The 72,089-nt window shown below is 39.7% G+C and overlaps 4 protein-coding genes across 8 annotated transcripts in view; 1 reads left to right on the top strand and 3 right to left on the bottom strand.

The window, feature by feature from the left end:
* LOC112771170 (thiosulfate/3-mercaptopyruvate sulfurtransferase 1, mitochondrial) overlaps positions 1 to 1,471 on the bottom strand; it is a 6,841-nt gene extending 5,370 nt beyond the window's left edge. Inside the window, exons 1-3 of one of the 5 annotated variants that reach the window (XM_029295114.2) lie at positions 751 to 834; positions 394 to 440; positions 1 to 24 (exon numbers count right to left, since the gene is read on the bottom strand). The exon at positions 1 to 24 is cut by the window's left edge and continues 162 nt beyond it. Coding sequence is in view for 1 of the 5 variants with exons in the window: in XM_025815817.3 (XP_025671602.1) it covers positions 1 to 24; positions 983 to 1,087 (129 nt within the window). In the remaining 4 variants the exon portion in view is untranslated. Of the gene's footprint in view, positions 25 to 393; positions 441 to 750; positions 959 to 982 lie in introns of those variants that run through there. The other 4 variants (XM_025815817.3, XM_072225781.1, XM_072225780.1 and 1 more) reach the window with 4 other exon arrangements.
* A 39,176-nt stretch (positions 1,472 to 40,647) lies between these two features.
* Positions 40,648 to 44,337, bottom strand: LOC112772220 (uncharacterized). The gene is made up of 3 exons (XM_025817119.3): positions 43,275 to 44,337; positions 42,382 to 42,627; positions 40,648 to 41,097 (listed from the first exon to the last, which is right to left on the bottom strand). Exons 1-3 carry the CDS (start codon positions 44,013 to 44,015, stop codon positions 40,966 to 40,968), a joined length of 1,119 nt encoding a protein of 372 aa, XP_025672904.1. The 5' UTR covers positions 44,016 to 44,337; the 3' UTR covers positions 40,648 to 40,965.
* Positions 44,338 to 46,673: 2,336 nt separating this feature from the next.
* LOC114925793 (uncharacterized) lies at positions 46,674 to 47,369 on the top strand. Its single transcript, XM_029294925.1, has one exon. The coding sequence runs from the start codon at positions 46,674 to 46,676 to the stop codon at positions 47,367 to 47,369; it is 696 nt and encodes a 231-aa protein (XP_029150758.1).
* A 12,390-nt stretch (positions 47,370 to 59,759) lies between these two features.
* Positions 59,760 to 60,928, bottom strand: LOC112770154 (protein MAIN-LIKE 1-like). The gene is made up of 4 exons (XM_072224953.1): positions 60,830 to 60,928; positions 60,225 to 60,748; positions 60,020 to 60,107; positions 59,760 to 59,927 (listed from the first exon to the last, which is right to left on the bottom strand). Exons 1-4 carry the CDS (start codon positions 60,926 to 60,928, stop codon positions 59,760 to 59,762), a joined length of 879 nt encoding a protein of 292 aa, XP_072081054.1.
* Between the last annotated feature and the right edge of the window lie 11,161 nt (positions 60,929 to 72,089).

Below are 72,089 nucleotides of genomic sequence, written 5' to 3'. Positions count from 1 at the left end.
GTTAAATAGCAGCCGCTTCTGCACCTAGAAGAGAAAATATACAATAAATAGTTCAGCTCACTACCATAATATCTTTTTTCTGTTTCTAATTAATAGAAACATAAAAATCATCGAGGTCAAAAGGATAATACGGTAATAACTTAGTGAGTTACCTTCATCAATATTTTTATTTTCTGTTTATGCTAAAATAAACGATGAAATTAAAGAGAGTTTAGATTGAAAAGGGAAGAGTTCCGTACAAGATAAAATTTGTGAAATTGCTTCGATTAAACTTTTCATGCATTATAATAACATCAGAATCAATTGTGTGTATCAGTGATTCCCTCATACAACCAATGAACACAAATGTAATTATATAGAGAAAACCAAAACTTGTATTAGAATTGATGATACCTCACAGGTGCAAAAGAGAAACGATAAATCCTGCTAATTCAAAATTTCTGCCACATACAATGAATTTTCCTTAAATGTTATGTAACTGCAGCCAAATGCTACTGTGACTGAAATTTGAAACAAGGAGGACCAATTTCCTAGTGCAAAAACTATAATCAAAAACAACAAAAAGATGTTTCAATTCAGTTAATTAGTCAGATAATATCCTTTGACTAAGAACTAGCAAGAAAAGAAACCAAAACCAGAGCCAGTTTGTTATGAATTTGACTTGCTGATAGCACTTCAGTTGACACAGTTAAAAAAAATTAATCAACGGAAACTGATGTTATATGAAACTCATTTCTTTTTGGAAATTACCACACGGAACAAGAAACAAACGCCTTTCTAGCAACACAACCCAATTCCACAAACACAAAATTTCTAAACTTTATCGAGACAATCGCCTACCACAGAAGGCCAGAACAAGAAAACAACAATAACCTCATGAAAGCATCCAGCGAGAAAGCGCCAATTTTCTTAGATATAAAAAAAATGGAAAAACGAACAAGCAATCGAGAACGTGAATAAAAATAAGAATTATGATACTTACAGTAGATAAGGAAGAGAGAATCTGTGACGTTTGAGGTGGGAAAGTGGCGGAAGGGTGAATCAAGCGAGCACTCAAGAGTGCCCTTCTCAAAAGGGTTGAAGCCATTTTGATGAATGAAATTGACACAATATAACTAGTAAGAGGTTGCAAAGGCTAAAAGCCAAAGCTCGTGTGCGTCTCTCTCTCTCTCTCTCTCACACACACCGTCACACTCCCTCTTTCTCTCTCTTGAGTGTGTCTACCTCAATGGGCCATTGCCACTATATGACGACCATGCTAATTACTAGTAGTAAAAAGCCCCTAAATTAGCACGGTATATAGAAATTGGATTATTTCTTAAAAGATAAAATTAAATCGTGTTTTAATACATCAAAAGTAATTAAAAGCAAATATAATTTTTCATGCAAAATTAATACTCAACCAAAGACAACTTTAAAGGATTTTTCATTTAAACTAATTAAATATATTATTTATCAAAATCTATAGTGCAAAAAATATTGATTGATATATACAATTTTATACATCTCATGACCCAATGCACATTAATACGTATTTTGGGTACTCAGTCATCGGGATATGATTTAACAAAAACTATACGTATGCAAAATGCATTTGGAATAAGGCACAAAGCAGAAACTAAATACATAAAAGAAATTGGATCATAATTAGGAGTGGCAAACGGGTCTAAACTCACTGGGTCGGCCAGCATAACCCGCCAAAAAGGCAGGTCGGGCTGAAAAATTGAGAGTGCCACACATTAAAATCTAGCCTAACCCCGCACCGCTTAAACCGTGGGTTTTGGCGGACTTTGACGGGGCGAGGCGAGCTTCCCTGTTGGGCTTAGGATTTTTTGAAGATGTTCTAATTTAGTGTTTTGGATTATGTTTTACTTTTGATTGATTATGTTTTAAACTTGTAGATGCTTAATTATATATTTTGGATAATATTTATTTTACTTTAGACAATGTTGGTTGTATTATTTTATTTCAAAAAATTTTGTTTATGATTATGTTTATTACATATTTATAATTATAAAGACTTTAATGTTTGTTAATTTAGAAAATATAATTTTTTTTATATCTTTAGAAATTATAAATTTATTAAAATAGTTGTGAAATTATATATATTATTTAATACTTTTTTTGGTAATTATATTATTTAATATTTAATATTAAAAAAAAAGTCTTGGTAGCAAACCATTGGACTATCTCTCTGTCGTGCATTCCCAACTCGAGTAATACTCAATCATAATCATAATCATATAACACCCTCACTGGTGTTTATCCACGGGGGTAAGCTCATCCGGAACTTTCACAGTGTCCGGGCACACTTACGACATAGGGTCAGCAGAGTATCGAGTCCCAACTTGGAGCACGTGGTGGCTAACCACTGCTTTCACCCAGGAAAATTCGTATCTCGTATATTTGGAAGTGCAACAATCACATTATCACTCAATAAGCATATATGCATTCATACTCAGCCATAATTCAATATTAATACAGCCATTCGGCTGATAAAATAATTCACAACCAACCATAATTCATTATCACATACAACCATTCGACTCATATCATACGCAGTACTTCCACCATCATCCTCAGCAACTCATACAATCATCGTTGATAATGATTCATCATAAATTTTCCCGTTACGTCATTAACAAGTTACCACCTCACAGCCCTCACTATGCTTCATTACCCAAAAACTACCTATTAGGCATTAAACAAGAGAAAACAGGGTTTTGAACATTGGAGGAATGTATTAACAACCAGAAATCATAGTTGCAAAAAAACAGGGGCTCACGTACGCGTGGAGCATAGTCCGTAGCATATGCTCGCATCGCATGCCCCTTCTCGCGTACGCACCCTGGCAAAACTGGACTTCTCGCATACGCATCACTGGTTCGCGTACACGAGCTCCTCCACCCGAATTGATTGCTAGTATTGCGCACCATGTGGTCGCGTATGCAACCAAGAAAATGCCACTCTCGCGTACGTGACACACACCCTGCGTACGCGAGACCTCGAGGCCGTAGCCATTGGTCGCGTCGCGTGTGTCCCTCGCGTACGCATACATGGCAGAAGTTTGAAAAGCTGCTAAGTCCATAATTTTCAATTTTTCACACCAAACTTTGATTGAGCATAACTTCCTCATTTTAAAATATTTTTCCCCATTCTTCGAACGGTGTAAATATCTCGGACTAAATTTTATTTCTATATAAGTTTAACACAAATTGAGGGTCTGGAGACCAAGTTATATTCTGTCAAAATAGGGCCAAAATCACAGTTTTCACAAAACTTGTAAACCTCCAATTTCAAAACATACAACTTCCAAATCCTTTTAAAACCAACCCAAACTTACCAATTCAGCATAACCCATATACCCATTTCCTCATATAAACCACAACCTACCAATTACTTCCACTTTCATCCATTTCAAGTTCAATATTTCAATTTCAAACACTATACCATATAAGCATATTTCCGTACCTCAATTCCAACAATATTCAATTTAACCAACCCATATACATACAAATCAACATCATTTTCACCATCAACTTAGTACCAACCACAATTTAATCTCACTAACCATTAGACATACACCTAGGCATGCATATCACACATACGAAATTCAATTAAAACCTACAAAATCACTAACCCCCATACATAATAATACAATTCATCTTAACCAAATCAGCGCATCAACAATCCAATTCCTATCCTAGGGTCACTAGCCTAAGTTTTCACGTTACATTACATTTTAGATACAAGAAATCGAAACCATACCTTGCCCGATTCTCCGCTCAACCCGAAACACCCTCAATTCAACTTTTCTTCAATTTTCAAGACTCCAACATATTTTTCCAGCATATAGCTCCACTTCCAAGCTTCCCCAAAACCTCAATCAAGCTCCAATACACATACTTATACTACCTAATCCACAATATCACATTCAAACATAACAACTTAATACCCAAACACAATAAATCAAGAATTCCACAAGGGTTGAGAATTCTTACCATACCCAAGGATCAAAGAGGCAAGATTAAGCCTTCCCCTCAAGCAATTAGATCCTATATCAACAAAGAGCTCAAAATCTCAATACTATTACCCAGTAATTTCAAAATCAAGGGCTGGGAAAACTGGAAAGAAAACGTGGCTTACCTCTTAAATGATGTTATGGACTTTGTAGAGCTCGACGCCGCTGTCACGTGGCCATAAACAGTGCGGCGATCAGAGCTTCAGATCAAAAGTTACAAGGATTTGAAGATCAAGTAAGGGTTGGGAACTTGTGAGGTGTTCTTCTCTTCCCCAATTTTGTTTTCAGCCTGTCTGGTGATTGGAGTGGGGAGGGAAGGGCTGTGCCCTTCATTTATGTGTCATTGGGCTGGGCCTTGATGAATGGATTTTTGACGGTTTAGAATTCTCAAAGGAAATCTCGTTGCGAGTATAGTTTCTAAACCAACAATAATCCTTTTGTTTGTCACAAGTACAAACCCCTAAAATTATAAACCGAAGTATTTAAATCTCGGATCGTTCTCCCTAGAAATTGTAATAAAGTATTATTGTTATTGGTTAGAAGTATGTTTTGGGGTTTTTGGGATAAGAAACAAGAAATGTAAATGGCAAAGGAGATAAACTAACAACTAGGAAATCTCTTGGCATAGAATGAGAATTAGAAGTCCTATCCTAGCTATCCTTATCAATTGTGGCAACAATTGTCTATTGCTCCCACTTAGTTAACCCCTAGTCATGGAGAAAAGTCAAGTGGATGGATTAAATTGATTTCACAAGTCCTAGCCAAATCCTAGAGGAAAGACTAGCTTTAGTGGCATTCAAGTTAATTAGCAACTTCTAATTATCAATCAACAAAGGAGTTAGATAACTCAAGAGTCACTAATTACTCTACCAAAGCCAAGAGGAGAAAATTCTATACTAAAATCCAACCAAGCATTTTATCAAACACTTGGAATGCATAGAAGGAAATAAAGCAAATCAACAATAAAGGAAATCAAAACATGAATTGCATTAAATTGAAAATAGAAGAAACAAAAGTTCATCAACATAAAAGTAGAGAATTACAAGAATTAAATGCTAAACCAAAGAGAGGAAAGGAAGAAGAAGAAGAATTACAAAAGGAAAAGTAAATCTAGGCATGAAATCAACCTAGATCTAAGAAGTCCTAATCTAGATCTAACCTAATCCTAATTCTAGAGAGAAGTGAGAGCTTCTTTCTCTAGAAACTAACTTTCCCTCCAAAAGTAAACTAAACTAATGTAATGTGTTCAAAAAGTTCTGATTCTTCTTCAGTCCTTGAGTTAAATAGCATCAGAGATGAGTTGGATTTGGGCCTGGGAAGCCCAAAAATCGCCCCAGCGGATTCACTTTAAGTGGGTCATGTGCGAACATCAACGCGTACGCGTGGGTCACGCGTACACGTCGCTTGGCAAATTGTTATCCACGCGTACGTGTCATGTGCGCGTACGCGTTGCTTGCGACCTCATCGTTTCACGCGTGCGCGTCGATCTCAGTATCCCAAATCCTTGTTTCTTCATGATTTTTTCACTTTGCATGTTTTTCTCTTCATTCCTTTGACCCATTCCTAGCCTTGTCAACCTGAAATCACTCAACAAACACATCAAGGCATCTCGTAGAATCAAAGGTGAACTAAATTTAGCAATTAAGGGCCTAAAAGGTATGTTTTCACACTTAAGCACAAATTAGGAGATAATCATGAAACCATGCTATTTCATTGAATAAATATGGAAAAAGTGGATGAAATCCACCTAAATTAAGCACAGGATAAACTCTAAAAATGGGGTTTATCAGGCATTGGGTCCAATACGGGCTCGGTTCATCCGGTTCACCTAGTTCGGCCCAATTTTGGGCCAAATTCTTTAAAATTAGTGTCGAAATTATTGTTTTAATTTTCTCTATCATATTAAACCATAAAAATTACGTTTCTAATTTTCTAGAATAAATTTTAATTTATGAGTTAATTATTTATTAATTAACTGGGTTTTACATCCTACCCAGCTAAATAGGAATTTTGCCCACAAAATTCCAATTCAGTTACTTGAGAATAGGTGCGGGTAGTCTGTTCGCATTTCCGATTCAAGTTCCCAAGTGTGCTCCTCAATACCGGCTCGACTCCACGCAACTTTAACTAATGAAACTTCTTTTTCGCATAACTTTTTAACACTGGTGTCGTCAATCCTGACCGGAGTCACTTGGAGTGTCAAATCTTCCTTTAACTGGACCGATTTAGGTTCTAACACATGGCTAGCATCAGGAGTATATTTCCGAAGCTACGACATGTGAAATATGCCGTGCAGGTTTGAAAGATGAGGTGGTAGAGCTATTCGATATGCCACCGGTCCAACCCTCTCAAGAATCTGAAACGGAACGATGTATCGAGGATTCAGTTTCTTCGTCTTAATCGCTTTACATACTCCTGTTGTTGGAGTAACCTTAAGGAAAACATAGTCTCCTTCCTCAAACTCTAAGGGTTTCCGCCTCTGATCATCGTAACTCTTCTAACGGCTCTGAGCAGTGAGCATCCTATCTCAGATTTTCTTGACTTGTTCAGTAGTTTCAGCTATCATCTCAGGTCCCAACAAGCTTTTCTCCCCAGCTTCATACCAGCATAGCAAAGATTGACACTTTCTCCCATACAGAGCCTCATACGGAGCTATTCCGAAGCTCGCATGGTAGCTGTTATTGTATGCAAACTCCACTTGCGGCATGTACGGATCTCAACTCGCCAGCTGGGCCAAAACACAAGCCCTCAATATATCTTCTAAGGTTTGGATCGTCCTCTCAGATTGACTATCTGTTTGAGGATGGTAAGCTGTACTCAAGCTTAATCGGGTTCCAAAAGCTCTCTGTAATGCACCCCAGAACTATGAAGTGTGATGAATCCACATTTGATGATATATTTTGGCTATAACTGGATGGATTTCATCACATAAACTCACACTTATTCACCAAAATAGCATACTTTTGTATTTGGTCCCTAAATTGAACCTAAATGTAAAAACATGCATTTTTGTGCTTAAATTGAGCAATTTAATCCCACTTTTACTCCATTCGATGCCGTGATATGTTTGTTGAGTGATTTTAGGTCCTAGAGGAAAGAATGGTTTGGTAGAAGTAGAAGAAAGCACGCAAAAAGGGAGAAAATATGAAGAAAACAAAGGAGAAGAGCTCAGCCTAGTGTGTGTATGCACAGACCTGCGTGCGTACCCACAACCACCAGATCAGAGCCACGCGTGCGTGTGGGCCGCACCGTCCGTGTCGCGCGTCAATCAAGCATCGCCTAGTGTGCGTGCGCACAACTACCTGTGCGTACGCACAGGTAGAGATTTTCGGCAAAGTGTGTGGACGCACATGCCTTCATTAAAAATGCACGTGCACTCGCATTTTAGGGCTCTTTTTGGCCCATTTCTGAAGGCTTGAGGCTGAAATCAAGAACTATATGAAGGGGGCAACATCTCATATGAAGGCATTAGGACTTAGACATAATTTTTCATAGTTTTACATGGTAGGAGTAGGAGTAGTGTAGATTGGGTAATTTTCTCTCCTAGGATTTTAATTAGGGTTTGTAGAATTTTATACTTCAAGTTTTATTTTGGATTCTAGCAATTGCATTGTAAGTATTTCTTTAATTTCTCTTTTAATTGCATTACTTGTTCTACACTTTCTCATATTTCATGTCTCTTGTCAACATTTACATAGTTTTGCAATTTTGAGTTCTTGCTCATGAATTTGATGTTTGATGCTTATTTTATGTTTGTTGGGTTGCCTTGGTTGCTTGTATCATTTATGGTTCATAGCTTTCATTAATTTACCAAATTTGCCACGTTTTAGGTTTATGCCCTCTATGTGTTTGATGAAATGCCAATTTTGATATGGGGTAATTTCCACCCCTTGGCTTAGGGAAAATGAGTTTATGGATTACTAGAGCCAGGATGTCCAAAATTTAGTGATAATTCTTGAGTTGTTAATTATTCTTGTTCCCACTAATGCTAATTTGTTGCTAAGGTAATTAGCAAACAAGCTAGGATTTGTGGGTTAAGAACGCTTATGCTCATTTAACTTACTCTCCGATGTGAGAGTTGACTTAGTGAGATTAATCCATCATAATTGTCATAGTTATAGTTATGGCAAGGAAGGAATTCTATAACTCATCCCAAGTCAAGGTTTCATTTATGTTTTAAACCACTTTCCATTACTTTATAGTTTTACTTGTCCATATTACATACATAGTTCTTTTGTTCTTTTATTACTTCATTAATTACAATTTTGTCTTGTTCTTTTATCTCTTTATTTTTATTACTTTCAATCATTGAAAACCCCTTTGATTCTCACAACCAAAATCGTGCGCACTCATCGGCATTAGTTCTTAGGGAGAACGACCCGGGAGTCTAAATACTCTCGGTTAATATATTGTGTTTTGATTGTGATATCCTTTGGATTGACATTTGATTTGGGAATTAATTATTGATTTAGACTATACTTTCAACGATGAAATCTTATATTTTGAAATTCTAGATCAATGATAAATTCTCTTATCAAATTTTGGCGCCGTTGCCGGGGAGCTAGTGCACAGGAGTGCCATGATTTTGGTTGTTGTTAATATGTAAATAGTGTGAATAGATACTTTTTGGTTGTTTGTTTGCTTTTGCTATTAATTAGGATTTTTGCTACTTTTGTTAATTGATGTCTTTTGTTTTTGTTTCCTATTTTCTCTGAGTTATCACCCTCTTGGTTTGGAGTTTGGTTGTGCTTATTTTGTAGGGCTTGATAACCTCAATTTTGGATTGCATCATGGGATTGGAGCATCAATTTTGGAAGGAGCAACCTCCTCTATATTTCAATGAACGATACCCTTCCCAATGCACATACCTAACCCAAGGATATGGTGGATCTCACTTTGATTATACACCTCCACCACCATATACCTATGACCCCTACCTTCAACACAACCCTCAATCACTATATTTTTAAACACCACACCACCACCACCATACACCTTCTTACACACTACCTCAAGATACTCATCAACATGAACTACCTCCCACATATCCGACCTTCTTTCCAACCAATGAACCTTCTCTCTTACCTAATTGTGAAGCTTTCCCACCCTTGGCCCAAGAACCATAAGACCTTCAAGCCTTTCTCCAAGAGCAAGAAGAATTTTAAAAAATACAAGGGCAATTTGTGGCAACCATAGCCGAAGCGGTGAACCACTTGGTCCTCTTATGCTCATCTGATCAAGACACTTCTCTTGAAGAATGCGAGGAAACAATTGAAGGGCGTAGAGAAGAGGAGGGCTGAAAGAACCGAAGATTGATGGTTCAGAGGTTATAAAAACTCTCGTTGTAAGTATAGTTACTAAACCAAGCAATCAACCTTTCTTACAAACGTTTTGGGTATCACAAGTAACAAACCCCTTTAAAAATTGTTAACCGAGTATTCAAATCTCGGGTCGTCTTCTCAAGGAACTGCAAGGAAGTATGTTCTTATTACTGGCTACAAAGGTTGTAATCGGGGTTTAGAAGGTGAGAAGCAAGTGATTTAAATGACAAGTAAAGTAGATGGCAATTGAAATAAATAAACACTGTAAAGCAACTTTTGGCAAGGTAAGAGAAATTGGAAGTCCAACTTGGTTATCTCCCTCAACAATAATGAAAGTTGAATCTAAATTCCACTTAGTTAACTTTTACTAGAGTAAAGGAAAGTCAAGGGACTAATTAGTTTGACCTTCGAATCCTATTTATTTTCCTAAGAAAAAGTTGGGATTATTGAAGTTCAGTTCAATTAGCAAGATAACGATTATCAATTATACTGAGTTTAATAATGTTGAGTTACTGTTTTCTTAACCAAGACCAAAAAGGAAAAGTAAAATTGTTGGAATAAAAATGTCCTTAGATGGGAAGCAATGGTAACACAAATTAAGGAGAAAGCAATCAATAACTGAAATACCTCAAATAATCATTAATTCAAATCATAACATGGGAAGGATTCATAAGTCAAGTTGGCAACATTTATAGGTACGAATAAAAGCATTAAAGTAAATATTAAACCTGGATCGAGAGTCACTCTTACAAACTAAGAGAAGTCCTAAATCCTAATCCTAATCCTAAGAGAGAGAGGAGAGAACCTCTCTCAAACTAAATCTAAATCATGGAAAGTGAAAATTGGCGAGCTCCCCTTGAATGGATGTGTTCCCTCACTTTGTAACCTCTGGTCTATGCCTTCTGGACTTGGATTTGGGCCAAAAAGGGCTTCAGAATTCGCTATGAGCATTTTCTGTAATTTCTGGTGCGTGGCCTCTGTCACGCGTCCGCGTGGGTCACGCGGTCGCGTCATTCGGAGCATTTCTTTGCCACGCGGTCGCGTCAGTCATGCGACCGCGTCATGTGCGTTCTGCTTAAGGCGCGCGGTCGCGTCAGTCATGCGGCCGCGTCGCTGCTGATTCGCGCTTGGCACGCGATCGCTTCGTCTATGCGATCGCGTGGATGCCAGTTTCTTCAGAAGCTCCGTTTTGTGCTTTCCTTCCATTTTGTATGTTTTCTTTTCCATCCTTTAAGTCATTCTGCCTTAGAAAATCTGAAACTACTCAACACACTAATCACGGCATCGAATGGAAATAAAGGTAATTAAAATAATTAACATTAAAGCTTAGGAAACATGTTTTTCACATACATCATATAATAAGGAAGGGAAAGTAAACCATGCAATTAATATGAATAAGTGGGTGAAGGATTGAATAAATCACTCAAACTAAGCACAAAATAACTCATGAAATATGGGTTTATCAACCTCCCCACACTTAAACAATAGCATGTCCTCATGCTAAATCCAAGGTAAAGAATAAGGTAAGGTTAAAGTGGTTGAATGTTATGCAATGCAACCTATTCTAAATGCATCTACCTAAATGAGTCATGCAATTCCAATTTATCCACTCATATATAAAGCTTACATGTAGTCAAATTAATCCACATTCTCAAGGAGTCATATATATATATATATATATATATATATATATATAGCCAACCCTTAAATAATAAAGCATTTTAGCAAATGAGATGGGAAATATTGTACAAACTTGCAAAACAATTAGTAATTTAAGCACAGATATATATTGATGAGCTATTGAACCCTCACTGGATTTTGTGTTTACCCTCTAATCACTCAGTGTTTATTGGGTTTATTCACTCTACTTTTCTTTTTATTCTTACTTTCTATCACTTTGTTCTTCATCTAACCAATCAACAATTATAGAGTACAGTCATACCAAAAGTCATGAGGTCTTTAATTAAGGTTGTAATGGGGCCAAGGTGAAGGTAAGGATATATGTATAAGGCTAAGTGAGCTAATAAGTGAATCCTTAATTAGACTAAGATCTCACCTAACATACATATTTAGTAGAATAAAACTTTCTTTACCAAATTTCCCACATTATCCCACTTGTTGTTACATGCTCATGTTTTAATTTTATTTTTTATCCCATGTGCATTACTTTTATTTTGAATTGGGGAATTTTTTTGTATCTCCTTTTATTGAATGCTGAAAAATAACTTTTTTTTTATGCACATGGTAATTGAATCACTTTGATTTCTCATGAGCATGCTTCCCAAATTTTATTTTATTTCTTTTAACTTTTCTACCCTTTTGTTTCTATCGTCCATGTTCCCAATAGGTTTCCCACATTTTAATCTATTTATAATTTTCTATCTTAAGCTAACCAAGGATTCAACTTGGGATTTTTTTTTTCTGCTTAAGGCTAGTAGTGTGGCTAAATAGAATAAAAGAGATTTTAAAGGCTCAAGGGGGCTAACAAGGGTGATGTGAAAGGTAGGTTATTTTGGGGTAAGTGAGCTAAAATCAAATGATGGCCTTAATCATTCTTTTGGTATGTATCTAGATTCTATAATTGGACATATAGATTAAAGCAAAGTAAAGAACATCAGAATAAAAAGAAGCGAAACACACAGGAATGAAATTATGGTTTGAATGCAACCATACAATTAAGCTCAATACTCACAGGCTGTGTGTTCTCTAACTCAAGCATGATATATCATTCATATATGTTATGCAGGTTTAGTTAAAAATTCCCATTATTCTCATAAAAAATTATTTAGGGTAGCCTTTATAGTTTTAATGTTCCTCCTTGATGAAATGTTGTCAACTTAACTATATGATGTAATGCTATATATACAAGGTTTATGGATTTAAATCTGTTATGTTCAATTTTCTAGCTTACTTCCTTTTTATATTTTTCAATTTAACTATGCTATCTTATGCTAAAAAGGGTAAACTATACTAATTAATCCACTAATAAGTCAGAATTGCAAACTAAACTAAATAACTAAAAATATGAACTAAAAATGCAAAATACAAAAATAGAGTAAAAATACATAAAAGCAGCAATGTATAAGTACTCAGAGAAAAAAAATACAGAAAAATATCCAAAATAAAAGAAAAAGAGATGTAGTGGTTCACCAAAATAAAAACGCCAGAGATGGCGACCTCCCCACACTTAAAATGAAGCATCGTCCTTGATGCTCAGTCAAGCCGGGTGTGAAGGGGTGTCATCACTGGTAGGGATGGTAGCTGGAGGCTTTGTGGTGGTGGTGGGTGGAGGGTCTGGCTGCTGTAGAGGCGGTGCTGACTGGATCAGGATCTCCGGATCTGCAGCCTCGATCTGATGTGTAACCTCCTGATGCGGGGCGGCCTGCTCTGTGTCAGCCTGCTGATGGGTCTCCTCCTGGAAATGAGTCTCCTCCTCGTACTCATCCTCCTCCTCCTCTGATGGCTCTGATGGTGTGTCGGGCTCGGAGGGGATGTCACCACCCTGTCGGATCATCAGCTTTAGATGCGAATAGCGTCGCTGGCTGCGATGCTCCAATCTCTCATACCGGCGCCGGTTACGGCGCTCCATCTGATCAAGCTGTCGAAATAGGCGGTGCATGAGGCGGTATACGGGCTCAGAGGCAGGTGGAGGTGCAGTGATAGCAGCAGGGGTAGCAGTGGCAGCTGTGGATGAAGAGGGTCCAGCAGACGGTGGGGCTGTCTCATCAGTAGTAGTGAAGGGTGGTGGTCTGTAGCCCAAGGCTAGGAAGTTCCTGCTGTGAGGAATGATCTTCTTGCAGTCCGCTGCTGGTGGTCTCTCATCGGCATCCTCCCATGGCACGTCAGCTCGACGGCCTAGCTGTGTAACCAGGTACGGAAAAGGGAGGGTGCCTTGGACGTGGACCCTGGCCATATAATGCCGGATAAAGCGTGGTAGATAAAGGTCCTTACCCTCCAGCAAACACCATAGGAGGGTGATCATAGCAGCTGGGATCTCCGTCTCATGAGTATTCGGCATGACATAATTGCTCAAGATCTAGTGCCATAACCGAGCCTCATCATTTAAGTACGCCCTCTTGATCCCTCTAGGCATGGTGGTGTCCTGACCCATCTCCCAAGGAACAGTCGGGTCGAGAGCTATCCGTGCCTTTACAGCATCCCAATCAAACTGCATCAGGCGCATGTCCTCCTCAGCCTTTGAATAACCATCAGGCTGATCGGACTTGGCTGGGAGCTGGAGAATGTCCTCTATGGCCTCCTCAGTGACCAGAATTTGTTTTCCTCTCAGGTTTACGGCATCTAGGGTGGTGAGGTAGTAGTTGCAGTAGAATTCTCGGACCCAAGATGCGTTGACCTCTGTCAGTGTTCTCTCCAGAAAGAACCAGCCCTTTTGCTTGATTTGCTCAGTGGTGTACTGCTGGAGTGCTTCTAGAATCTTCAGAGTTCGCTCCAGGTATAGATTCCTGGAGTTTGCAAAAGCCGGGTACTTCAGCTCACAGTACCGGTTTGCAAATTTTATTGGATCAGTTGCAGGGAGCAGCTGGTCAGCTTTTTCCTACTGTGTAAAGTTCTTCTCCTGCCATGAGGAATCATGCATGAGGGCGATGATGGACTGGGAGGAATCTCCTCTCTTGCGCTTGCCAGTAGCCTTGCCTTTTCCTTTCCTCTGGGAGGCAGACATCCTGAAAAATGGGAAACCAGGAGATGGATAAAAATAGGGAAGCAAATAGGTAATTTAAACAAAGAAAACTCAAAGCGGCAAAGGAGAATTAGAATGAGGTAAATGAGTCAAGTAAATGTGCATTAAGGATTGTTTAGTAGTTTAAAATTAGGAAAGGAAGAATTGACAATCCAAAATGTATCAGAATTCAAGTTAAATAGAAAAATTGTCATTATGCCATGGTTAGAAAGTTAGAGGAAAGTAAGAAAAATCAGAAAAGAGATTTTGGAAAGGTTAGTAATGTTAGAATTTGAAAAAGAAGTTAGTAAATTAAAATTAGTGAGTCAGTAAGTGGCATAAAGAAAATAGTCCATGTAACAAGGATTCACAATTATGACTAAAAATAACTCAAAACCTAACAAGGAAAATAGGGTGATGTTGATTCAAAGAGATATAAAGAAAGCAAGAATTGGAATCAAAATATCACAGATGCAGTTTATAAACCAGGAAATCAAAGAGGATAGGAAAGTCTGCCATAGCATTTCGGCTAAAATTGGATTGTCCCAGAAAATAAACAGCAAACAAGGCAGTTCATATGAATTAAAAACTTGCTGCAGTTATCTATAATTAATAGAAACATGAAAATTCAGAGTAACAAGCAGCAAATGCAGGAAATCACAGCATATGAACAAGGTCACAGGAACAGCAGAATTGCAGTTTTGATAAAACAGAAGCATGAACAGTGCAAGTAAACAGACCTAGATCCACTAACCACAGCCTAAGCTACCTAACAACCTAAAAATCCACTACAGTATGTATTTCTATCTATCCTAATTAAGAACAGAAACAGAAAAAATTGTAAAATAACTGCGAAGGATAGGAAGGCGGCGTTCATCGGAACCTGGTAGGCGTGAGGAGTATAACGGGGTAAGAAAGCGGCTGGGTGGTGGCTGCGGCGGCGTCCGACGCGGTGGAGGGGCACGGCGGCGCGGTGGCGGCTGAGGGGGCAGTGGAGAAGGGGGGTAATGGGGATAGGGTTTAGGGTAATTGATAGAGGAAGGGAGGGGGGTTGCTTGTGGGTGGCGGAGGGTGTGCGGCTGGGTTGGGAGCGGCGGTGTGAGGTGGGCAGTGGCGGAGGGCAGTGGCGGAGAAGGAGGGAGAAAGAGGAAGAAGGAGAAAGAAAGAAGGGGAGGGAGGAAGGGGGTCGGTGGCGGCGGCGTCTGGGCGGAGGCGGCGACTGGGTGGTGGTCGGGGCGGCGGCAATGGTGGCTGGGTGGTGGTTGAGAGAAGAGGGGTAGAGAGGGAGAAGAGGGTTGGGGGGGAGGGGCTGCGCGACTGATAGGGTTCGGGTGGCTGGGGGGTTATATTTTCCAATCCACGCGATCGCGTGGGGGACGCGGTCGCGTGGTGGGGGTGAAAATGGGGGTGACGCGATCGCGTAGGTCACGCGATCGCGTGAGAGGGGTAGTGGAGGGGGTGACGCGATCGCGTGGGTCGCGCGATCGCGTCGCTGGACATTGTGCTAAACACACGACTCCAGCACCGTTTCAGCGCAACTCTCTGTCTTGTCCTAGGGTGTTGTGCAATCCATGTGACGCGATCGCGTCGCTCATGCGGTCGCGTGGGATTGGTTTTGTGCAAGTGACACGATCGCATGGGCCAATTTGTGCAAAACGCACAGCGGCCGCACGATTCCAGCTTAACTCTCTGGACGTTGGATTTTTGACGCCGATCTCTAAGGCACGCTGCCGCGTGGATGACGCTGTCGCGTGGATAGTGTATTCGTAGTATGACGCGATCGCATGGGGTATGCGATCGCGTCGTGCATCCTTCTTTTTTTTTTTTTGAATGCAGGATGCAATGCTTAATGTGAATGCTATGCATGATTCCAGGTTTAATAAAATAAAAATAAAATTCAAAAACAAACAAAACGAAATAAAATTAAAATTGCAAAAGGAACGATCATACCATGGTGGGTTGTCTCCCACCTAGCACTTTTAGTTAAAGTCCTTAAGTTGGACATTGGAAGGGCTTCCTGTTATGGTGGCTTGTGTTTAAATTCATCCAAAAATTTCCACCAGTGCTTGGAATGCCAATAGCCTCCGGGGTCCCAAACTAGGCATGTAAAGCTTCTAAGCAGCTTCAGACAAATTTTCAGGCTCCCGGGGTGACAAATGTCAGAATAGATTCCAGGATCCCAAGCTTTGCTATTAAATCCACCTCCATCTTGATCTATATGTTTCCATCCGGGCGGTTTAAAAAGTAGAATCTCACCATGGTGACCAAACGTTCTCCGTGATCCATGCAATTGAGCATGATACCAATCCATGTACTTCGAGGTGAAGCGTGGAACCTTATTGATCCTTGTGCACTAACTCTGAGTACGAGTCATTTCCCTCTTACTCTTAAAGCCGCAAAGAGCTCTAAGCTGGCCATCTGTTTCAAGCAAACCATATTCAAGTGAATAAGTAAAGCTATAGGTTAAGGATTGTACCCACTTGAAGCTTGTATTAGGTGGTAATGGCCTTGGGATAGGTGTTTCTGGTGTTTCTGTAAGTTCTACTCCCTTGGGTTCTTCTGTGAATTTCTCCACTTCCTTGTAAGAGTCTTCAAATGTAGTATCACCCTGGTCAAAGTCTTCTATGTCTTCCTCATCACTTGAGTCATAGATTGGAGATTGAGAGAAATCTACCTCCGCATCATCTTCATATTCACTTGGGGAAGATTCTTCGATCTCAGAGAATTCACTTGCGGATGCAAGTTCATTACTAAGAGAATTTGACTTATGACTATCATCATCAAGGGAATTTGTGTCCTGGGTTATTCCGTCTGATTCTTCATAAATAACTTGCCTTGGAGATTGTACAATATCCTCCTTAGCATCAACTGTAGCGTCCTTGACGGAGTTCTCCTCAGTTCTGGATTCCCATGGAGGTTCAGCATCTCCTAGATCTTCAACCAACTCTTCTTCTTGAACAATGACAGCTTCTTCTACTTGTTCTAGTACGAATTCATTCTCTGTCTTATCCACTGGAGTTTCTGGTATTTCCTTCATGCTACGCTCTTCGTTAGACTGTTCACATGGGGCTGTGGCTGATCCTTGTGTATTTGAGCGTCTAGAAACCCATTGAATTACTACTTGCTCCAGTTGTCGAATGGTTGTTTGAAATTTATTTATTGTTTCCTTTAAGCGAACCTCTACTTCTCGGGTTGCCAGACTTGGGTATGATACATAGGAAAGTGGTGGTGATTGGGAGTGATTGGATTGGTACTGGGGTAAGGAAGGATCATATGGTGGTGAATGGTGAAGAGAAGCTCGTGAGTGTGGTGGTTCGAGGTTATGTTGAAAGGATGGTTTATATGCACGGGGTGGGGCTTGTTGGTAGTTACAAGGTTGTCCACCATATCCCTCAGCTGGGTATGCACGGTAGAATGGTCTTTGTCTAGGATATCTCGGAGGGTGTTGCTGCCTAAAGGGTTGATTAGATCTTTTTGGCTCCATCCATCCTTGATTGGTCTGACCTTGATGCACATTCCTGCTGTAACTTCTATTTCTTTCAACAAAGTTAGAACTAAACTCAAAGCGAGAGGGGTGAGAATTCATGGTAGCAAATAAAGATGAAAAGGAAGAACAAAAATAGAGAAACAAGCAAAAGAAAAATATTTACAATAACCAATAATAAGGCACACGTTAGCAGTTTCCCGGCAACGGCGCCATTTTGAAAGAACCGAAAATTGATGGTTCAGAGGTTATAAAAACTCTCGTTGTAAGTATAGTTACTTAACCAAGCAATCAACCTTTCTTACAAACGTTTTAGGTGTCACAAGTAACAAACCCCTCTAAAAATTGTTAACCGAGTATTCAAACCTCGGGTCGTCTTCTCAAGAAACTGCAAGGAAGTATGTTCTTATTACTGGCTATAAAGGTTGTAATCGGGGTTTAGAAGGTGAGAAGCAAGTGATTTAAATGACAAGTAAAGTAGATGGCAATTGAAATAAATAAACACTGTAAAGCAACTTTTGGCAAGGTAAGAGAAATTGGAAGTCCAACTTGGTTATCTCCCTCAACAATAATGAAAGTTGAATCTAAATTCCACTTAGTTAACCTTTACTAGAGTAAAGGAAAGTCAAGGGACTAATTAGTTTGACCTTCGAATCCTATTTATTTTTCTAAGAAAAAGTTGGGATTATTGAAGTTCAGTTCAATTAGCAAGATAACGATTATCAATTATGCTGAGTTTAATAATGTTGAGTTACTGATTTCTTAACCAAGACAAAAAGGGAAAAGTAAAATTGTTGGAATAAAAATGTCCTTAGATGGGAAGCAATGGTAACACAAATTAAGGAGAAAGCAATCAATAACTGAAATACCTCAAATAATCATTAATTCAAATCATAACATGGGAAGGATTCATAAGTCAAGTTGGCAACATTTATAGGTACGAATAAAGGCATTAAAGTAAATATTAAACCTGGATCGAGAGTCACTCTTACAAACTAAGAGAAGTCCTAAATCCTAATCCTAATCCTAAGAGAGAGAGGAGAGAACCTCTCTCAAACTAAATCTAAATCATGGAAAGTGAAAATTGGCGAGCTCCCCTTGAATGGATGTGTTCCCCCACTTTGTAACCTCTGGTCTATGCCTTCTGGACTTGGATTTGGGCCAAAAGGGCTTCAGAATTCGCTATGAGCGTTTTCTGCAATTTCTAGTGCGTGGCCTCTGTCACGCGTCCGCGTGGGTCACGCGGTTGCGTCATTCAGAGCATTTCTTTGCCACGCGGTCGCGTCAGTCATGCGACCGCGTCATGTGCGTTCTGCTTAAGACGCGCGGTTGCGTCAGTCATGCGGCCGCGTCGCTGCTGATTCACGCTTGGCACGCGATCGCTTCATCCATGTGATCGCGTGGATGCCAGTTTCTTCAGAAGCTCCGTTTTGTGCTTTCCTTCCATTTTTGTATGTTTCCTTTTCCATCCTTTAAGTCATTCTGCCTTAGAAAATCTGAAACTACTCAACACACTAATCACGGCATCGAATGAAAATAAAGGTAATTAAAATAATTAATATTAAAGCTTAGAAAACATGTTTTTCACATACATCACATAATAAGGAAGGGAAAGTAAAACCATGCAATTAATATGAATAAGTGGGTGAAGGATTGAATAAATCACTCAAACTAAGCACAAAATAACTCATGAAATATGGGTTTATCAAGGGCATGGAGCCACAAGGGAAAGAAGAAAGATTAGAGCATGAAGTGAAACAAGAGGGAGAAAGGGAAATATGTGAACCAGAGGAGAGAAAGAGAGATATGAGGGAGATTGATCAAGATGAGGATTCCATCATTGATGATTTTTTGTCCTCCTTGGTCAATCCCCTTAGTGATCTTAATGAGCCTCTTCCCATTGAGTTTGAGAAAGACATAGTGGTAGACTTCTCACAACCTCCTTGTTATGATGTGAGTGATGGGGAAGAGGAGGAAGAGGTTGGTGAGGAAGCAATTCCGTTCCAAGAACATATTGAGTGGGTGGCAATTTCACCTATGAACTTCATTAGCCCCATCAATATGCTATCTTGGAGACGGATTACCAACTCAAGGTCCTTCTTGGGTTGGTACATGGTGGAGGAAGGGGTATTGGTTGCCAAGTAAATCCAAGGTTCTTTAAGAAAATCCATCCAAGACTTGGAGTTCAAGCATGGTGTGAAGCACAATTGGATAATTTTTGGAGAATGTTGGGTGGCCACAAGGGTCATTTGAGAGCTTTTCCATCCGGCTTGAAGCATGAAGATCAACAAGAAGGAGGACGGAAAACTAAAGTATGGGATCCCAAAGGACTTATGAAGTGCAAGCTTGGATGGAGATTCAAGGAGGAGTGGAAAGACAAGCCACCCTAGCTAGAGTCTCCTCAATAAGTCCAACTTAAGGACTATAAACCAAAGTGCTAGGTGGGAGAAATCCTACCATGGTAACATCTTTCTTACCCTTTCTCTTTGCTTATAGTCTTAGTTTCTTGCATGTTTGCTTGTCTTAGTTAGCTTATGATTAGTTTAATTTCGAGTTTAGATATGTTGATTTGCATATGGATCATGATTTTGTGATGTTTTGAATATTTTTTGGATTGATATGTTGATGCACTAAAGGTTGGTACCTTAGTTTTGAAAAGGAAAAAATTTTTGAAACAAGGCATCTGTGTGTACGCACCCTGCTGTGCGTGTGCACAAGACTGCGTTTTTCACCTCCTGTGCGAGCGCATGGGCGTGTGCGTCCGCACACCCCTTGCAGCTCCCTCTGGTCGCAGCACCAGCACAGCCTGTGCGTGGGCGCTGCCCTGTTTTCCTTAATCTGTGCGTGCGCACTGCTTTGTGCATACGCACGCATCTTCCTTTTCGCGCCATCTGTGCGGCCGCACAGACGTGTGCGTCCGCACGCCAATATGCAACCACTCTGGTGGGAGCGTTAGCATGGCTTATGCGTGTGAACACAACCCCCTATCCTTCCCTTTGTGCGTGCGCACGGACCTGTGTGCGCACGCACATGTGATCCTTCATCAAAAAAAAAAAAGAGAAGAGTCTTCTGTGCGCGCGCACACCTCCATTTTCGCCTTCTGTTCGGAGTACTCACACGCCTTGTGCGAGCGCACACACCCCTGTTTTACCTTTTTGTGCGTACGCACACGTACCTGTGCGTGCGCACAAGTACTGATTTGGGCAACATTCCTATTTAACTTTAAATAAGCCCTAACACACTTTTCGCCCACTCCATTTCTCTCTTCTCTTTCTTTTACCTTATTTTCTACTTGTTTTACTTCGTTTTCATTGCATCTCTTTCTTGTTTTAGTAATTATATTTGTTTTGCTTTAAGTTGTTTGTTAGGTAAATAAGTTGCAAGTGTTTGTTTGATAATTGATTGGGTTGATTGTTGCTTGAAATTTTCACCAATGCACTTATACTTTGCCTTAATATATTAGTACCTAGTGGGTTTGAATACTTACGTTTTGATTGTACCACTAGGACAAATTATATAAGTGCATTGAATTGAGTGAATTGAGTTAAAATTACTTGTTCATCATGATCTTTCATATTAAATTCATCACATGACCGATACGTGTTCCTTGTTAATGCTTTGCATTTGTTTGAGTGACTCAACTTAGTTCTTATCAAGCTTCTCACTTTTTGTAACAAGTATCTTTACCGTGTAACTTTTTCTTAATGTTCCATGGTGAATAAGTGGTTTCTTTTTCATTAGTGGATTGGTTGTTGTTTATTGTGCTATTTTATATCAATCTTGTGCTTTTACTTGCACAATTTAAATATCCAATACTTCATTTACTCAATTCAACCTTGTGGTTACCTAGGTTTGCTTCTGCTTAAAGTTTTGCTTATTCTTTAATGGTAACCTAGGCCATCTAATTGAGGAACACATGCTTCCTTTTTGACTTTGTGGATGCCTTCTTAATCGGCCGTTGTGTGTATTCTAACTGCGTGCACACTTGGAATACACACATGGCTCATCTTTTCATCATACCACACAACTATGCAAACTTCCTCAATTAGATGCTTATTTGCTTACTCCTTGGCCATTTTTGTGCTACTTGCCCTGTGATTCCTGATTATACTTTATTCCCTCTTTTTGAGGATGAGACGTGGAGGCAAGGAGCCGGTAGAGAAGGAGGACACCAAGGATGGAGATGCCTAAAGTGCATTGAACGTGGCAATTTCCATGCAACCCAAGCCTCGCATCCGCCAACCGAAAGTGGAGCTCTTGAGAGACATTCTCTCCAGATCGTGTTCGTGCACGGAAGACCGTGCAATGCTTAAGTGTGGGGGAGGATTCGTCTTTTCAGGGCGTAAATTTTCTTTTCCAAACGCTTTGCACTTTATTTTTTTTGTTTTCTTTTATTATGTTTCTTGTAGATATTTTTTAGTATTTTTTACTATTACATCCTTACTCTAGTTAATATATATATTGCATTTGCATGGTATATATTTATAGATAGAAGTTGTGATTGGATGATGTGAATAGTATAGCACCTAGTTCAGTTTTGTCCTAATTGTTCATGTTAATTTTTGCTTGTTGAAAATTAGGAATAGAACTAGGAAATTTTGAAAAATTGCATCCATCACAACATACATACATACAGATAGAAAATAATTTTGGTGAAAAACAACAAGGATTTTTCAATAATTTTGTTTTTAGGGCATTCTATTGAATTGATTTGGAAAATTATTTTTATACTTGCTTGAATGAATTTTTTTGGAACATAGAAGAGAGATAGAACAAAATGCCTTGTGAGTTTTTGAGCTTTAATGAGTGGTTACACATTTTAACCACTAATTTTGTTCATAGTGTGATTTTTCTCCTTCTATGATTGTGATCTTGGTTTTACTTGATTCTTTATTTCTGATGTTTGATGTCTTGAATGCATTTAGCATGATTGAGGCCATCTTTGAATTAAGTTTACTCACCCATATAGCTACCTTTGCATCTACCATTGTTAACCCCTTTTGAGCTTTTTAATCCCATTGTTCTAATTATTAGCACATTATAACCCTAAGTGAAAAATCATGAATTATCTTGAATTGTATCTTTGATTAGCTTAGGTTGAGATGTGTGTGTCATTTAAGTGTGGAGAAAATTTTGGGAAGCATTGGTAGAGAAAAAATTTTGTTTTGGGTAATTATTGAAAAATTTGTAATCAAGAAAAAGAAAATGCATGAGTATGTGAGAAGGATGGGTAGTTAGGTTAGCTTTGAAGTTTTATAGGATGTCATAGGTTAGGTGGGAAGTTTAAGCTTATCAAAGATTCAAATTTCAAGCTCACTTAACCAAATAAGCATCCTACATTGTCCTAGCCCCATTACAACCTATGAAAAGACCTCATGATAATTGTATGCATGCTGAAACATATGTTGATTGTTAGAAGAAAAACAAATCTTGAAAAGTATGATTAGGGGAGAATTGAGTGAATCAACCCTAAACACTTGAGCGAATAGAGTGCAAACACATCCGGTGAGGGTTCGATTGCTCAATTACATGTTTTCACCTATGATCACTCTTCATGCAAGTTTGTAAAAAGAAAAATATATTTAATAACTCAATTCAATTGTGGTTTGGCTTGGTTGATTAATACCTTTAGCCCTTGTACTTATATTGAGCTTATTGGGAATTGATTTATTTTGACCAAGAAATTGCATTCATGTAGATAGTTGCATATAGGTAGATTGCATTTAGTTAGTTTTCATTGAATAAATGCCATACCCTTACTTCATTCTTGGTTCAAGCATGAGGACATGCTTGGTTTAAGTGTGGGGAGGTTGATAAACCCCATATTTAGGGTTTATCTTGTGCTTGATTTAGGTGATTTTATGACCTTTTGCCCATATTTATTCAATGAAATAGCATGGTTTCATGATTGTCTCCCAATTTGTGCTTAAGTGTGAAAATATGCTTTCTAGGTCCTTAGTTGTTGATTTTAATTCACCTTTGATTCCACTAGATGCCTTGATGTATTTGCTAGTGATTTCAGGATTGAAAAGGCTAAGAATGGATCAAAGGAATGGAGAGGAAAGCATGCAAAGTGGAGAAATCATGAAAAGCCAAAGATTTGGAAAACGCCCATGGACGCGCGCGTGCACTATGAGCCTACGCGCGGATCGCGAAATGCTCCATGGACGCGTACGCGCGATGTACGCATACGCGCCGAAGGCCGCACGTGATTTTTAAAGAGAACTCATGACTGGCGATTTTGGAGGGTTTCTGGCCCCACTTGGAGCTGAGTTTTTGGCGGGAAAAGCTTTAAAAAGACCAAGGATTAAAGGGAAACAAATCATTGACATCTTTAGGTCATTCATTCTCATTAGGATTAGTTTAGAGTTAGTTTCTAGAGAGAGAAGCTCTCTCTTCTCTCTAGAATTAGGATTAGGATTAAGTTTAGTTCTTAAATCTAGGTTTCAATTCATACTTTCATCTTCTTCTACTCTTCAATTCCTTGTTGTTGCAATCATCATTCTTCTATTCTTTTGTTGTAATTCCCTTTATGTTGTTTCTATGCTTTGTTATAGATCTACTCTTGTTCCTTCTATTTTCTTCCAATTCAATGTTGAGGTAATTCATAATAATTGTATTTCATTTGATTGTTGTTGTTAGATTTCATTCTAGTTATCAATTTACTATGCTTTTCTTTTGTGCCTTCCAAGTGTTTGATGAAATGCCTGGTTGGATTTTAGTATAGATTTTATTCCTCTTGGCCTAGGTAGAGTAATTAGTGACGCTTGAATTATCTAATTCCTATGTTGATTGATAATTAGAAGTTGCTAATTGATTTGGATACCACTAAAGCTAGTCTTTCCCTTGGGAGTTGGCTAGGACTTGTGGAATCAAGTTAGTTCATCCACTTGACTTTTCTCCATGGTTAGAGGTTAACTAAGTAGTATCAATGGACAATTTGTGGTCATAATTGAGGAGGATAACTAGGATAGGACTTCTAGTTCTCATATCTTGCCAAGAGCTTTGTTAGTTGTTAGTTTATTTTCCTTGCCATTTATCTTTCATGTCTCTTATCAAAAACCCCAAAACATACCTCATAACCAATAACAAGACACTTTATTGCAATTCCTAGAGAGAACGACCCGAGATTTAAATACTTCAGTTATTAGGATTATTAGGGGTTTGTACTTGTGACAAACAAAATTTTTATATGAAAGGATTATTGTTGGTTTAGAAACTATACTTTACAACGAGACTTCATTAGTGAAATTTTATACCACACAAAAATCCAATCATTAAAACTTGCTCGGAATTTGATTATTGCTTTCACTAAACCAATAGGACATTATAGGTATATATATGTAGATAGTATATAGCATACTTGCATGCACATAAGTAGATGCATTGAATAAGTTGCTTGCCATTTTATCCTTTTCCTTTGTATGTGTTTAGCATGAGGACATGTGATAAACCCCAATTTTGTGGTTTATCTTGTGCTTAATTTGGGGGATTTTATCATATTTTCCCACATTTATTCAATGAAATAGCATGGTTTTGCAATTCTCCCTTGATTTGTGCTTAAATGTGAAAACATGCTTTTTAGGCCTTAAAATAGCTAAATTTAATTCACTTTAATTCCATTCGATGCCTTGATATGTTTGTTAAGTGATTTTAGGTTCATAAGGCAAGTATTGGATGGAAGAAATAAGGAGAAAAGCATGCAAAGTGGGAGAACTCATGAAGAAATGAAGGAACCGTAAAGCTATCAAGCCTGACCTCTTTGCACTCAATCGACCATAACTTGCGCTACAGAGATCCAAATGAGGCGGTTTTAGTTGTGTTAGAAAGCTAACATCCGGGGCTTCAAAATGATATAAAATTTGCCATAGTTGCTTCGTGTTTAGAGGTGTGCACACGCACTGTACACGTGCATACTGATGCTGCACGTGGCCCACTAAAGTGAAATTGTGGCCAGCGATTTCTAGCTCATTTTGGGCCCAATCCAACTCATTTCTAATGCTATTTCATGAAGAATTCAAGCTTGGGCAAGGAAGGAGCAATTGTTTGTAGTTTTGGCATCATATAGGTTAGTTTCTAGAGAGAGAAGCTCCCTCTTCTCTCTAGAATTAAGGTTCTTAGGCTTAATTCCATCTTAGATCTAGGTTTTGATTATTGTTCTCATCTTGTTTCTTCTACAATTTCATGCTTCTACACTTTAATTCTCTTAGTTTTCTTATTAATTTCCCTTTTATACTATCTTTTATGTTCATGGATTCATGTTGGATTTGGATCTCTTTAATGCAATTTAATGTTTGATGTTCTTTTAATTGTTGATTTGAGTTGTGATTTACTTTCCTTGCAAGTGATAGTTGATAGATTTATTATTCTTTCATTTTTTCTAAGCTTACCTTCCAAGTGTTTGACAAAATGCTTGGTTGGTGATGAGCGGATAATTTATACGCTTTTTGGCATTATTTTTACATAGTTTTTAGTATGATTTAGTTAGTTTTTAGTATATTTTTATTAGTTTTTAATTAAAATTCACATTTCTGGACTTTACTATGAGTTTGTGTGTTTTTCTGTGATTTCAGGTATTTTCTGGCTGAAATTGAGGGACTTGAGCAAAAATCAGATTCAGAGGTTGAAGAAGGACTGCAGATGCTGTTGGATTCTGACCTCCCTGCACTCAAAGTAGATTTTCTGGAGCTACAGAACTCCAAATGGCGCGCTCTTAATTGCGTTGGAAAGTATACATCCAGGGCTTTCCAGAAATATATAATAGTTCATACTTTGATTAAGGATAGATGACGTAAAATGGTGTTGAACGCCAGTTCCATGCTGCATTCTGGAGTCAAACGCCAGAAACAGGTTGCAAAGTGGAGTAAACGCCAGAAACAGGTTACAAGTTGGCGTTCAACTCCAAGAAAGACCTTTACACGTGTAAAGCTCAATGCTCAGCCCAAGCACACACCAAGTGGGCACCGGAAGTGGATTTCTGCATCATTTACTCATTTTTGTAAACCCTAGTAACTAGTTTAGTATAAATAGGACTTTTTACTATTGTATTTACATCTTCGGATGAGATCTTTGATTAGTTTTATGCTATCTTAGACTTTCATGGGGGCTGGCCATTCGGCCATGTCTGGACCATAATCACTTATGTATTTTCAAACGGTAGAGTTTCTACACACCATAGATTAAGGTGTGGAGCTCTGCTGTTCCTCATGAATTAATACAAAGTACTAATGTTTTTCTATTCAATTCAAGCTTATTCCTATTCTAAGATATCCATTCGCACCCAAGAACATGATGAATGTAATGATTATGTGACGCTCATCATCATTCTCACTTATGAACGCGTGCCTGACAAACACTTCCGTTCTATATGCAAACAAGCTAGAATGAATATCTCTTAGATATCTAATACAGAGGACCGAGTTCGAGATATTAGAATCTTCGTGGTATAAGTTAGAACCTATGGATGGCCATTCTTGAGATCCGAAAAGTCTAAACCTTGTCTGTGGTATTCCGAGTAGGATCTGGGAAGGGATGGCTGTGACGAGCTTCAAACTCGCGAGTGCTGGGCGTAGTGACAGACACAAAAGGATAGTAAATCCTATTCCAGTATGATCGAAAACTGACAGATGATTAGCCATGCAGTGACAGCGCATTGGACCATTTTCACAGAGAGGATGGGATGTAACCATTGACAACGGTGATGCCCTACATAAAGCTTGCCATGGAAAGGAGTAGGAATGGTTGGATGAAGACATCAGGAAAGCAAAGGTTCAGAGGAACGAAAGCATCTCTATACTCTTATCTGAAATTCTCACCAATGAATTACATAAGTATCTCTATCCTAGTTCATATTTTAAATATCTATTTAATTATTAAAACTCTATAACCATTTGAATCCGCCTGACTGAGATTTACAAGGTGACCATAGCTTGCTTCAAGCCGACAATCTCCGTGGGATCGACCCTTACTCACGTAAGGTTTATTACTTGGACGACCCAGTGCACTTACTGGTCAGTTGTGCGAAGTTGTGACAAAGAATTAAGATTATGAACGTGCGTATAAAGTTTTCAGCGTCGTTACCAAGGAATGGAACCGTCACGATTTCTGCGCACTAGTTGGGTTTTAGAGTAGATTTTGAGCATTCTTGGCTTGGGAAGAGTAATTGGGCAATCTTGAGTCATTAATACCCAATTTAGATTGGTGATCTAGAGTTGTTAGTTAATATCATTTTCAATGACTCTAATCTCTTGCTAATTCAATTAGTGAGTTGATTAGGATTTTTGATTTGAGATTAACTAGTCTTGTTTGACTTTCTCTGATGGAAGATAACTTACACCTTCTTCCAACATTGGGGATGACGAAATAAGATAAATTCTTGTTAAGTATTGTTATGATTAATGACTAGGATAGAAAGCCTATGATCTCAAACTTTGCCATGAATGTCTCTCTTTATTAATTACTTTCTTTAATTGCTCTCTTTACTTTTCTTGTCGTTTATTTTATTGCCCCTTCTATCAACCAAACCCCCATTTGTTCCTTCATAGCCAATAATTGAGCACTTCATTGCAATTCCTTGTGAGACGACTCGGAGTCTAAATACTTCGGTTAATTCTTATGGGGGTTTGTACATGTGACAACTCAAATTTTTTATGTGAGAATTGTTTGTTGGTTTGGAGCTATGCTTGCAACGAAGTAATTCTTTTCTATAAGAAGAAAATCTAGACCGATAGACAAATTCTCTTCATCAAAATGGCACAGTTGCCGGGGAATTGCAATGGTGTTATATTATTGGCTATTGTGAATATTGTGAATATGTTTGTTTTTTACGTATTTGTTAGTTTTTGTTAGCTTTAGGACTTTGTTGCTTATTTTTGGTAGCCTTTATTTTCTCTTGTTACTATGAATTCTCATCCTCACTTTGGCTATGAGTTTGGCTCAAATTATGTTGTAGGGAATGGAAGCTACAATGATAACATACATCAAGAATGACACGATCAAAGGTGGAGGGAGCTTCAAAGGATTGATCACCCTTCTTGGCAACCACCTCCTCTGGTTCCTTAGAAGTATAATTCCCATCCTAATGCATATCAATATAATGGATGTAGTAACCTTTATTGCAATTGTCAACAACCACCACCATATGCCTATGAACCACCCCCTCAACATGGTTTTGAACCACCTTACTCACAAGCCCCCTACCACCAAACACCTCATTATGATCCTAATCCTTATCCATCATACCAACCACCTTATGAACCATATGAACCACACATGGAACCACCACCATTCCAACACAATTACTCTCAAGAACCACCTCAATATACACCACCTTCATACCCTTACCAAGATGAACCAACTTCCAATTATGAAACCTTCCCCTCAAACAATGAACCCTCTCTTCCACCACCGCCCCCTGATGAAGCCCTCACACAAAAACTAAGGGACCTTGAGTCTCATATCCTAAGGCAACAAGAGGGGACGGAAAAGGAGTTTAAGGAGCTAGAAGCCAAGATGGCTATCATGGTAGAAGCCGTTAGCAACGTGGTCTCATCCCGCCTAAGCCAATATGATCAAGGCACTCCCATTGTTGAATACAGAGAAGCAATCAAGGAGCTTAGTGAGGGAGTGAATTTAGAGCTTCAAGGTGAAGAAGAGGGGTTGAAGCAAGAATTGTCACAAGGGGAGGAAGTTAAGACAATTGAGAAGGAAGGAGTGGTTGAAAACCTAGGAGATGTTAGAAGTCCATGGAAATGTAGCATTAGAGAGCCCTCTTTCAAGAAGCTTGATATTGATGTTGAGGAGGGTGTACAACCTCCAAAGCATATCATGATTGAAGACTTTGAAGAGGTTGATCAAGAGATGGATTCAATCATTGAGGAGTTCCTATCTACAATCGAATCCTCTCCCATTGGGCTTGAAATTGAGGTCAAAGAAGAAGATGCGCAACCTCTCATGCCCTTGGTGAGCAATGAAGAAGAGATTGAATTGGAAGAGAGCTACCAAGAGGAAGAGGTTGAAGTTGAGAAAAGTTATAAAGAGATTGTTACCCAAGAGAGCCACCAAGAAGAAGAGGTTGAAGTTGAGAAAAGTTATAAAGAGGTGGAGATAGTCAAGGAAGAGCACAAGGGAGTGGAGCTTGCAAGATCATTGGGACCACCCCTTCCTAAGTCACAATCCTATACAACATTCAAGTGGGTAAAATTCTTATCCCTAAGATTTGCTTTCTCACTTGAATATGGTTTGATTGAAAATGATGGTCAACTTAGAGCTCTTTGTGGAGTTAAGAGTAGGAGAGAGTTGTGTAGTGGTTGGACACATCATTCTAAGTTCATGATGGTTGCATGCTCGAAGTTGAATAGCAATGGTTGGTATAGAACCAAATTGCATGGGTCTAGAAGAATGTTTGGATGATTAATTGAGAATTCTAAGGTCATGCCACCCAATTGGAATCATGATGATCAATTTGAAGATGGGTATCAAAACAAAGTGTGGGATCCCGGATCGCACAAGGAGAATCAAATTTGGGATCCCATGGCTTGTGTGGAACTCCATCAAGGCTTGGAGTTATCATCTTTGAAGACTAAAGCTTATTGGAGATTCAATCATTGGTGGATGTTCAAGGATAGCTTCAAGCACAAGCCACCTTAAGAGGAGCTCCCCATAAGTCCAACTTAAGGACAATAAACAAAAGTGCTAGGTGGGAGACACCCCACCATGGTAAATTCTTTTCATTTTTCTCTTTTGTACATATTGGTAATTAGTTTAATTTCATGTTTTGTTGAGTTTGTTGAGTATAATTAGTAGTTTAGTAGGTTAAATAAGGTTTTATGGTGTTTTGGTAGCTGTTTGGAGGTTTAGAATGCTTGGATCGGTGCAAAAACATAGAAAAAATTTGAAAAACTGAGCACCATCCACGCGTACGCGCACTGCACGCATACGTGTTCATTAAGCATTTTCACCCCTCCACGCACACGCGCCATGTGCGCGCACTCTGGATTGAAAAATTTTACCCCTCCATACATTGACCCGAGAGTTGCGCCTACACTGCGCCAGCACCATGCCTGAGGCACAAACCAACCCGCGCGTACGCGCACCTGGCGCGTACGCATCCTTGATGCTAATTGCGTAATGCGTGCGCACGCACACTGTGCTTGCGCGCGTAGATTGCGCTACCTGCCCTCCTGGTACATTTTCTAGAGAGTTGGGCCAATCCTGAGCTGACATTGTGCCCTGCGCACAACCTAACCCGCGCGTGCGTGCACCTGGCGCGTACGCATCCTTCAGCCAAAATACACATCGGCGCGTAAGCGTGCATGACACGTCCGCGCCGGTAAAAAAAAAAAAGAGTTTTTTTATCATCTTCCATTTTTTTTTGTCCATTGCATTCGCATACTTTTATTCTTTGCATTTTCATTTTGTTTTTATAGCTTGTTTTTACTTTCTTTTTCTTTTTTTTTTTTGAGCTTCTTATTTTAATAATGGTGTTGAATGCTCTTACTCAATTGTTGAGAATTTCTTGGTTAATCTTGGTGCTTCTAGACTTGTTTGATATTGATGGGTAATGAAATTTCTAATTCAATGCTTAACCTTTGATGATCCTTGTACCCTTTGTGCATTGATATGAGCTTACATGTCTTTCATGACCCACTCTTTCTTGTTTGAACTTGATGCTCGACATGCTCTTCATGTTATTCACTTATGCTTTGACTTTCCTCTTGCATCAAGTATTAGTTGATATGCCCTTTGCCCATATTGCTTTCTCACTCACATGCATAGCTAACATGTAGTGAGGAACCTATTCTTATTTGGCATTAGCCCCGCCTATGATATATTTGCTTAGTATCTTTGTTGAAGGCTTAATTTTCTTTCTTTTTCTCTTTTTTGAGGTTGGCCACCAATTGAAGGAAAGGAAAGCTTTTAAATGGGACAACAAACAAGTTCACCCGCACAACCCTTTGAAAAAACTCATCAATTGTAGCAACCCGTCCACTTTGCTCTTCTTTGCATGCACCGAGGACGGTGTAAATTTTTAAGTGTGGGGAGGTCGTTTGACCGATCTCCATGGGTAACAATCTCTTTCTTTCAACACCAATTCTTGATTTCCTTTGTTGGATTAGTTGTTGCATTGCATGATAGGTTGCATGCTAGTTAGAATTTGTATATATTCTATCACTTCTTTTTATGTTAGGACCACTTGGTTAGGGTGATGATTTCTTTTCCAAAAAATTATTTTTAGGGCACCCTACCAATTTGAAAAAAAAAAAAATTTGTGATGAACTTGCTTGAAGAATTTATTTTGGAACATGGTTTTTGAGCTAAGAATACAAGCATGTGAGCTTTGAGCCCAATTGCGTGGTTACATCTTATAACCACTTATTTCCATTCTTGTGTGCATTATTCTCTTTCTATGATTGTAATCTTTGATTTGTTTGATTCTTTATATCTATTATTCCATGTATACATGCATTTATATGATTGAGGCCATCATTTCATTTAGCTCACTTACCCAAATAGCCTACCTTTCATCAACCATTGTTAGCCACTTTTGAACCTATTTAATCCCTTTTGTTCTTAATGTTAACACATCACTACCCCTAAGTGAAAAACAATAAATGTCCCTTAATTTGGATCTTTGATTAGCTTAGGCTAGTGAGGGTGTGTATCATTTGGGTATGGGAAACTTGGGACATTGGTTGAGGTAAAAGTGTAATTTTTATTTTTGTTAAAAATATTGGGAATTGGGTACATGTTCATATATATTTTAGAAAAAAATGATAAAGAAAAAGAAAAAGAACATATATATATATATGTGTGTGTGTGTGTGTGTTCAATAAAAAAATCAATGCATATGTGTGGTGAATTAAAAAGAATACATAAGTATGTGAAAAAGTGGGAATCATGGGTAGCTAGGTATTGTATTAGAATTGTATAGGTTGTTATATGTGTTTGGTGAGAGCTTAGGTTAATCAAAGATTCAAATTCCAAGCTCACTTGACCATATGCATCCCTACCTTTACCCTAGCCCCATTACAACCTATGAATAAGACCTCATGATGAATGTATGCATGCATTGAATGATTGTTGATTATTAGATGAAAAAAAATCTTGGAAAGTATGAGTAGAAGAGAATTGAGTGATCAACCCTATACACTAGAGCGACTAGAGCGGATACACGTCCGGTGAGGGTTCGATACTCAATTCCTTGTTCCCGGCTTTCATGAACTCTCTTCTTGCAAGTCTATTTGAACTTCATTTTGATATTTGAATTGGTAGGATTCATGAATCGTCATATGATCTTAGCCCTACTTGCTTATATGTGTTCTTGGGAATTGATTTACTTTTAACCAAGTAGGTAGAATCATTTTGCATTTAGTTGCATTCATATAGATAGGTGCATATAGTTTATTTGCATTGAATAAATGTTCATACCCCTTTTCTTGTCCTTCTTTATTCTTAGCATGAGGATATGCTTGGTTTAAGTTGGGGAGAATTGATAAACCCCAATTTTGTGGTTTATCTTGTGCTTAATTTGGGGGATTTGATCACCTTTTCCCATATTTATTCAATGAAATAGCATGATTTTACAATTCTCCCTTGATTTGTGCTTAAATGTGAAAACATGCTTTTTAGGCCTTAAAATAGCTAAATTTAATTCACTTTACTTCCATTCGATGCCTTGATATGTTTGTTAAGTGATTTCAGGTTCATAAGGTAAGTATTGGATGGAAGAAGTAAGGAGAGAAGCATGCAAAGTGGGAGAACTCATGAAGAAATGAAGGAACCGTAAAGTTGTCAAGCCTGACCTCTACACACTCAATCGACCATAACTTGAGTTACAGAAGTCCAAATGAGGCGGTTTCAGTTACGTTAGAAAGCTAACATCCGGGGCTTCAAAATGATATAAAATTTGCCATAGTTGCTTCGTGTTTAAGGGCGCGAACACACACTGTATGCGTGCGTACCGATGCTGCATGTGGCCCACTAAAGTGAAATCGTGGCCAGCGATTTCTATCTCATTTTGGGCCCAATCCAACTCATTTCTAATGCTATTTCATGAAGAATTCAAGCTTGGACAAAGGAGGAGCAATTGTTTGTAGTTTTGGCATCATGTAGGTTAGTTTCTAGAGAGAGAAGCTCCCTCTTCTCTCTAGAATTAGGGTTCTTAGGCTTAATTCTATCTTAGATCTAGGTTTTGATTATTGTTCTCATCTTGTTTCTTCTATAATTTCATTCTTCTACACTTTGATTCTCTTAGTTTTCTTGTTAATTTCCCTTTTATGCTCTCTTTTATGTTCATGGATTCATGTTGGATTTGGATCTCTTTAATGCAATTTAATGTTTGATGTTATTTTAATTGTTGACTTGAGTTGTGATTTACTTTTCTTGCAAGTGGTAGTTGGTAGATTTATTATTCTTGCATTTTTACTATGCTTACCTTTTATGCCTTCCAAGTGTTTGACAAAATGCTTGGTTAGGCTTTAGAGTAGATTTTGAGCATTCTTGGCTTAGGAAGAGTAATTGGGCAATCTTGAGTCATTAATACCCAATTTAGATTGGTGATCTAGAGTTGTTAGTTAATATCATTTTCAATGACTCTAATCTCTTGCTAATTCAATTAGTGAGTTGATTAGGATTTTTGATTTGAGATTAACTAGTCTTGTTTGACTCTCTCTAATGGAAGATAACTTACACCTTCTTCCAACATTGGGGATGACGAAATAAGATAAATTCTTATTAAGTATTGTTATGATTAATGACTATGATAGAAAGCCTATGATTTCAAACTTTGCCATGAATGTCTCTCTTTATTAATTGCTTTCTTTAATTGCTCTCTTTACTTTTATTGTCGTTTATTTTATTGCCCCTTCTATCAACCAAACCCCCATTTGTTCCTTCATAGCCAATAATTGAGCACTTCATTGCAATTTCTTGTGAGACGACCCGGAGTCTAAATACTTCGGTTAATTCTTATTGGGGTTTGTACATGTGACAACTCAAATTTTTTATGTGAGAATTGTTTGTTGGTTTGGAGCTATGCTTGCAATGAAGTAATTCTTTTTTATAAGAAGAAAATCTAGACCGATACGACAAATTCTCTTCATCAACATGCTATTGTTTAAGTGTGGGAGAATTGATGAATCCACATTTGATGATATATTTTGGCTATAATTGGATGGATTTCATCACATAAACTCACACTTATTCACCAAAATAGCATACTTTTGTGTTTGGTCCCTAAATTAAACCTAAATGTGAAAACATGCTTTTTATGCTAAAATTGAGCAATTTAATCCCACTTTTACTTCATTCGATACCGTGATATGCTTCTTGAGTGATTTCAAGTCCTAGAGGCAAGAATAGTTTGGTAAAAGTGGAAGAAAACACACAAAAAGGGAGAAAACATGAAGAAAACAAAGGAGAAGAGCTCAGCCTAGTGTGCGTATGCACAGACCTGCGTGCGTATGCACAGCCACCAGATTGGAGCCACGCATGCGCGTGGGCCGCGCCGTGCGCGTCGCGCGTCAATCAAGCATCGCCTAGTGTGCGTGCGCACAACTACCTGTGTGTACGCACGGGTAGAGATTTTCGGCAGAGTGTGCGGACGCACACGTGCACTCACGTTTTGGGGTTCTTTTTGGCTCATTTCTGAAGGCTTGAGGCTGAATTCAAGAACTATATGAAGGGGGGCAACATCTCATATGAAGGCATTAGGACTTAGACATAATTTTTCATAGTTTTACATGGTAGGAGTAGGAGTAGTGTAGAATTTTATACTTCAGGTTTGATTTTAGATTCTAGCAATTGTATTGTAAGTATTTCTTTAATTTCTCTTTTAATTGCATTACTTGTTCTACACTTTCTCATATTTCATGTCTCTTGTCAACATTTACATAGTTTTGCAATTTTGAGTTCTTGTTCATGAATTTGATGTTTGATGCTTATTTTATGTTTGTTGGGTTGCCTTGGTTGCTTGTTATCATTTATGGTTCATAGCTTTCATTAATTTACCAAATTTGCCACGTTTTAGGTTTATGCCCTTTATGTGTTTGATGAAATACCAATTTTGATTATGGGGTAATTTCCACCCCTTAGCTTGGGGAAAATGAGTTTATGAATTACTAGAGCCAGGATGTCCAACATTTACTGATAATTCTTGGGTTGTTAATTGTTCTTGTTCCCACTAACACTAATTTGTTGCTAAGGTAATTAGCAAACAAGCTAGGATTTGTGGGTTAAGAATTCTTATTCTCATTTAACTTACTCTCCGATGTGTGGGTTGACTTAGTGAGATTAATCCATCATAATTGTCATAGTTGTGGTTATGGCAAGGAAGGGATTCCATAACTCATCCCAATCAAGGTTTCATTTATGTTTTAAACCACTTTTCCATTACTTTATAGTTTTACTTGTCCATATTACATACATAGTTCTTTTGTTCTTTTATTACTTCATTAATTGCAATTTTGTCTTGTTCTTTTATCTCTTTATTTTTATTGCTTTCAATCACTGAAAACCCCTTTGATTCTCACAACCAAAATCGTGCGCACTCATCGGCATTAGTTCATAGGGAGAACGACCCGGGAGTCTAAATACTCTCGGTTAATATATTGTGTTTTGATTGTGATATCCTTTGGATTGACATTTGATTTGGGAATTAATTATTGATTTAGACTATACTTTCAACGATAGAATCTTATATTTTGAAATTCTAGATCAACGATAAATTCTCTTATCAAAATGAAACGGAAATCTCTGTCAGAAATTATAGTGGTAGGCACACTGTGAAGTCTCACAATCTTCTTTATAAACGTGCTAGCTCCTCAAGGGTATAGTTCATCCGAATGGGTAAAAAGTGAGCCGACTTTGTCAGTCGGTCCACAATCACCCAGACAGCATCAAAATCGACTCTCCCATTTTCATTGCGGAATCTCCAACGGTTGCAAAGTTTCGGAAGGTCTCTGGTGTTCAATCTTCACTTTCTAACAAGTTAAGCACTTTGAAACATGTTTCGCCACATAATTTTTCATACCAGGCCACCAGAACATAGCTTTTAAATCTTGATACATCTTGATGCTTCCCGGATGAATAGAAAACTCGCTTTTATGTGCTTCCCTTAAGATATCTTGTCGTAAGATCCCAACATCCAGCACACAAATCCTACCCTTGAACCTCCATAACCTGTCATCGTCCCATGATACTCTCCATCGCTTCCCTTGTTCAATTGCCGGCCATACCTTCTGTAATTCCTTTTCGTCTTGTTGACCTTCCTCAACCCTAGACTTAAAGTCACTAAAAATCTGCAATTGACTCAAGCACAGAGTTTTGGACGCTTCTTGAATGCCTATCTTCAGGATCTCAAATGACTTAAGTAACTTTTCTTCTCGAAGCATCATCCAAGCAGCATACAACGATTTCCAACTTAAGCCATCCGCCACAACATTTGCTTTTTCTGGATGGTAATTCAGCTTAAAGTCGTAGTCTTTTAGTAACTCCATCCACCTCCTCTGCTGCATATTAAGCTCTTCCTGATCAAAGAGGTATTTCAAGCTCTTACGATCAGAGAAAACTCATAACTTAACCCCATATAAGTAATACCTCCACACCTTCAATGCAAACACAACCGCAGCAAGTTCCAGGTCATGCGTCAAGTAATTAACTTCGTGAGGTCTCAACTGCCGTGAGATATACACCACCACATTCTGGTGCTGCATCGGCACACACCTGAGTCCCTTTAGTGAGGCATCACAATACACCTCAAATGGTTTGTTTGGTTCAGGCAACACCAATACAGGTGCAGTGGTCAATTTTTGCTTCAGCGCTTGAAAACTCTCCTCACACTTATAAATCCAGACGAATGGCGCATCTTTGCGGGTCAACTTTGTCAGTGGCAATGCTATCTGAGAAAAGCCTTTGATGAATCTCCAATAATAGCCAGCTAAGCCCAGAAAACTCCTTATCTCAGTTACTGAGGTCGGTCATCCCCACTCCATCACGGCTTCCACCTTAGAAGGATCTACCGCTATCCCCTATTTACTCACTAGATGGCCAAGAAACTTTACCTAACTCTTCCAGGACTCGCATTTAGATAACTTGGCATACAATTTTCTCTCCTTCAGGATTTGTAACACAGTTCGCAAGTGTTCGGCATGCGCTTCCTCAGTGTTAGAATAAATTTGTATGTCATCAATGAAGACGACAACGAGCTTATCCAAAAACGGGCAGAAAATTATGTTCATATAGTCCATAAATACTGCAGGAGCATTCGTCAACCCAAAAGACATTACAGTATACTCGTAATGACCATAATGAGTTCTGAAAGCGGTTTTAGGGATGTCTTCATCATTTACCCTTATCCGGTGATAATCGGATCACAAATCAATCTTACAGAAAACTCCAGCTCCTTGTAACTGGTCCATGAGATCGTCAATCCTCGGCAGTGGGTACTTATTCTTTGCTATGACCTTATTCAGTTGCCTGTAATCTACACAGAGACACATACTCCCGTCTTTCTTCTTCACCAATAACACCGTAAGGCCCACATCGGTTGGAGAGGGGAACGAAGCATGCCTTATAAGGGTGTGAATACCTCTCCCTAACATGACACGTTTTGACGAGTGAGTGTGGGGGGCTTCGACTAGCATCCCTATCGTTAAAGGCAAAATCGTGAGGCCTTGTGTGCCAAAGCGGACAATATCATGCTAGCGGGTGGTCTGGGCTGTTACAGATGGTATCAGAGCCAGGACCCGAATCGATGTGCCAGTGAGGGCGCTGGGCTCCCTTAGGGGGGTGGATTGTAAGGCCCACATCGGTTGGAGAGGGTAACGAAGCATGCCTTATAAGGGTGTGGATACCTCTTCCTAACATGACGCATTTTGACGAGTGAGTGTGGGGTGCTTCGGCTAGCATCCCTATCGTCAAAGGCAAAACCGTGAGGCCTTGTGTGCCAAAGCGGACAATATCGTGCTAGCGGGTGGTCTGGGCTGTTACAGTAACAACCTTGTCCCAAGTATTCAAACTCTCCTTGGGTTGTGAATCTAGCCATAGCTTTGCTCCATCCCTCAGAGCAAACGGGAAGAGCATGAGTTTGTACACCTCTGGGTTCACTCCATTTGTCTTCACAGTATCACAAATCTGCAGAAAGTTAGAAATAAATTGATTTGGGTCTTCATGGGGAAGACCATGATACTGGCAGTTTTGTTGCACCAAGGTGACCAGTTGTGGCTTCAACTCAAAGTTGTTCGCAGTTATAGGAGGCACCACAATGTTTTTTCCATAAAGATCCGCAGTAGAGGCAGAGTAAGAGCCAAGAACTCTCCTTTGTTGATCATCCCCATTCGAATTTACCACATTAGCATTAACAGCATTATTATTATCCATAGTGGATTCTGCAGCATTGTAAAGTCTTACTTGTTGTAAACGTCGCCTACAAGTCCTTTCAGGTTCTAGATCAAAGTCTAACAGAGGTTCCTTGTCTCTGTTCCTGCGCATAAACAAACAGAAAACAAGAAAAGATGGGATTCTCTACGTTAGGGTGCAGAGAACTCCCAGTGAGGTAACCTATGTAAAATAATAAAATATAATTACTAAATAAATAAATAAAAAAATTAGAAAATTAACAGGAAAATAAATAGAAAAAATAAAATTAACTAGGTGACACCAAACTTAATTTCAGAAATTAAGGAAAAATATTAATACTATTATTAGAGAAAATTTTGAAAATAATAAGGCAAAATTTAAAAAAAAATAAAAACTAAAACGCCTAATCTAAGCAATCAAACAACTAATAGTTGTTAATCACTATCAATCCCCGGCAATGGCGCCAAAAACTTAGTGCGGTATTTAGAGTCCACAAACTAACCGGCAAGTGCACCGGGTCGTACCAAGTAATACCTCAGGTGAGTGAGGGTCGATCCCACGAGGATTGAAGGACTAAGCAACAATGATTGATTGATTGGCTTAGTTAGATAAACAGAAAAGAGTGTTTGAATATTCAAAGAGCATTAAACAATCGTACAGAAAGTAAAATAGTAAGGTAAATGGGTTGGGAGTAAAGTATGGAGAAGGTAGTTAAGGTTTCAGAGTTATCTATTTTTCTGGATTAACTTTTCTTACTAACTATTTTAATCATGTAGGATTTAATTTATGGCAAACTATATATGACTAGATCCTAATTCCTTAGACTTTCCTAGTCTCCTCTAATTTTCATCAACTGCCAATTCCTTGGTCAATTAATTCCAATTAGAGGGTGATGATCAAATTCTAGTTTGTATGCCACAAAAACTCTAATTACCCAAAAATAAAAAGATTATATGTCACATATCCCATTAAATCCAGAAAATTAAAATTTAGGAGAATATATTTTCAAGCTGTTGTTCAAGTAAAGAGTTTTTCCAAGTTATACAAGAACTCAAGTAGAAAGAGGGTCATACTTTCGTTCCACCCAAATTCATAAGATAAAGAGCGAAAACAATTCTTAAATTATAAATTCATACATGAATTAAAATAGAAAAAACAATAAAATCAATCCATACAAATAGACAGAGCTCCTAACCTTAACAGTGGAGGTTTAATTGCTCATAGTAAGGAGAAAATAAGGATTGTAAATAGTGAATTGGAATAATGTTCTAAAAAATTTTTGTGTTGGAACCCCCTGTTGGAATCCCTTTTTATATCTAATCCTAATTAATTTAAATTCTATCTTCTAAAATTAAAATAATATCTTTTTCTAAAATAAGATTTAAATTTAAATCAGAATTAATTAAATAATCAAGTCTTCAATTGATGGATGGGGACCACTTGTTTCGTCCATTCTGCAGCTTCTATTTTGTGTTTTCTGGGCTGAAAACTGGGTCAAAACTCGGCCTGAAATCGCCCCCAGCATTTTCTGCATTTTTTGCATGTCGCACATGTCACGCGTACGTGTCAGTCACGCGTACGCGTCAGGTACGCGCACGCGTCAGGCATGCGCACGCGTCGCTCCTCGCTGGTCAGCTCCTTGGTTTCTTCTCTTTCTCTGCAAAAACTCCATTAAATCCATCCGAATGCTACCTAAAATAAATAAAATTGCACAAGATTCAAAGTAGCATCTATAGTGGCTAAAAGATAATTAATTCTTAATTAAACTTAACAATTTAAATGCAAATTTACTAAGAAAGATGCTCACGCATCAATATAGTCTTAGAATAATTTTGGACATATACAAAAATACACAACTCCAAAAAACGCCTATTTCTGTTCATTGTGTAAGTAATTATACATGTTGTACCATTTGGTGATTTGGGCTTCTCCTTGTTGCTCATGGGTTAACAAAAACTGAGAGAAAAGTGGAAACAATCACAAATCTAAAGCATAACCATCACAAATCTAAAGCATAACGTGTTATACTTCTTGCAACAATTGGGAGGAACCATTGAGCCAAAATAAATATAAATAACCATGTACTTTGTAACTCAAAAGTTGTCTATTTATGGAATCCAATTACAAATCGTTGAATGCCAGCAAAATCAGAACGTATTTCAAAATTGTGTAAGCTTCCACCTCTATTGTTTTCCATATATTCAACAAGAGTCCTACACTGCTGCTCACCATTTGTCTGCAGACACAAATTGTTGTAGAAACAGTCAGAAGCAACACAAAGTCACATAGGATCCCAAGACATTTACATAACGGCCCTTTGCCAAATACAACACAAAGTTTAAGAAAGAAAACACTATATCCAAAATGTTATCTAAAGATAAACAAGTTCACTTGAAAATTCTAGCATTCCTATAATCCTATCCATTCAAAGATACTAAAGAAAGCTGATTGTAATATGACACACTATACATAAACACGAGTGAGTGAGTGAGTGAGTGAGTGAGTGAGTGAGTGAGTGTGGAGTCTCATGAATGAGGGTTGAGGTCTCCCAGGGAAGGTCTTTTCCCATTCACAATATTTGAACCCAAGACCACTAGGTAACCCACCAAGGGACTTGCCACATTTGTCCATTTCTGATTATACATTGATATGATGAAAGAGAATCTTTAATTTTGCAAGAGATGTGCAAACTAAACTGGTACTCATGGATAATAATCAAACTAGGAAGAACAAAACTATAAAGAACATTGGAATTAATACTGAAATCATAAAATAAATGGGTATGGCAGTTTGAGAAGCCAAAACTCTTCCCTCCCTATAACTTGTCAGCTAGGCAAATTCAGTTACACAACCCTTCACTCATGCCTTGCATGCCTCAGTCTCACAGAATTGCCAATTACTATTAAGACCTTGACTCTAACCGGATACTAAGAAGGCACCAGATTTACTGCAATGTATAAATTAAAATGGAATAAAAATAAAATAAAAAAGGGCAGCTCAGTGTGCAAGCATCCGCGTTATGCAGGGTCTAGGAAGGACTGCACCCAAAGGGTGTAACGTGGGCACCCAAAATGGAATAATAATACTAGGAATTTTATTAGAAAAATATTAGCAGAACTTGAAGCCCTGTGATCCATGTTATCTACTGGTACAAATTACTTTTTAAGAAATTTTACTTGAGTTCTAGACCTCAAGTTTGATGATGCTATTTAGGTAAAAATAGTTTAGTAAACAATGGCGCATATTGCAGAGAATTGCATGATCAAAACCTTTAGGCATCCTGTAAAGAAGAATTCTATTGATGTATCTATGCAATGGTGAACAGTCAAACAGACGCACAAACATGTTTACTGCTAGCCTTCACAAATTCCATCCACCAACTGCTCACCAAATTCTCATCTAATTATTGGTTATAGTTATGTTTATGGATACCTTTTTATTATTTATGAGGAAACAAAAGCACAAGAAGAAACAAAAGAATTTGAATTTCTAGGGGGGAAAAAATGGGGGTCCACCATACCTCGAAGGCAAAAAATCCACCAGGCTTCAAGAACAAAGCAGCACCATCACAAAGATGGAAAAGAGCATCCATACCATCAATACCTCCATCCAATGCAACTCTCGGTTCATGCCTACCAACTTCAGCTTGTAGGCCAGAGATGTCTTTACTCGGTATATATGGTGGGTTGCTTACAAGACCCGCAAGCCTTCCTTCCATATCCTTCAATGGTTCAAACCAAGATCCTTCCTCTATTTCAATTTTTTCCTGTAGTGGATAACGAATTGGTTCATACGGTGACCGAAAACAATCAAAAGGGAAGCAATAAAGATCTGCAGAGAAAACATATTCTGAAAGAAAATGGGAAACAAATGATCAATCACAATCATTTGAAAAACAATTTTGAATTATTTTGCTTTTCTGCTATCGAATATACAATTTTTAATAATAACAGCTAGAGACAACCATTTGTATGCCATTTTTTCGGAAAGTTTGTTCATAACATGGTATCAAAGGAATTATCGCCAAGCTGCTTAATGTATAATCCTTATTTCTCCCATTCTCTAAATTAATTGAAAGTTTCAGCATAAGTTATGATGAATTTGTGCATTGCCTGCACCACGAGCCCAAAAAAGAGCTCTTGCATATGAGATGTACTGGATATAAAAGCATTCAAACCTATAAGGCATCTTCAGTAATCCTGACTTTCCATGGCCTTGCATCTTATTCAATATTGAGTTTTGAGTTTTGACCATACCAAAAAAATGCACAAAACTTAAACCTGGATGCAGAGAGCCACCAAAAGGAATTTAAGTCATTTTGAAATCTCTTACAATCTTGGCTTAAAAGCAATAAATTACATAAAAAGAAAAAAAAAACTTAAATCATGGGTTGTCAAAGCTATAATCTCTAACCTTTAAGCAATACCTCTGCACATTGTAACCAGCAACAGAAACTGCCACAGGGCTTAAATCAGTGGCAATAACCCTCCCTGCATTTTCAAGAACCCTACCAATACCAATGGCAAGGGCGCCACTTCCTGTACCCAAATCAGCCCACATCCCTCTTTTCAAGTCCTCATTGTTTGACATCACATCACACACAAAATCAACAATTAGTTCGGTCTCCGGTCTCGGAATCAAGACCCCTTCTTGGACACTCAAAACAAGGTCCCTCCAATGCTCACATCCAACTATGTACTGAAAGGGTCTCCTCTCAGTAATCCTCTGCTTCCATAGACCATAAAGTTCCTCTAAATTAGCCCTCATTTTCACCCTCACATCATCATCATCGCCGTTCTCCAAACCCGTTTGTGGAAACTGTGAATGGTCTTCAACAACATCCTCAATGAGCCACTTGAGCTCCCTGCAAAGCATGCTCGAGTCTGGGCCATTATCTGACTGAACAAAAGACGAACCAATTGAAGAAGCGACGCTTTCGGCCCAATCACGCCATTTTCTGAGGTCACATAACTTGGCTGAGTAAATTGGTGGCCTCAGAAAGAGTGGAACATGAAATTGGGGTTTCACATAAGTGGGAGAATATGATGATAGTTCTGAAGAACAAATTGGACTCCACAAGGCGGTGAAAACAGAAGGTCTAAACAAATTTGAGAATCTATGGAGGCTATACACAGTGCTTAAGGCTAGCTTCATTTGAAAAACAGGCAGATGGACAAGCACAGAAAAGCAGACGAACCACAAGCGACAACGGCAGCCGAATGAGAGTCTTCTCAACTTCAAAGTATTCTCTTTTCCGCCGGTGAGCTTTGATTGCGGTTCGGTGCTTTCACTGACAATGTGTGTTTGTTTGGATAATCTTAATTTTTGAGCGAATACCCATCATGATCGCGACAATGTTTACGAAGAACCTGGAGGACCGAGGCTCCTATTAAAACAGAAATTCTTTTCCGTCTTTTGGGTTTGGATTCGATCTTGAAAAAAAAACTAAAAAAAAATGTGAAAGGATAAATTAAAAATCGGGTAAAAAACTAGAATAAACCAAGGGAAGTTGGAAATTACCTAAATGAGCCAAAGTGAAATTCGTTTCAGCAATGAGCCAAATCCTATATTTATATAATTCGAACCAGCATGGTTCGAACTCCATTCATTAATAATTCGAACCAGGGTGGTTCGAATTACTAAGAGAGAAGTTGATTCAAGTAAATCGAACCAGGGTTGTTCGAATTACAGGGGAGGAAACTGTAGCACATAATTCGAACCAAGCTGGTTCGAATTACATGGGGAGACGCTGCATCAAGTAATTCGAACCAGGCTGGTTCGAATTACACAAATCGAATTCGAATCAGTCTGGTTCGAATTAGTGGTAGACAGTGCAGTATATATATGGTTGTAAACGTGAGTTGCTCTCATAGAGGGTGTAAGATGGCTAGTGAGGAGAGTTTTGTGGTTTTGGTTCACCACAGAGGATCCATTAAGAGGAAAACTCGCTCCGGTGTGAAGTTTACAGATAAGGATCCTCTCTGTATTGTCGTGAAACCAACGACGAGCTATGATGACCTTGTTAGATCTGTGCTGATGAAACTTGGTCTGGAAGGTGCGAAGCGAGTGAAGAAGTTTTTCTATCGCATTCCAATCACTGTCTTGCAGGATACCGTGAAGTATGATTGCTTCACGATTGGTAGTGATGAGGACCTGCAAGTCATGTTTCTATGTCGGAGGCAGTTTCCCGAGGTGAGGACACCAGAGTTGTTGGCAAAGCTGGTTGATGTGGTATCTAGCTCAGGGGGTTCGAACCGAAATGCCACCACTGAAGCCGCGGCAGCCGGTTCCAGTTCCAGGCCTGCCGTTGCTTCTTCGTCCGTCCCTGTGTACGAGCCAGCGGTCCAACCAGTCGCCTCCCCGTCTTTTGCCGTTGATCTCAATGATGGAGTAGGCGACGTGGTAGGGTCCGTTGATATTCTGCCGAACGCTTTACAGGGAGTTCCACCAGTTGGCGTCGGAGACGGAGTGTTGGGTGATGTAGAGGAGGATGACGTCGAGCCGGATATGATTGAGGATGACAGCGGCGACGAGGTTGGAGCGATTGAGCCTGCATTGGCGGTCGGTGGTTCTAGTTCTGGCACACAGCAGTATCCACCACATTTTTCCTCTTTGGACCTGGATGCCATGAGGCAAGAGGGTGTTTCAGGGCACTCTGTTGGATTCGGAGCTAGAGATGCTGAAGGGACTGCTGGTTTGACAGAGTTCCAGGTTGGTCAGCAATTTCAGGATAAAGATGAAGCCCTGTTAAGTGTGAAGACTTACAGCATCCGGCGAGGGGTACAGTACAAGGTTGTGGAGTCTGATCATCGCCGTTATGTGGGCAAGTGTTCTGAGTTTGGGAATGGGTACACATGGTTGATTCGACTGAGTCTGCGGAAGCGCAAGGGCATTTGGGAGGTCAAACGGTACAATGGACCTCACACTTGTCTTGCGACCTCCATCTCGAGTGACCACAGGAGCTTGGATTATCATGTCATTTCGGCGTTCGTTATGCCAATGGTTAGGGCTGATGCATCCGTCAGAATCAAGGTGCTCCTAAATGCCACGGCAGCACACTTCGGGTTTAGGCCGACTTACAGGAGGGTCTGGATGGCGAAGCAAAAGGCAATTGCCCTCATATACGGTGACTGGGATGAGTCATACAACGAGCTCCCCAGGTGGGTTTTGGGAGACCAGTTGACGATGCCCGGTACTGTTGCAATCCTACGGACGAGCCCCGTTCGAGTTAGTGGACAAGTAGACGAGTCTCAAGCTTTTTTCCACAGACTTTTCTGGACGTTTCCACCGCTCATCCAGGCATTTCGCCATTGCAAGCCCCTAGTTAGCATTGACGGCACCCATCTGTATGGGAAGTACGGGGGTACTTTGCTCATCGCGATTGCACAGGACGGGAACTCCAACATTCTACCTGTTGCATTCGCACTAGTAGAAGGTGAGAATGCAGAGTCTTGGTCATTCTTTCTCTCCCACCTTAGACAGCACGTGACACCGCAGCCCGGTCTTCTGGTTATATCGGACAGGCATAACGGCATCAAGGCTGCGCTTGAGGCTCCGGACGGAGGTTGGTTACCTCCATCTGCATACCGTGCATTCTGCATTCGACACGTAGCGGCTAATTTTGCCCTTACCTTCAAGGGCAAAGACGCACGTAGGCTTCTAGTGAATGCCGCATATGCCAAGACCGAGGTTGAGTTTGATTACTGGTTTGACATTCTTCAGTCTAAAGACCCGGCGATGTGTGAGTAGGCGAACCGGATTGATTATTCCTTGTGGATTCAGCATCGTGACGAGGGACGGAGATTCGGTCACATGACGACGAATATCTCGGAGTGTGTGAACTCAATCATGAAGGGTGTCAGAAACCTCCTTGTATGCTCTTTGGTCAAGGCAACATATGGAAGGCTTGCGGAACTCTTTGTTCGCAAGGGGAGAGGGGCTGAGGCCCAGATGGGAACCGGACAGCAATTCAGTCAGTACTTGGTGAAGTGTATAGAGGCCAACTTGAAAACCGCAAGGTGCTTCACGGTGACTTTGTATGACCGGGATAACTCTGAGTTCACCGTAGCCGAGACCACTCCGACGGGCTCTTTCTCATTGGGTACCTACAGAGTATCGCTTGCCTCTCGGACCTGTGACTGCGGGTACTTTCAGGCGCTTCATTTCCCGTGCCAGCACGCACTTGCATGCTGTGCCTACTCACAGGTTACCTGGTCCTCTTATGTTCACAGCGTGTATCAGATTAGTTCAGTGTTCAGTGTGTACCAGATGGGATTCACACCGCCGATACCGGAGGGCTTCTGGCCACCTTACGACGGGCCCACCGTGATTCCGGACCCTGCCAAGAGGCGTGCAAGAGAGGGTCGTCCTAGATCCACTAGGATATGGACGAATATGGACGAGGCAGATCCGAACTGGCCAAAGAGGTGTGGCCTTTGTCGCCAACCCGGACACACCCGGCGGAGTTGCCCACAGCTTGGAGGACCGTCTCACACAGGGGGCCAGTAGTAGCGATGTTGTTAGTGTTAGTGCTTATTGATTTTTATTTTTCCTGTTACATGTTATGTTATAGGACTTATGTAATCTGTTGATCTTTTTACCTTTTAGTAATGAAAAAGTTGGACCTGAATTTGAATATAGCTAGAAATCTCATAAATGCAAAAGTTGATAACTAAAGTGTTATATGATTCAATGATAATACATATTCACTAATCCACTAGGTAAATACCAGATTTTTAAGTACAATAAGATGAAGAAACAACAAGGAAAAACAGCTCTAAAGTAACAGCAGTAATCCACATGTGTCAGATACATGAATGAACCCTAACGTCCAAAATACATGGAAAGTAAATCATCTAAACAAGTGGGAGCCTGTCCCACAACGACGGGGTACCCGTGGCCTCTGACCTCTGCGGATAAACGGCTCCTCATCCTCTATCTCATCTGCGTCCTCATGCGGGGCAGGCTGTGCGGGTGGCGTAAAATGGATAGGCGCGGCAGACGGCCCGGCGACAGACTGTGATGTAGCGGCGTAGGCGGAATGTGGGGTACCTCCCAAACCAAACTGATCACCAACAGGTGTCGTAGCAGGCTCGTTCAGATCAACATCTAAGGGTGCCTGCGTGCCGGGGGTCTGAGCACGCCTCCTGCCCGGGTCGTCCTCCTGCATGATAGCCGTAATCTCCTCTAGAAACCGTGGACTGCCGAAGTCCGCATCAAGCGTATCTGCGCCAAGGAAGTCCTGCCACAGTGATCCGGGAATAACCCATGGAGTACCGTCCTGCTGAGGCTGGTCGTCGGTGGGTACTCCAACAAAGTAATGTCCAAAAGAACCCGACCCAAGTCCAGCGTCACTAGGCTCAGCCCCGTCACCCATCCCTGAGCCATACCACTCCCCTCCGTGCACCCCATCCTGGGTACTAACACCAGCAACTGCATCCGCCCCTGCACCATCCCCGCCCTCGGGCCCATGCTGATCATCGTCATCGTCCTCGGGGTCAGGTGCAGCGGCATGAACCGCAGCACGCCCTCTACCTCTGCCAGGATGGCATCGTCGTCGACCCCCAGCGGGGCCGGCCTCGTCATCATCCTCCAGTGCACGCTTGGCGCACGAATTGTGAATCACACTTTTCACAACGCGTACCACTAACCAGCAAGTGCACTGGGTCGTCCAAGTAATACCTCACGTGAGTAAGGGTCGAATCCCACGGAGATTGTTGGTTTGAAGCAATCTATGGTTATCTTGTAAATCTTAGTCAGGAAGTCAATTATGTTTATCAGTTGAATTGTGAATAACCAAGAGAGCATAAATTAAAGGTTACTTGTTGTGCAGTAATGGAGAATATGTTGGAGTTTTGGAGATGCTTTGTCTTCTGAATCTCTGCTTTTCTCTGTCTTCTGATTCACGCACGCACGTCCTCCTATGGCAAGCTGTGTGTTGGTGGATCACCGTTGTCAATGGCTACCTTCCATCCTTCTAGTGAAAACTACGCTCACGCGCTCTGTCACAGCACGGCTAATCACCGGTTGGTTCTCGATCCGGTTGGAATAGGATTTACTATCCTTTTGCATCTGTCACTAACGCCCAGGCTTCAGGAGTTTGAAGCTCGTCACAGTCATTCAATCCTTGAATCCTACTCGGAATACCACAGACAAGGTTTAGACTTTCCAGATTCTCATGAATGCCGCCATCAGTTCTAGCTTATACCACGGAGATTCTGATTAAGAGATCTCAGAGATACTCATTCAATCGGATATAGAACGGAGGTGGTTGTCAGACACACGTTCATGGTTTGAGGAAGGTGATGAATGTCACGGATCATCACCTTCATCACAGTTAAGCGCGAATGAACATCTTAGATAGGAACAAGCGTGTTTGAATGGAAAACAGAAATACTTGCATTAATTCATCGAGACACAGCAGAGCTCCTCACCCCCAACAACAGGGTTTAGAGACTCATGCCGTCAGAGAATACAAAGTTTTGATCTGAAATGTCATGAGATACAAAATAAGTCTCTAAAAGTTGTTTAAATACTAAACTAGTAGCCTAGGGTTACAAAATATGAGTAGACTATGATGGATGATGCAGAGATCCACTTCTGAGGCCCACTTGGTGTGTGCTGGGCTGAGACTTAAGCAATTCACGTGCAGAGGCCATTTGTGGAGTTGAACGCCAGTTTTTATGCCAGTTTGGGCGTTCAACTCCAGCTTTTGATCCTTTTCTGGCGCTGGACGCCAGAATTGGGCAGAGAACTGGTGTTGAACGCCAGTTTACGTCATCTATCTTTGTGCAAAGTATGGACTATTATATATTGCTGGAAAGCCCTGGATGTCTACTTTCCAACGCAATTGGGAGCATGCCATTTCGAGTTCTGTAGCTCCAGAAAATCCACTTTGAGTGAAGGGAGGTCAGAATCCAACAGCATCAGCAGTCCTTTTTCAGCCTGAATCAGATTTTTGCTCAGCTCCTTTAATTTCAGCCAGAAAAATACCTGAAATTACAGAAAAACACACAACTCATAGTAGAGTCCAGAAATATGAATTTTTCCTAAAAACTAATAAAATTAGACTAAAAACTAACTAAAACATACTTAAAACTATATGAAATTATCCCCAAAAAGCGTATAAAATATCCGCTCATCACAACACCAAACTTAAACTGTTGCTTGTCCTCAAGCAACTAGACAAATAAAATAGAAGACTAATAGGTTGAGAAGCAATAATATCTCAGAGTTTTTTGCATGAAGCTCAGATTCTAATTAGATGAGCGGGGCTAGTAGCTTTTTGCTTCCGAACAGTTTTGGCATCTCACTTTATCCATTGAAGCTCAGAGTGATTGGCATCTATAGGAACTCAGAATTCAGATAGTGCTATTGATTCTCCTAGTTCAGTGTGGTGATTCTTGAACACAGCTTCTTTATGAGTCTTGGCTGTGGCCCTAAGCACTTTGTTTTCCAGTATTACCACCGGATACATAAATGCCACAGACACATAACTGGGTGAACCTTTTCAGATTGTGACTCAGCTTTGCTAAAGTCCCCAATTAGAGGTGTCCAGAGTTCTTAAGCACACTCTTCTTTTTGCTTTGAACCTTGACTTTAACCGCTCAGTCTCAAGTTTTCACTTGACACCTTCACGCCACAAGCACATGGTTAGGGACAGCTTGGTTTAGCCGCTTAGACCAGGATTTTATTCCTTTAGGCCCTCCTATCCACTGATGCTCAAAGCCTTGGGATCCTTTTTATTTGCCCTTGCCTTTTGGTTTTAAGGGTTATTGGCTTTTTCTGCTTGCTTTTTTTTTTTTACCTTTTTTTTTTATTTTTTTTCTGCAAGCTTTGTTCTTTGCTGCTTTTTCTTGCTTCAAGAATCATTTTTATGATTTTTCAGATTATCAATAACATGTCTCATGTTCTTCATTCTTTCAAGAGCCAACATATTTAACAGTCTTAAACAACAAATTCAAAAGACATATGCACTGTTCAAGCATTCATTCAGAAGACAGAAAGCGTTGCCACCACATGTTACTAATTAGAATTTTTTCTTATTAAAAACTCGAAATTTTATTGTCTCTTATTCAAAAGATCTACTATTTTATTCATGTTTGCTGATGATGAGAAAAATAGACTATAACTTAATTGGGGATAAAATCAAACTAGACACCAATTACTACTAATGATCATCTTATGAAGACACAAACATAGATAAGCACTTAACATAGAGAAAACGAAAAACAGAGAAAGTAAGAACAAGGAACGAGTCCACCTTAGTGATGATGGCATTTCCTTCTTGAGGCACCAATGATGTTCTTGAGCTCTTTTATGTCTCTTCCTTGCCTTTGTGGCTTGATTCCTAGTGATTTTTGGTATTTCTATCCTCAGTTGCTTCCAATAATTATGTGGAGGGAAGTGCATCCCCTGAGGTATCTCTTGCTTTGCAGCCACATGTTCTACCACTGAGCTATAGATCCTTCACATAATTGTTTTACCACACCAAACTTAGAATGTTGCTCGCCCTCGAGCAAAAGAAGAGGGAATAGACAAAAAAGAAGATGTGGAAAGAAAAAACTAGGATTATGAGGAGGGAAGGTGGGGATCCTGTGGGGTCCACAGATCTTGAAATGATCCTGTGAGGTCCACAGATCTTGAGGTGTCAAGGCATTTACATCCCTGCACCAATTTGGGCATGCAAAATGCCCTTGCACACAACTCTGGGCGTTCAGCGCCAGGTTGGAGCCCATTTTGGGCGTTCAACGCCCATTTACTAGCCATTTCTGGCGTTGAACGCCAGAACCATGCTTGTTCTGGGCGTTCAGCGCCAGGATGTTGCCCATTTTGGGCGTTCAGCGCCAGAACCATGCTCTGTTCTGGCGTTGAACGCCAGACAGGTGCTTCCTCCAGGGTGTGATTTTTCTTCTGCTGTTTTTGATTCCGTTTTCAATTTTTAATATTTATTTTGTGACTCCACATGATCATGAACCTAATAAAACATGAAAAACCATGAAAGTAAATAAAAATTGGGTTGCCTCCCAACAAGCGCTTCTTTAATGTCCTTAGCTGGACCTTGCTGAGCTTTTAATCTAGCTTCAGCCTTGAGCATTCTTGCTCAATGTTGCCTTCTAGATAATGCTTGATTCTCTGTTCATTGACAATGAACTTCTTATCAGAATCAATATCTTGAAGCTCCACATAACCATATGGTGATACACTTGTAATCACGTATGGTCCCCTCCACCGGGATTTCAATTTCCCGGGGAATAGCCTGAGTCTAGAGTTAAACAACAGAACCTTCTGTCCTGGTTCAAAGATTCTAGATGACAGCTTTCTGTCATGCCACTTTTTTTATTTTTCTTTATATAGCTTGGCATTTTCGAAAGCTGTGAATCTGAACTCCTCTAGCTCATTTAGCTAGAACAATCTTTTTTCTCCTGCTAATTTGGCATCAAAGTTTAGGAATCTGGTTGCCCAGTAGGCCTTATGTTCCAGTTCCACGGGCAGGTGACATGCCTTACCATACACCAGTTGGTATGGAGAGGTCCCTATAGGGGTCTTGAATGCTATTCTGTAAGCCCACAAAGCATCATCCAAGCTCCTTGCCCAATCCTTTCTACGGGTATTTACTGTCCGTTCCAGGATTCTCTTTAATTCTCTGTTAGAAACTTCAGCCTGCCCATTGGTTTGTGGATGATATGGAGTGGCCACCTTGTGGCGAATTCCATACCGAACCATGGCAGAGTAAAGCTGTTTATTGCAGAAGTGAGTGCCCCCATCACTGATTAGTACTCTAGGGACACCAAACCTGCTAAAAATATGTTTCTGGAGGAACTTCAGCACTGTTTTAGTATCATTGGTGGGTGTGGCAATAGCCTCAACCCATTTTGATACATAGTCAACTGCCACCAGAATATAAGTGTTTGAGTATGATGGTGGGAAAGGTCCCATGAAGTCAATTCCCCATACGTCAAACAACTCAATTTTCAAGATTCCTTGTTGGGGCATGGCGTAACCATGAGGCAGATTACCAGCTCTTTGGCAACTGTCACAATTACGTACAAACTCTCGGGAATCTTTATAGAGTGTGGGCCAATAGAAGCCACATTGGAGGACCTTGGTGGCTGTTCGCTCACCTCCGAAATGGCCTCCATATTGAGATCCGTGGCAATGCCACAGGATCCTCTGTGCTTCTTCTCTAGGCACACACCTACGGATAATTCCGTCTGCACATCTCTTAAAGAGATAAGGTTCATCCCACAAGTAGTACTTTGCATCAGTAATTAATTTCTTCTTTTGTGTCCTGTTGTACTCCTTGGGTATGAACCTTGCAGCTTTATAGTTTGCAATATCGGCAAACCATGGTGCTTCCTGAATGGCGAATAAATTCTCATCAGGAAACGTTTCAGAGATCTCAAGAGAAGGGAGGGGCGTCCCTTCCACTGGCTCTATCCGGGACAGATGATCAGCCACTTGGTTCTCTGTCCCTTTTCTGTCTCTTATTTCTATATCAAACTCTTGCAGAAGCAATACCCATCTGATGAGCCTGGGTTTTGAATCCTGCTTTGTGAGTAGATATTTAAGAGCAGCATGGTCAGTATACACAATCACTTTTGATCCTACTAAGTATGATCTGAACTTGTCAATGGCGTAAACCACTGCAAGTAGTTCTTTTTCTGTGGTTGTGTAATTTTTCTGGGCATCATTTAGAACGCGACTGGCATAATAAATGACATGCAGAAGCTTGTCATGCCTCTGTCCCAATACTGCACCAATGGCATGATCACTGGCATCACACATTAGCTCAAATGGTAATGCCCAGTCTGGTGCAGAAATGACTGGTGCTGTGACCAGCTTAGTTTTCAGCGTTTCAAACGCCTGCAGGCACTTTGTGTCAAACACAAATGGCGTGTCAGCAGCTAGCAGATTGCTTAGAGGTTTTGCGATTTTTGAAAAATCCTTTATAAACCTCCTATAGAATCCTGCATGCCCCAGAAAGCTTCTGATTGCCTTAACATTGGCAGGTGGTGGTAATTTTTCAATTACCTCTATTTTTGCTTGATCCACCTCTATTCCCTTGTTTGAGATTTTATGCCCAAGAACAATTCCTTCAGTCACCATGAAGTGACACTTTTCCCAGTTTAAAACTAGGTTGGTCTCTTGGCATCTTTTCAGAATAAGTTTCAGGTGATCAAGACAGGAGCTGAATGAGTCTCCATATACTGAGAAGTCATCTATGAAGACTTCCAGAAATTTTTCCACCATGTCAGAGAAAATTGAGAGCATGCATCTCTGGAAGGTTGCAGGCGCATTACATAGCCCAAATGGCATCCTTCTATAAGCAAACACTCCAGATGGACATGTGAATGCTGTTTTCTCTTGATCCTGGGGATCTACTGCAATCTGGTTGTAGCCTGAGTAGCCATCCAGAAAGCAGTAATAATCATGACCTGCTAGTCTTTCTAGCATCTGGTCTATGAATGGTAAAGGAAAATGATCCTTTCTGGTGGCTGTGTTGAGCCTTCTGTAGTCAATACACATGCGCCACCCTGTAACTGTTCTTGTAGGAACCAGTTCATTTTTTTCATTATGAATCACTGTCATGCCTCCTTTTTTTGGGACGACTTGAACAGGGCTCACCCAGGGGCTATCAGAAATAGGATAAATAATCCCAGCCTCTAGTAACTTGGTGACCTCTTTCTGCACCACTTCCTTCATGGCTGGATTTAGCCGCCTCTGTGGTTGAACCACTGGTTTGGCATTATCCTCCAATAGGATTTTGTGCATGCATCTAGCTGGGCTTATGCCCTTAAGGTCTCCTATGGACCACCCAAGAGCTGTCTTGTGTGTCCTTAGCACTTGAATAAGTGCTTCCTCTTCCTGTGAATTTAAAGCAGAGCTTATGATCACTGGAAAAGTGTCACCTTCTCCCAGAAATGCATATTTCAAGGATGGTGGTAGTGGCTTGAGCTCGGGTTTAGGAGGTTTTTCCTCTTTCAGAAGAAAGTTCAGAGGCTCTTTCATGTCCTCTGAATCCTCCAAATCAGGCTGAACATCTTTAAAGATGTCTTCCAACTCTGATTCGAGACTCTCAGCCATGTTGATCTCTTCTACCAAAGAGTCAATGAGATCAACTTTCATGCAGTCTGTTGATGTGTCTGGATGCTGCATGGCTTTGACAGCGTTCAACTAAAACTCATCATCATTGACTCTCAGGGTTATTTCCCCCTGTTGGACGTCAATGAGGGATCGTCCAGTTGCTAGGAAGGGTCTTCCTAGAATGAGAGTAGCACTCTTGTGCTCCTCCATTTCCAGCACAACAAAGTCAGTGGGAAAGGCGAATGGCCCAACTCTGACAATCATGTCTTCAATCACGCCTGATGGGTATTTAGTGGATCCATCAGCAAGTTGGAGACATATCCGGGTTGGTTTAACTTCTTCAGTTAAGCCAAGCTTCCTGATAGTGGATGCAGGTATTAGGTTGATGCTTGCCCCAAGATCGCATAAAGCTGTCTTGGTGCAATCACCTTCTAATATGCATGGTATCAGAAAACTCCCAGGGTCTTTAAGCTTTTCAGGAAAGCTTTTCAGGACTACTGCACTGCATTCTTCAGTGAGGAGAACTCTTTCTGTTTCTCTCCACTCCTTTTTATGACTCAAGATCTCTTTCATGAACTTGGCATAAGAAGGTATTTGCTCAAGTGCCTCTGCAAATGGAATCTTTATTTCAAGAGTCCTTAGATAATCTGCAAAGCGAGCAAATTGCTTATCCTGCTCTTCTTTCCGGAGTTTTTGAGGATAAGGTATCTTGGCTTTATATTCCTCAACCTTAGTGGTTAAAGAAGCCTTTTTAGAGGGGTTGTTATCAGCACTTGTGTGTATCTGATCCCTCACTGGCAATTGAGTGCCAGAGTCAGAAGCTGGAGTGACGTTAGACGCCAGCTCACTGTCTGTTCCTGGCGCCTGAACGCCAGAAATGTGCCCATTTTGGGCGTTCAACGCTGGATTTTGCCCCATTTGGGCGTTCAACGCCGGATTCTTGCCCATTTCTGGCGTTGAACGCCAATTCTGCCTTGTTTCTGGCGTTGAACGCCAGTTTTGGGCATGGTCTGGGCGTTCAGCGCCAGCCTTCCACCCATTTTCTGACGTTTTAGCGCTAGCATTATTTTTCCCTGGGCTCTTACTGTCCTCAGGTGAATCTTTGGTGGGTTGCTCATTTCTTGAATTTTTGATGCCTTGAGGTGGGGTATTTAATGTCTTCCCACTTCTTAACTTAACTGCTTGGCATTCTTCTGTTATTTGCCTTGACAGCTGCTGCTTTGTTTGCTTAAACTGTTCTTCCATATGTATATTAGCCATCCTTGTCTCTTGTAATCTATCTTTGAATTCGGCTAACTGCCTTGTTAGGAAGTCCAATTGCTGATTGAATTCAGCAGCTTGTTCTACAGGACTGAGTTCAGCAGTTGCTGTTTTAACCTCTTCTTTCATGGAAGGGTCACTGCTTAGATACAGATGCTGATTCCGGGCAACTGTATCAATGAGCTCTTGAGCCTCTTCAATTGTCTTTCTCATGTGGATAGATCCACCAGCTGAGTAATCTAGAGACATCTGAGCTCCTTTTGCAAGCCCATAGTAGAAGATGTCTAACTGAACCCACTCTGAAAATATTTCAGAGGGGCATTTTCGTAGCATCTCTCTGTATCTCTCCCAGGCATCATAAAAGGATTCATTATCTCCTTGTTTAAAGCCTTGGATGTCCCGCCTTAGCTGTGTCATCCTTTTTGGAGGGAAATATTGATTCAGGAATTTTTCTGTCAGCTGTTTCCATGTCCTTATGCTGGCTTTAGGTTGGTTATTTAACCATCTCTTAGCTTGATCTTTTACAGCAAATGGAAACAGTAACAGTCTGTAGACATCTTGATCTATTTCCTTATCATGCACTGTGTCAGCAATTTGTAAAAATTGGGCCAGAAACTCTGTAGGTTCTTCCTGTGGAAGACCGGAATACTGACAACTTTGCTGCACCATGATAATGAGCTGAGGATTCAACTCAAAGCTACTAACTCCAATGGAGGGTATGCAGATGCTACTCCCATATGAAGCAGTAGAGGGGTTAGAATATGACCCCAGAGTCCTCCTGGACTGTTCATTTCCACTTATGTCCATGATGGATAAAGTGATATAACTTGGATTGATTTACCTTTTTATTTATTTTATTTTATTTATTTATTTATTTATTTATTTATTTATTTCAAAAATAAATCAAAATAAAATAAATAAAAATTGGGTGAAGATTTTCGAAAAACTGAGGAGAGAGAAAGTGGTTAGGAAATTTTGAAAAGGATATGATGATATATATATATTTTTTTGAAAAAAGGTCTTAAATTTAAAAAAAAATCTGAATTTTTGAAATAGATTTCGAAAATTTGCTTTTAAAATAGAGAGAAAAGATATTTTTGAATTTAAAGAGGAGAGAGAAAAACAATAAGATAGCACAAGATTTAAAATTTTTAGATCTAATGCTCCTTGTTTTTGAAATTTTTGGAGGGAAAACACCAAGGAACACCAAACTTGAAAAATTTTAAGATCAAGACACAAGGAAAACTCAAGAACACTTTGAAGACTCACAAGAACACAAGAACATGAAGAAAGAACACCAAACTTAAAATTTTTAGAAAACCAAACCAAAATTTTCGAAAACCAAAGGGAAATCAACAAGAAAACACCAAACTTAAAGTTTGGCACACAATTTAATAGAGAAATTATTATTTATGAAAAAGGTTTTGAAAAATATGATAGCCAATTACCATGAACATAAACACCACGTTCTAACTAATTGAGCTATAAATTTAAAGTGTTTTAACAAGGGATAAATAATAAAAGACTCTAAACTAAAAAGAAAAATTTTTCCTAATCTAAGCAACAAAATAAACCGTTAGTTGTCCAAACACGAACAATCCCCGGCAACGGCGCCAAAAACTTGGTGCACGAATTGTGAATCACACTTTTCACAACGCGTACCACTAACCAGCAAGTGCACTGGGTCGTCCAAGTAATACCTCACGTGAGTAAGGGTCGAATCCCACGGAGATTGTTGGTTTGAAGCAATCTATGGTTATCTTGTAAATCTTAGTCAGGAAGTCAATTATGTTTATCAGTTGAATTGTGAATAACCAAGAGAGCATAAATTAAAGGTTACTTGTTGTGCAGTAATGGAGAATATGTTGGAGTTTTGGAGATGCTTTGTCTTTTGAATCTCTGCTTTCCTCTGTCTTCTGATTCACGCACGCACGTCCTCCTATGGCAAGCTGTGTGTTGGTAGATCACCGTTGTCAATGGCTACCTTCCATCCTTCCAGTGAAAACTACGCTCACGCGCTCTGTCACAGCACGGCTAATCACCGGTTGGTTCTCGATCCGGTTGGAATAGGATTTACTATCCTTTTGCATCTGTCACTAACGCCCAGCCTTCAGGAGTTTGAAGCTCGTCACAGTCATTCAATCCTTGAATCCTACTCGGAATACCACAGACAAAGTTTAGACTTTCCGGATTCTCATGAATGCCGCCATCAGTTCTAGCTTATACCACGGAGATTCTGATTAAGAGATCTCAGAGATACTCATTCAATCGGATATAGAACGGAGGTGGTTGTCAGGCACACGTTCATGGTTTGAGGAAGGTGATGAATGTCACGGATCATCACCTTCATCACAGTTAAGCACGAATGAACATCTTAGATAGGAACAAGCGTGTTTGAATGGAAAACAGAAATACTTGCATTAATTCATCGAGACACAGCAGAGCTCCTCACCCCCAACAATGGGGTTTAGAGACTCATGCCGTCAGAGAATACAAAGTTTTGATCTGAAATGTCATGAGATACAAAATAAGTCTCTAAAAGTTGTTTAAATACTAAACTAGTAGCCTAGGGTTACAAAATATGAGTAGACTATGATGGATGATGCAGAGATCCACTTCTGAGGCCCACTTGGTGTGTGCTGGGCTGAGACTTAAGCAATTCACGTGCAGAGGCCATTTGTGGAGTTGAACGCCAGTTTTTATGCCAGTTTGGGCGTTCAACTCCAGCTTTTGATCCTTTTCTGGCGCTGGACGCCAGAATTAGGCAGAGAACTAGCGTTGAACGCCAGTTTACGTCGTCTATCCTTGTGCAAAGTATGGACTATTATATATTTCTGGAAAGCCCTGGATGTCTACTTTCCAACGCAATTGAGAGCATGCCATTTCGAGTTCTGTAGCTCCAGAAAATCCACTTTGAGTGCAGGGAGGTCAGAATCCAACAGCATCAGCAGTCCTTTTTCAGCCTGAATCAGATTTTTGCTCAGCTCCTTCAATTTCAGCCAGAAAAATACCTGAAATTACAGAAAAACACACAACTCATAGTAGAGTCCAGAAATATGAATTTTTCCTAAAAACTAATAAAATTAGACTAAAAACTAACTAAAACATACTTAAAACTATATGAAATTATCCCCAAAAAGCGTATAAAATATCCGCTCATCAACGCTCAAGCCACCCCCAGTCACGCTGGCTACGCCGTGTGCCCACGCGAGCTCTCCTATCAACCCGCCGCCTGTCCGGCACGTCGTCAGGACGATCCATCTCAGGAACCCGCCTAGCTCCCCGCTGTGAGGCCTCAACAGGAATAGCAACGACTCTCGGATCGCCCAACTGCGGATCCAGAGACAAGAACCTCTTCCCGTGCTGACTCCACCACTCCAAGAACTCATGCGACGGACTAGGGTCAGCAACAACATCGAACCTCAGCACGCTCTCCGTACGGGAGTCCCAATAGAGATGCCACTTCCACAAATGGGACGGGAACCATCGATCGCCGCCTCTGCCGTCCTTCGACATCAGAAAGTCGATGTTCAGGGCGAGATGTGGACGGGGCTACACCCCTCTAAACTGCGGAAGAACCCTATCTATCTGATGCCACTCTATGACGGCAAAGTAGCTAAGCGATGTAACAGACTGCCACAGCACCATATGCCGAGGCTCCAAAACCTCGGGATGCACGACCTGAAGTACGTCGGAGCTGCTGTACGGCATCCAGATAAACTACACCAAGAACTATACAGTGTCAGCGCAACTCATGAACCCAACTCGTAAAGCATGGTTAAATAAAGAAACTTATTAAGTAACATACTGACCTCTCTATCCTGCAACCGGTCTATCCAGAGCCTCCACATCTGAACTCTAGGACCTTTCTCGCTACTGGAAGGGATGTAACCTGACCACCTGCATCATGCACATGTCTTACCACTAATTAAATGTGTGCTTAGGGTATCCAATACATTATAAATGAACACGTAGTTATGTATAGTAAATTGAAATAGACAAAGCTTAGTACAGTACCTCGAGGCCAATGGCCAGCTGAACGTCTCAAATCCTGCAAGCCTAAACCGAGGAAATAGCCAGAAAATCCATGACTGAAGTAGCTGTAGTGGGCCCGCTAGCTTGATAACATTTCTGTTTGCCACTCGGCACATGCACCGGTACAACCATGCCAGTGCTACAGAACCCCAGCTGTAGGTCCCCATCTCCTCCAGCCTAGCTGCAAACGGAAGCCATCTGATGTGAATGCGATTGCCGGACTTGTCCGCAAAAAGCTGCGTGCCCAACAACATCATGATGTACGCACGGGCATATCGACGCACAGTATCCTCATCAGCTCCCTCCGGGCACTCACCAAAAGTCTCCTGAAACCAGTTGCAGTTGACCGCGTACTTCTGAACCTGGCTAGAAGAAGGTACCACTCCAAGCAACTCCTCGAACCAAACCCAGGCTGGATGGCCACCCTCGATGTATATCTGGAACTCTGATAGGCAGCCGCTGACGTAACGCCCGTCCACTGGCAAACCCAGCTGGTATGCCACGTCCTGGAGTGTGATCGTGCACTCTCCGAACGGCATATGAAATGTGTGCGTCTCCGGACGCCATCGCTCGACGAACGCACTGACAAGGGCCTCGTCCAACCGGAACCATCTATCGTTCAGCCTTGCAAGATGGTAAAGACCTGCCATCTGCAGGTACGGAACGTATCTGTCATCGAGGAGCATGCCCTGCTGCCGCCGCATGCTCCTGATGCATCGCTGAGGCTGCGGAAGAAATGAACCGCATTATTTGAACCAACTTAATTACCAGTGACAAACATAATCAACACGATAATTGATAAACCAAAAAATTGTACTAAATATAAGCGCTTAAAAATCCATAAATGAGAACCACTTGCATAAACAACTAACATAAGAAACCAGCATAAACCGCTGACATGAAAGATCTAACATTAAACAACCACAACTAAACCGCTAACATAAACCACTAACATAAACCACTAACATAAACCGTTAACGTAAACCACTTACATAAACCACATACATAAACCACCAAGATAAACCACCAACATAAACCACTAACATAAACCATTAACAGAAACCACTAACATAAACCACTAACATAAACTACCAACTAAACCACCATCTAACCCGCATGCAAAACCACTAACATAAACCACTAACATAAACCACTAACATAAACCATTAACAGAAACTACTAACATAAACCACTATCATAAACCACCAACTAAACCACCATCTAACCCGCATGCAAAACCGCTAACTCACATGTACCGGTAGAACAAAGTTATTTCCGTACTAACCTCCTCGTTGATGACCCCGGCTATATGGGCGACTCCGTCCAAGCGATATAACCATGCCGGATCGTCCCCCATCAGCAGAGTATTCCGTTCAGGTCTTTGTTGGAGAGAATCTGGGTCGTTTTCTCTGAGATTTGGTGGGGTAGGGGAAGGTGAGAATGGTTCGAATGAGGCTGATTCGAACTCCTTATATAGCCCAATCACTAGTAATTCGAACCAGGGTGGTTCGAATTACTTGAGTACCTAAAAACCCTATAATTCGAACTAGGGTGGTTCGAATTACATGCAATGCTAGTTCAAACCAGCCTGGTTCGATTTACCTTCAACTCTTCCTTGCTAATTCGAACTGGCCTGGTTCGATTTACTCCCAAATGCAGTTCGAACTAGCCTGGTTCGAATTACATTAAAATACGATTTGGCTTATTGCTGAATCGATTTTCATTTTGGCTTATATACGTAAATTTGAAGTGATGGTGGCTTATTATGGTGTTTTGCCCTTAAAAATCTTTTTAAAAAAAATTTTTAACAGATAAAAATTATTTTTTATTTGAATAATTTTTTTAAAAAAAATTTAAATATTAAAAATATTTTTTTAAATATGATATTATTAGTTTTAGAAAAAATAAATAATTTATTTTTTAATAAAAATACTTTTTTTTATAAAACATATTTAAATAAATTTTAAATTAAATAAAAATATTTTATTTTTTAAAAAAATTACTTTTTTCACTCAAAAAAATCAATCCAAACTAATATTTAACCACGTGGAATAAATTAGTTTTTTGTCAATAATATATCTCTGACATTAACAGAATATAAATACATGGTACATTAAAATATTGACATATGTATTAAGTGCTAATTTAGATTTTGAGTCCTGTTTGAAAGTTTCCAAAACTAATTTTTTAAGTTTTAATTTATAAAAAGTTATATTAATGTTGTTTAGTACAATTTTTTAAATATATTTTTAATTTTTTAAAAAATTGTTTAAGAATTTTTAAAGAAATAAAAAATTTTGATTTTTCTCCTTCTCAAAAACTATTTTATCACTCATATTTATTAAAACAATTTTAAAATAGGTATTTCTATCATAAAAATTCAAATAGAAAATAACTTATTTGTAAGTTGTTTTTAATATAAGTTTTATATTTTAATTTTTTTTTAAAGAATTTAATTAAGTTGTTTATCCAAACTGACACTTAGCATATTAATAGCATATCCAATCCGACCTTTGATAATTCTCTAAAAATACAACTTTGTCTCTTTAAAGGAGAAGATCATCAGCAGCCCATTGTTGAATCTTAGATACCTTTTTCTCCTTATGCTCAACTCTAAGGTAGCGTTTGTTTTGAGGTACTGAGACAGAGACTGAGAGACTGAGACTCAGTATTGTGTTTGTTGGTTCAGAGACTGGTACTAAAATTTCTGTCTCTGTCTCCAAAATTTCAGTATTTCAGTACCTCCAAAAAGTAGGGACACGGGAGACTGAAATTTTTAGAGATAGAGACTAAAACTTTAATAACATTTTATACCTAAAATACTTTCATTTCAATTAATTAATTCCAATCTTACCCTTTGTGCAAATTAAATTAAAGTTTCATTCTTGTTTTAATTCTTGTCTCCCATTTTGCAGCAAACAGAATACTGAGATTTATTTCAATCTCTGTCTCTTAGTCTCTGTCTCTCATTCTCAGTCTTTCTGTCTCTGTCTCTCCACCAAACACTACCTAACGGTGTTAGCACCATGAGTCATAGAAATCATTTTTCAGAAACTACGAGTCGCACTCTATGTGATTAAAGTGTTGGTGGAGACAATAAGAGCTGCACTTTTTCTTCTAAGAATGTTAGGCAATAAAAAAAATTATGTCTTCAAGATGTTATTGTGGCACCTATATGATTTTCTTCCAATCTTACACAAGACTTAATTCAAATAGATTCTTCCTAGGATGTCCTAATTACAATATAAATAATGTTTTATAATTTTTGTATAAAGTTGATTTTTTTTGTATTTTTTTAATTCTAAAAAATTTATATAATTTTTTGTATTTTTACAATTAACATTTTCAATTTTCAGACACCAGTTCTATATTATAAGTACTTCAAGTGGCTAGATGTATTAGTTAAAGAAAATACTAATGAAGACATTACTTTTAAGAATACTATTTTAATGGAAAGGAGATTAAAGAAGTTAAAGTATAAAGTGAAGGAGTTAGACATGAAATTAAATTTAAAAATTTAGAACGAAATTGAATCTCAAGGTTGTAGATATGATAACAAATATTTTAGACTTGTAACTTTAGATATAATTAGTATCCTAATTACATTCGCCTTTAGGGTATGCCCCAAGTAGGTGACATAACCTTATTTTCGGTTTGTTGTGGTAATTATATTACAGTGTAATACTTTTGAGATATAACTAAACCTATTTAAGATTACAAGGTTGTTAAACTCGTGAGTCTAGCTAATTTCGTGGAGCTGACCTAGACTCGACTCGTAGACTCGTATGAGTTTACCTGTTATACGTTTTTTATAAAAAAATATATATATATCATGTATAATATATAAATTTACTCAGATATAGACATTCAAACTTAACAATTTCAACATGAAAACACATGATAAATTAAGATAATACTACAATTACAAGTTACAACAAGTACTCTAGAGTCTAGATCACATATTTAAATCCTTCACAAGTATGTATCTAGTTCAACATAAAACACACAATCACACAATCAAAGCTTCATAAGACACAACCAAAAGACAAAAGAAAACAACAAAGCAACAATTAAATGTTCTAATAAAGTCTAAAACTCAAATCCTCCAATATCTTCATCTTTCATGGCATCAACATCATCGTCTTCACCATCTTCATTAGAAACATCATTTTTTTCAGGCTCAGGTTCAACACGGCCAACAAAATCATCATCATCATTCACATGTTCATCTTCTTCCTCTATTAAATTTTGTTGTGGATCCCCAATAAACTCATTCTCACCTCCCTCACCCATGTTGAATTCATTACTATTCATACTTGGAATAGCAAATTCATTACTATTTGGATCATCATTAGTATTGTCATTCGTTGGCAAGTGAGAATGTCCAACACTTTCAGCAATATTTTCATTAACATCTTCAGTTATCCACTCATCATCAGAATGCACTGCATTAAATTCAAGTTCTGGAGTTTTTCTAATTTGCTTGCCCTTTAACTTCAAATTATACATTACATACACTAAATCATTCATTTTCTTTTGATGCAACCGATTTCTTCTCTTTGTATGAACCTACAAACATATAGTGCTAATAGTTAATAAATATACAAAAATTAAAATTAAAATAAATAATGAATAGTTCTAAGGATTAAGGAATCACCATTTCAAATGCACTCCAATTACGCTCACAACTAGATGAACTACAAGTTAAGCTTAGAACTTGGATAGCAAACTTCTTTAGTTCTGGTGACTTGAAACACAATTTTCAGATGATGAGATGGAGATAAAAATGAGGAGGATGATCAGAGAAGAGAGAAAAAGAGAAAGAGGGTCGAAGAGAAGAGAGTGATTCTGATTTCTGTGTGTAAAGGAGAGAGAAGCCCAAAAAGAGATAGAAAAAAGGATTAAAATTTGAAAAATTTTGAAGAACCGTGCCCAAAATTTGCCATCGATCCCGCTAAAATTATTGCTGTATGCTTAGTGCATGGAATTGTGATCTCAACTGCGCCAACAACTTGGTACGCACGATTGTCATCTCAACTCCTTTTCACAACTCCGCACAACTAACCAGCAAGTGCACTGGGTTGTCCAAGTAATAAACCTTACGTGAGTAAGGGTCGATCCCACGGAGATTGTCGGCTTGAAGCAAGCTATGGTCATCTTGTAAATCTCAGTCAGGTAGATTCAAATGGTTATGGAATTGATAATTAATATATAATTAAAACAGAAAATAAGATAGAGATACTTATGTAATTCATTAGTGGGATTTCAGATAAGCGTATGAAGATGCTTGTTGCTTCTGAACCTCTGCTTTCCTATTGCTTTCCTTCAATCATTCATACTCCTTTCCATGGCAAGCTGTATGTTGGACATCACTGTTGTCAATGGCTACCTCCCGTCCTCTCAGTGAAAATGGTCCAAATACGCTGTCACCGCATGGCTAATCATCTGTTGGTTCTTGATCATGTTGGAATAGGATCCATTGATCCTTTTGCGTCTATCACTACGCCTAACACTCGCGAGTTTGAAGCTCGTCACAGTCATCCCTTCCCTGATCTTACTTGGAATACCACAGACAAGGCTTAGACTTTTCGGATCTCAGGAGTGGCCGCCAATAATTCTAGCCTATACCACGAAGGTTTTAATCATAGATTAGAAACCCAAGAGATACACATTCAAGCTTGTTTGCATGTAGAACGGAAGTGGTTGTCAGGCACGCGTTCATAGATGAGAATGGTGATGAGCGTCACATAATCATCACATTCATCATGTTCTTGTGTGCGAATGAATATCTTAGAGAAGAAATAGGCTTGAGTTGAATAGAAAAACAATAGTACTTTGCATTAATTCATGAGGAACAGCAGAGCTCCACACCTTAATCTATGGGGTGTAGAAACTCCACCATTGAAAATACATAAGTGAAAGGTCTAGGCATGGCCGAATGGCCAGCCACCAAGTCTAAGGAAAAACGTTCCAAAGATTATCCGAAGATGAACTAAAGATGAAAATACAATAGCAAAAGGTCCTATTTATAATGAACTAGTAGCCTATGGTTTATAGAAATGAGTAAATGATGCAGAAATCCACTTCCGGGCCCACTTGGTGTGTCCTTGGGCTGAGCATTGAAGCTTCCACATGTAGAGACTTTTCTTGGAGTTAAACGCTAGTTTTGGTGCCAGTTTGGGCGTTTAACTCAAGCTTTTATGCCAGTTCTAGCGTTTTGACACTAGAATTTTTATACTGACTTGGAATGCCAGTTTGGGCCATCAAATCTCGGGCAAAGTATGGACTATTATATATTGATGGAAAGCCCAGGATGTCTGCTTTCCAACGCAATTGAGCGCGTGTCAATTGGGCTACTGTAGCTCCAGAAAATCCACTTCGAGTACAGGGAGGTTAGAATCCAATAGCATCTGCAGTCCTTTTTCAGCCTCTGAATCAGATTTTTGCTCAGGTCCCTCAATTTTAGCCAGAAAAGACCTGAAATCACAGAAAAATACACGAACTCATAGTAAAGTCCAGAAATGTGATTTTTATTTAAAAAATAATAAAAACATAATAAAAGTTAACTAAATCATACTAAAAACTACCTAAAAATAATGCCAAAAAACGTATAAATTATCCGCTCATCACAACACCAAACTTGAATTGTTGCTTGTCCCCAAGCAACTAAAAATCAAATAGGATAAAAAGAAGAGAATATACTATAAATTCCAAAATATCAATGAAACTTAGCTCCAATTAGATGAGCGGGACTAGTAGCTTTTTGCCTCTGAACAGTTTTTGCATCTCACTTTATCCTTTGAAGTTTAGAATGATTGGCATCTATAGGAACTAAAATTTAGATAGTGTTATTGATTCTCCTAGTTCAGTATGTTGATTCTTGAACACAGTTATTTTATGAGTCTTGGCCGTGACCCTAAGCATTTTGTTTTCCAGTATTACCACAGGATACATAAATGCCACAGACACATAACTGGGTGAACCTTTTCAGATTGTGACTCAGCTTTGCTAAAAGTCCCCAATTAGAGGTGTCCAGAGCTCTTAAGCACACTCTTTTTACTTTGGACCACGACTTTAACCGCTCAGTCTCAAGCTTTTAACTTGACACCTTCATGCCACAAGCACATGGTTAGGGACAGCTTGGTTTAGCCACTTAAGCCAGGATTTTATTCCTTTAGGCCCTCCTATCCACTGATGCTCAAAGTCTTAGATCCTTTTTACCCTTGTCTTTTGGTTTAAAGGGTTACTGGCTTTTTCTGCTTGCTTTTTTTTTCGCAAGCTTCTTCTTTTTCACTGCCTTTTCTTGCTTCAAGAATCAATTTTATGATTTTTCAGATCATCAATAACATTTCTCCTTTTTCATTATTCCTTCAAGAGCCAACAATTTTAACATTCATAAACAACAATATCAAAAATATGCACTGTTCAAGCATTCATTCAGAAAACAAAAAGTATTGTCACCACATCAAAATAATTAAACTAGTTTCAAGGATGAATTCGAAATCATGTACTTCTTGTTCTTTTGTTTTTAGATCATTTTTCATTTAAGAGAGGTGATGGATTCATAAGACATTTATAGCTTTAAGGCATAGACACTTAGACACTAGTGATCATGTAATAAGACACAAACATAAATAAAACATAAAGCATAATTTTCGAAAAACAGAAAAATAAGAACAAAGAAATTAAAGAACAGGTCCACCTTAGTAATGGCGGCTTGTTCTTCCTCTTGAAGATCTCATGGAGTGCTTGAGCTCCTCAATGTCTCTCCTTGCCTTTGTTGCTCCTCCCTCATGACTCTTTGGTCTTCTCTAATTTCATGGAAGAGGATGGAATGCTCTTGGTGCTCCATCCTTAGTTGTCCCATATTGGAACTTAATTCTCCTAGGGAGGTGTTGATTTGCTCCCAATAGTTTTGTGGAGGAAAGTGCATCCCTTGAGGCATCTCAGAGATTTCATGATGAGGAATTTCCTCATGCTTTTGGTGAGGTCCATGAGTGGGCTCTCTTGTTTGCTCCATCTTTTTCTTAGTGATGGGCTTGTCCTCATCAATAAGGATGTCTTCCTCTATGTCAATTCCAGCTGAATTGCAGAGGTGACAAATGAGATGAGGGAAGGCTAACCTTGCCAAAGTAGAGGACTTGTCTGCCACCTTATAGAGTTCTAGGGATATAACCTCATGAACTTCTACTTCCTCTCCAATCATGATGCTATCGATCATGATAGTCCGGTCTATAGTAACTTCAGACCGGTTGCTAGTGGGAATGATTGAGCGTTGGATGAAATCTAACCATCCCCTAGCCACGGGCTTGAGGTCATGCCTTCTTAGTTGAACCGGCTTCCCTCTTGAATCTCTCTTCCATTGAGCGCCCTCTTCACAAATGTCTATGAGGACTTGGTCCAACCTTTGATCAAAGTTGACCCTTCTAGTGTAGGGGCGTGCATCTCCTTGCATCATGGGCAAGTTGAATGCCAACCTTACATTTTCTGGACTGAAATCTAAGCATTTCCCCCGGACCATTGTAAGCCAATTCTTTGGGTCCGGGTTCACACTTTGATCATGGTTCTTGGTGATCCATGCATTGGCATAGAACTCTTGAACCATTAAGATCCCGACTTGTTGAATGGGATTGGTGAGAATTTCCCAACCTCTTCTTCGAATCTCATGTCGAATCTCCAGATATTCACTCTTTTTGAGCTTAAAGGGGACCTCGAATATCACCTTCTTCTTGGCCACAACTTCATAGAAGTGGTCTTGATGCACCCTTGAGATGAATCTCTCCATCTCCCACGACTCGGAGGTGGAAGCAATTGCCTTCCCTTTCTTCTTTCTAGAGGTTTCTCCAGCCTTTGGTGCCATAAATGGTTATGGAAAAATAAAAAGCAACGCTTTTACCACACCAAACTTAGAAGATTTGCTCATCCTCAAGCAAAAGAAGAAAGAAAAGAGTAGAAGAAGAAGAATTAGGGGAGATGCAGGGTAGTGGAGGTTTCAGCCAATGGAGAGAAGTAGTGGTTTTGATATGTAGAAATAAAGGATTAAAGATTGGTTTATATAGGAGTGGAGAGAGGGGTAGGGTTCGGCCATCTACCGGTGGGTTTGGGAGGAAAAGTGGTTTGAATTTGAATGGTGAGGTAGGTAGAGTTTTATGATAGATTGATGTGGATTGGTAAAGAGATTATGGAGAAGAGGGTAGGATTTGATATGTGAGGGGTTTTTGGGGAAGAGGTATTGAGGTGATTAGTGAAGGGTATTTGGGGAAGAGGTATTGAGGTGATTGGTGAAGGGTATTTGGGGAAGCGTGTTATGGGAAGGTGTGAAGAAGAGAGAGAGAGATGAGGTAGGTGGGGATCCTGTAGGGTCCACAGATCCTGAGGTGTCAAGGACTTCTCATCCCTGCACCATGTTGGCATGTAAACGCCCCCTTGATTGCCAATCCTGGTGTTAAACACCAGGTTGCTGCCTATTTCTGGCGTTTAACGCCAGCTTTTCTCCCCTTTCTGGCGTTTAAACGCCAGCTTTTCTCCCTTTTCTGGCATTAAACGCCAGCTCTGTGCCCCTTTCTGGCATTAAACGCCAGTCTGGTGCCTATTTCTGGCGTTAAATGCCCAGAATGATGTCAGACTGGGCGTTTAACGCCCATTCTGCTACCCTTACTGGCGTTTAAATGCCAGTAAGCTTCTCCTCCAAGGTGTGCTATTTTTAATACTATTTTTCGTTCTGTTTTTGCTTTTTCAGTTATTTTTGTGGCTTCACATGATCTTCTACCTACAAAAAACATAAAATAACAATGGAAAATAAATAGATATAATTAAAGAAAATTATGTTGCCTCCCAACAAGCGCTTCTTTAATGTCAATAGCTTGACAGTGGGCTCTCATGGAGCCTCACAGATACTCAGAGCATGATAATGGCCTCCCAACACCAATCTTAGAGTTTAAATGTGGGGGCTCTATTTGACTCTGCATTGAGAGAAGCTTTTCATGCTTCCTCTCTATGGTTACAGAGGGAGATCCTTGAGCTTTAAACACAAGGGAGTCCTTATTCACGTGAAGGACTAATTCTCCTCTGTCAACATCAATCACAGTTTTTGCTATAGCTAGGAAGGGTCTGCTAAGGATGATGGATTCATCCATTCACTTCCTAGTGTCTAGGATTATGAAATCAACAGTGATGTAGCGGCTTTCAACCTTTACCAAGACATCCTCTACAAGTCCATAAGCCTGTTTCCTTGAATTGTCTGCCATCTTTAGTGAGATTCTTGCAGCTCGTACCTCAAGGATCCCTAGCTTCTCCATCACAGAGAGTGGCATGAGGTTTATACTTGACCCTAGGTCACACAGAGCCTTCTCAAAGGTCATGGTGCCTATGGTACAAGGTATTCAGAACTTTCTAGGATCCTGTCTCTTTTGAGGTAATCTCTGCCTAGTCAAGTCATCCAGTTCTTTGGTGAGCAAGTGGGGTTCATCCTCCCAAGTCTCATTACCAAATAACTTGGCATTTAGCTTCATGATTGCTCCAAGGTACTTAGCAACTTTCTCTTCAGTAACATCTTCATCCTCTTCAGAGGAAGAATACTCATCAGAGCTCATGAATGGCAGAAGTAAATTCAATGGAATCTCTATGGTCTCTGTATGAGCCTCAGATTCCCATGGTTCCTCATTAGGGAACACCTTGGAGGCCAGTGGACGTCCATTGAGGTCTTCCTCAGTGGAAATCACTGCCTTTCCCTCCTTTATGCATTCAGCCATGTGGGACGTGTTTATGGCCTTGCATTCTCTCTTTGGGTTCTCCTCTGTATTGCTTGGGAGAGTACTAGGAGGGAGTTCAGTAACTTTCTTACTCAGTTGACCCACGTGTGCCTCCAAATTTCTAATAGAGTACCTTGTTTCAGTCATGAAACTTTGAGTGGTCTTAGTTAGATCAGAGATTATGGTTGCTAAGTCAGATTGGCTCTGCTTAGAATTCTCTGTCTGTTGCTGAGAAGATGATGGAAAAGGCTTGCTATTGCTAAACCTATTTCTTCCACCATTACTGTTGTTGAAGCCTTGTTGAGGCCTCTGTTGGACCTTCCATGAGAGATTTAGATGATTTCTTCATGAAGGATTATAGGTGTTTCCATAGGGTTCTCCCATGTAATTCACCTCTTCCATTGCTGGGTTCTCAGGATCATAAGCTTCTTCTTCATATAAAGCTTCTTTGGTACTGCCTGTTGCTGCTTGCATTCCAGACAGACTCTGAGAAATCATATTGACTTGCTGAGTCAATATTTTGTTCTGAGCCAATATGGCATTCAGAGTATCAATCTCAAGAACTCCTTTCTTCTGATTTGTCCCATTATTCACAGGATTCCTTTCAGAAGTGTACATGAATTGGTTATTTGAAACCATTTCAATGAGTTCCTGAGCTTCTGCAGGCGTCTTCTTCAGATGAAGAGATCCTCCAGCAGAGCTTTGGACAGTTCAGACAGACCATCATAGAAGATACCTATGATGCTCCATTCTGAAAGCATGTCAGAAGGACACCTTCTGATTAATTGCTTGTATCTTTTCCAGGCTTCATAGAGGGATTCACCTTCCTTCTGTCTGAAGGTTTGGACTTCCACTTTAAGCTTACTCAATTTTTGAGGTGGAAAGAATTTTACCAAGAAGGCATTCACCAGCTTTTCCCAAGAGTTCAGGCTTTCTTTAGGTTGTAATTCCAACCATATTCTAGCTCTGTCTCTTACAGCAAAGGGAAAAAGCATAAGCCTGTAGACCTCGGGATCAACCCCATTGGTCTTGACAGTGTCGCACATTTGCAAAAATTCAACCAAAAACTGATGAGGACCTTCCAATGGAAGTCCAT

Source organism: Arachis hypogaea, chromosome 18 (genome assembly GCF_003086295.3).
Source record: "Arachis hypogaea cultivar Tifrunner chromosome 18, arahy.Tifrunner.gnm2.J5K5, whole genome shotgun sequence".
Taxonomy (NCBI): Eukaryota; Viridiplantae; Streptophyta; class Magnoliopsida; order Fabales; family Fabaceae; genus Arachis; species Arachis hypogaea.
Note: the sequence above shows the minus strand (reverse complement) of the source record. Positions and strands in the feature narration are given on the sequence as shown.

Bases quoted from the DNA above. Each gene is read 5' to 3' on its own strand.
- LOC112772220 (XM_025817119.3), bottom strand. From the start codon at position 44,015: ATGAAGCTAGCCTTAAGCACTGTGTATAGCCTCCATAGATTCTCAAAT. The intron at 42,628-43,274 runs GTTAGAGATTAT...TATCCACTACAG, and splicing joins TGCAGAGGTATTGCTTAAAG to GAAAAAATTGAAATAGAGGA. The intron at 41,098-42,381 runs GTATGGTGGACC...TTGTGTCTGCAG, and splicing joins GTGGATTTTTTGCCTTCGAG to ACAAATGGTGAGCAGCAGTG.
- LOC114925793 (XM_029294925.1), top strand. From the start codon at position 46,674: ATGACGACGAATATCTCGGAGTGTGTGAACTCAATCATGAAGGGTGTC.
- LOC112770154 (XM_072224953.1), bottom strand. From the start codon at position 60,928: ATGCTCCTCGATGACAGATACGTTCCGTACCTGCAGATGGCAGGTCTT. The intron at 60,749-60,829 runs GTCAGTGCGTTC...ATCACACTCCAG, and splicing joins TCCGGTTGGACGAGGCCCTT to GACGTGGCATACCAGCTGGG. The intron at 59,928-60,019 runs GTCAGTATGTTA...TTCTTGGTGTAG, and splicing joins ACCGGTTGCAGGATAGAGAG to TTTATCTGGATGCCGTACAG.